The 62,202-nt window shown below is 45.3% G+C and overlaps 5 protein-coding genes across 5 annotated transcripts; 1 reads left to right on the top strand and 4 right to left on the bottom strand.

Moving 5' to 3' along the window:
- Positions 1–10,262: 10,262 nt before the first annotated feature.
- Positions 10,263–14,898, bottom strand: LOC308169407 (ras-related protein Rab-38; the record flags this gene model as incomplete). The annotated part of the gene is made up of 4 exons (XM_080544090.1): positions 10,263–10,463; positions 11,269–11,418; positions 12,107–12,237; positions 14,706–14,898. 4 exons carry the CDS (start codon positions 14,896–14,898, stop codon positions 10,263–10,265), a joined length of 675 nt encoding a protein of 224 aa, XP_080400216.1.
- A 3,767-nt stretch (positions 14,899–18,665) lies between these two features.
- rab39bb (RAB39B, member RAS oncogene family b) lies at positions 18,666–23,167 on the top strand (the record flags this gene model as incomplete). Its single annotated transcript, XM_080543915.1, has 3 exons — positions 18,666–18,880; positions 22,287–22,467; positions 22,922–23,167. 3 exons carry the CDS (start codon positions 18,666–18,668, stop codon positions 23,165–23,167), a joined length of 642 nt encoding a protein of 213 aa, XP_080400041.1.
- A 5,171-nt stretch (positions 23,168–28,338) lies between these two features.
- vbp1 (von Hippel-Lindau binding protein 1) lies at positions 28,339–38,065 on the bottom strand. The gene is made up of 6 exons (XM_080543919.1): positions 37,964–38,065; positions 36,764–36,888; positions 35,407–35,473; positions 34,466–34,564; positions 29,883–30,021; positions 28,339–29,116 (listed from the first exon to the last, which is right to left on the bottom strand). The coding sequence occupies exons 1-6, from the start codon at positions 38,042–38,044 to the stop codon at positions 29,040–29,042; spliced, it is 588 nt and encodes a 195-aa protein (XP_080400045.1). The 5' UTR covers positions 38,045–38,065; the 3' UTR covers positions 28,339–29,039.
- A 3,574-nt stretch (positions 38,066–41,639) lies between these two features.
- LOC308169748 (erythroid membrane-associated protein-like) lies at positions 41,640–45,705 on the bottom strand. Its single transcript, XM_080544476.1, has 6 exons — positions 45,477–45,705; positions 45,154–45,243; positions 44,692–44,925; positions 44,321–44,459; positions 43,525–43,551; positions 41,640–42,405 (listed from the first exon to the last, which is right to left on the bottom strand). The coding sequence occupies exons 1-6, from the start codon at positions 45,477–45,479 to the stop codon at positions 41,858–41,860; spliced, it is 1,041 nt and encodes a 346-aa protein (XP_080400602.1). The 5' UTR covers positions 45,480–45,705; the 3' UTR covers positions 41,640–41,857.
- A 9,445-nt stretch (positions 45,706–55,150) lies between these two features.
- Positions 55,151–60,045, bottom strand: LOC308169406 (nuclear factor 7, brain-like; the record flags this gene model as incomplete). The annotated part of the gene is made up of 6 exons (XM_080544089.1): positions 55,151–55,686; positions 57,193–57,219; positions 58,068–58,206; positions 58,950–59,039; positions 59,505–59,615; positions 59,842–60,045. 6 exons carry the CDS (start codon positions 60,043–60,045, stop codon positions 55,151–55,153), a joined length of 1,107 nt encoding a protein of 368 aa, XP_080400215.1.
- Positions 60,046–62,202: the final 2,157 nt, after the last annotated feature.

Genomic DNA, 62,202 nt, shown 5'->3' with positions numbered 1-62,202 from the left:
TGTTCCATATACCGTCCCTAAACACAAGAACTGTGTTTCATACATCTCCAACACAAGAACTGGGATCCATGACACGTTCTAATGCCTTGGTTCTCATATCGGCAACCAATCAAAATGTTCTGACTTTTCTTTTGAAACACGGAACTATGTTTCAACGTTGTTGAGAATCACAACACAAACTCGCTAGTCAAGCCAAAATACTGCAACGCAATGGATTAGTGAGTAATCCCCACTACTACCTGGTTAACTATTACACTACTTTACATTGTTAGCAGGCTCACAAATTAAGTTGTGTCAGTTGACTAGCGATGTGTCATTGATTTTCAGCAACGTGGAAATGTATTCACATTTTTCGAAAGAAAAGTTTGATCATTACATCAAATCCCGACATGCGGACCAAAGCATTTAACGTGACACATACGTACGTATACCGTCCCCAACACACAACGTCCCCAACACAAGAACTGCATATGTTAAGAGTGCTTTTAGCTATGCTGCCCTGTCATCACGGAAAAGTTTTACTTGAAAATGTTCCATTTTATTGTGATTGCTGATTGCAGATTTGCTGAAATCCCCGTTTGGAAGGCCTTCGACCACAGATTTGACCACCTCACCTCTCTAAAGAGTGTGTGTGGCAGTCAATTCTGTGTGTGTGTTAGGTTAGTCTAATAATAATAAAATAATAATACATTATTGTATGGATGCCTTTCAAGGCTCTCAAGGACATGATATAAACCACATATCAAAACATTATAAAATCAACAAAGCAGTCGGATAAAACAGCAAAGTCGGATATTACAACAAACTAAATACAGCAGGTCAAACCAAATATGCCATTGTGAAAAGGTGTGTTTTAAGACTGGATTTGAAAGTGAAGACAATGTCAATATTAAAAATGTTAGGTGGCAGAGAGTTCCAGAGGTGGGGTGCAGCACAGCTAAAGGCTCTAGATCCTCGGCGGGCAGAAGGTATGACAAGTTGGTTGGCAGAGGAGGATCTGAGACTACGGGAGGAAGTGTTAGTAAGAAGGAGTCCAGAGAGATATGAAGGTGCTAGGTTATGGAGAGCCCTAAAGGTGAGAAGTCTAGGAAGGGGTCAGGTCTCAGGGGTCAGTTGTTTAAGGTCAACTACTTCATAGGTTTGACTGTATCTACATCAGGACCAGGTGGTATTAAGCAGTAGAGGCTAATGGAGGTTGGTAGTGGCTAGTGGAGGTTGATAGAGGCTGGTGGAGGTAGAAATGATGAAAATCCCACATGTTTGACACCATTCCTCATTCCATTGCACCCGTTACAATGAGCACGTCCTCCTTTTTCTACCTCCACCAGCCTCCCCTGGTATTGACATATCAAACGGGATCCCTTCTAAGTTCTGCAGAGCCACGTGCCTTTCTTAGCTGTGTTAGCCACTTCTGTATCGGTAATATAATAATATATGTCATTTAGCTTTTATCCAAAGCGACCTACCCAGTGAGTGCATTCATTCATGTGAGTGGCACAGAGGACCATATGTCCCGACTAAACACAACCAGTGCATTATGTTGAACGCATGATTTTGATCTAATTCAGTGATGACACTGATGTGACCGGAGGCCTTGGTAAGTAATGAGGGCCAGGAGGAGGGTCCTAGTGTTAACAAGTAAAACACACAATCATTGCTCAAGCTAGTGGATAGTGAGTTGGAGTGGTGATCAGAAGGTCATGAATTCAAATCCAGCCTGGGAATATCACCACTTGTGTGCCCTTGAGTAAGGCACTTAGCCCTAAATTACTCCAGGGAGGAGAATGTCCCTGTAATCTGCAATTGTAAGTCGCTTTGGATAAAAGCGTCTGCGAAATGATTTAAAATGTAGTTGGTTGTAGCCTGGTCTGTGTTTTCAAAAAGGCTTCAAACAGCCTTTTTTTTATTTTACAGACAGAATGTACACAGTCTTGTAAAACACAGTGGGAGCTCAGAGTAGAGAGCTGCTGAGACTTCCGCTACAAAACAGGCCAGAGCTGGGAAATGCACACAGCAGTGTAGTACATGTAAAGGAGGTGATTCTGGAATCACGCTCTTGTGACGATGCTACTGTAGCTACCTGCGTGCGCCTTCTAATTCCAGATATAGCCCTCTGATCACGAGGAAGTCATCTAGGTATTATGGTTTATGACTGTGGCATCCATGATATCAGTCTCTCAGTCTACGGAGACCTCACCCCTCCTCACCCCTCCTCCCCCCTCCTCACAGTCCCCCTGCAGATTCAACACTGTGGTTATGCTGTGGTCACACAGGGCTCTGCCCGAGGCTCAACCCTCACCAAGCAGCAACTCTCTGTTAGATAGTCCTACGCGGTCGGAAAAGACGATGCACGTAACAACAAGCAACCATTCTACGGGCGTGAGGGGGGGGGGGGTCATGGAATGTAACATCCAATTAAATTAAGAGCACACTCTCCCATCGCTCCGTGCAATTCAACCCAAGTCAGATCGGACAATCGGCATTTCTCCAGACCTGGAAAGGAGGACAACGTGATTGTGAGGTATGGCTATGGCTACGTGACACAAGGGTCAATGTATGAAAAGCTCTTAACCAATCAATAACGTTATTATTGTCATATTATGTCATACTATTATGGTCCCACAATGTTGCAATACAGTATGTTGCCTATATCTATCAGAATCTGAATGAGAATCAGAATTTGTTTTATTACATCGAAGGTACAAGTACACAAGAGTAAAAATCTTTGGCTTCGGTTCTTCAACATTGGCATTGCAACAAGATAAAGAAAAGCACAATAATAGAGTAAAGTAAAACAAGTAAAGTAAGTAATAATAAAGTAATAATAAAGTAATAAAGTGGTAAGTGATAGTAGTCGTATACAGTGGAACCAGTCGTACTACAGTGGAATCAATAGTGCAAAATGCTGTGCAATGTACAATAAGACGAAATGCAATATGATACAGTACAAGTAGTCAGGTAGTGTTCAAGTAGTCAGGTAGTGTGCAAGTAGCCATATAATATATAGATTATGTGTGTCGTGTGAATGTGGTTGGTTTGGGGGGGACAGTCTTCTGTTTTCTTCCAGTGCGTTTCTCCAGGAGCCTGATTGCTGGAGGGAGTAGCCCCGAGGCTTCGCTACCGTTTCCCCGACGGTGGTAGCTCGAACAGTTTCTGATTGGGGTGGCTGTTCTGACTGGGGTGGCTGTTCTGATTAGGGTGGCTGTTCTGACTGGGGTGGCTGTTCTGATTGAGGGTGGCTGTTCTGACTGGGGTGGCTGTTCTGCTCACACTTTAAGCACCCGGCCTGGGAGTCTTCCTGGTCGGGGCGCCTGTTGTGCCGTCTGGTCGGTGGAGGAGGGGTTTGTAGACCTCCCAGAACCTCTGGGTGTTTGTTTTCTAAAGTCGCTGATAGTCCCGTACAGTTCGTCGAGTGTGACGCTCGTGTCAGCATGTGGTGGAATGTATGTACACACGCTATGCATACAACAGCAGTAAATTCTCTCGGTAGCCAGGGGGGGGGGACAGAGCAGCGCCAGGGCAGCAGTAGGTCCTGAGGACATGAACATTTACTGGTGACAACAGAATACTGGGGAGTGACGTTTTACCGTGTCGTCGTTTACTCCTGACCAGCTAGCCAGCTCATCGTCTGCGTCTCCTTCTCTTTCTCCTCCTCATTCGCGGGGGGCCATTGAGAGCACACACACATACACCCGCACACATGCGCACGCACACGCGCGCACACGCACATGCACGCACGCACGCACACACACACACACACACACACACACACACACACACACACACACACACACACACACACTCACACTCACACTCACACTCACACTCACACTCACACACACACACACACACACACACACACACTCACACTCACACACACACTCACACACACACACAAACTTGCTGGAGACTTATCGTAAGTAATAGTCTTATGTTCGAAAGTGTCTCTCTGGCATATCATAGCTAACTACATTACAGGGTAAAAACACACAATTAAAAACAATAAAATACGCAAATTGCTGCAATGTTGTTGGAGAGAGCGAAACACAGCTGCCATGCACGCCACCATCTTGGATCTTGGACTGATCTAACTGATGTTATTAGTGCCATTAAGTCCCAAATTACAAATGTCAAGTGTGTGTGTGTGTGTGTGTGTGTGTGTGTGTGTGTCTACTTAGCAGACTCTTAATTGGGGACATCCTGGATTAAATAACCTCTGAAGAAGTACAGGACAAACGCTTTACAGCGACACAGTCTCTAGAACACATAAGCAGGCTACGGTCATATGTGTTGCTGGCTACGATTGTGTGTGTGTGTGTGTGTGTGTGTGTGTGTGTGTGTGTGTGTGTGTGTGTGTGTGTCTAAGACTGCTCATGCCAGTCTCTCTTTGTACTACAGCGCCTGCATATAGAAATCAAATCAAACCCAATGAATCTCTATAGCCCTATTTTTATATAATACAATTGTCACAAAGAGCTTGACAACAGAAACAACCCATATAGCAACAACACTCGACCGGTGAGTCAGAGAGAAGGAAGAGCACATACTACAGCCACTGTCCAATCCTATAAAAGCATGCAACACAGTGGATTGGATTAGTAAACTAGATTAAGTCAAACTATTCGGCCACACATAGAAGATGACTCGAGGAAGAGAGGAAGAGAGAGAGAGAGAGAGAGAGAGAGAGAGAGAGAGAGAGAGAGAGAGAGAGAGAGAGAGGCTATGACTGACTGGTGTGTGTTTTATCTGGTCGGTATGGCTGCAGGCTGACCCTACTAAGACAATAGAGGGAGAGATGTGTACAGTGTGTGTGTGTGTGTGTGTGTCTGTGTGTCTGTGTGTGTGCGTCCATGTGTTTGCAGGTTGATGCGCATGTGCGTGTGTGTGCGTGCATGAGTTTGTAGGTTGTAGGTTGCATGCCATGTGTGTGTGTGTGTGTGTGTGTGTGTGAGTATGTCACTCTTCCTTTGAACTTCCTGTCTTTCTCTCCTGCATTCTACATGCAGCTCTGAAACGGAAGAGGCCTAAGGATTCCAAACAGATGCTTGGCTAAGAGACAGACAGAGGGGGGGAACCAAGATGGAGAAGGTGAAGGCAGAGGCGGAGAGAAGAGAGAAGGAGAGAGAGACACAAAGGGAGAGAGAGCTGGGTGGAGAGGTGGAGAGCAAGTGAGAGGGGTGGGAGGGAGAGAGGGGGCGGGGGAGGGAGTCTGCACTAGTGGGAGAGATCGATGGGAAACAGAGAAGGGTTGGTGATAGAAACCAGATGTAACCTACATGACAGAGAGAATGAGAGAGAGGGGGGACAGAGAGACGGACAGAGAGAGAGAGAGAGAGAGGCAGAGGGAGAGAGGAAGAGGCAGTAGGAAAGAGAGAGAGAGAGAGAGAGATATATATAGAGAGAGCGAGAGACAGAGGGAGAGAGAGAGAGGCAGACGTAGAGGAAGAGGCAGAAGGAAAGAGAGAGAGGGAGGGAGAGAGGCAGACAGAGAGAGGAAGAGGCAGAAAGGGAAAGAGAGAGGGAGAGAGAGGGGGGTGAGAGGGAAGGAGAAAGGGAAAATGAGAATAAGAGAGGCAGAGAGAGAATGTATAAGATAGTGATTTCCTTTCCTCAATCCCCCTATACTGGATAACACAAACCATGAGGAGGGACTGACCGTCTGACCCGCCAGATAAAGAGCTTGGATCAGATGGCCGGACCTCCTCTTCCTCCTCCTCCTCTTCTTCTTCATGTCTTGCGTCACAGCTGCTAGCTTGTGATCGTACCCTGACATGTCCCCTGACACGTCTGGCCCTGAGAACTACACAGAGGCAGGACACTGCCGACATTCTGGACATTGATAGTGTGTGTGTGTGTGTGTGTGTGTGTGAGTGTGTGTGTGTGTGTGTGTGTGTGTGTGTGAGTGTGTGTGTGTGTGTGTGTGTGTGTGTTTGTCTGTGTGAGTCTGTCTGTGTGTGTGTGTGTGTGTGTGTGTGTGTGTGTGTGTGTGCAAGTGAGTGCCTGAATAATACACTTCACTACATTTCTTTCTCTCTTTCCCACTCCCTCTCTTTCTTTATTTCAGGTCCAATGTGGAAAATGTGGCATCACCCAAACCACTGTCGCTGCTCTCCAAGTCTCCTAAAATAAAAAGTCCCTGCCCCCCTCTTTTCATTCCCCCCAATCCATCCCTCCCTCCCGTACTCCCTCCCTCCCTTCCACCCTCCCTCTCTCTAACTCCATCTCACGCCAAACTGCTCCACCCTGTCCCATACACAGCAGGAGGAGCAGTAAAAAGGGCTAATTCTGTTCATCTCTCTCTTTCTCTCTCTCTCTACATCTGTATGCATGTATATCTGTCTGTCTGTTTCTCTCACGTGTGTGTGTGTGTGTGTGTGTGTGTGTGTGTGTGTGTGTGTGTGTATCTGTGTGTCTGTTTGAGTGTCACCTCCCTTTCTCTCTGTCTGTAAAAACTAGTGAAACAACAATCCCCAAGGCTGGGTGCCATTAAACAGTAGCCTAACCCAACCCAACAGATTCATCACTTCTGTCTCCTCCCTGATTCGCAATGTGACTCAATCTCTGTATTGTTGATGAAATTGAAACCTTGAGAGAATCATCTTCAAATCAAATGCCACCACTTCACTCATGCCACCTCCACTTCCTATGAATGTATGCACACACAGACACAGACACAGACACACACACACACACACACACGCATGCACACACACACGCATGCACACACACACACACACACACGCACACACACACACATCCTAATATTGGGTTAGCTGTCTGTTATTCTAGTATTTTATTTATTCAATTCAATTTGCTGGACATTGACAAGGCTTTAGAAGAGGAGGATTCCTCAAATTCATTCCGATAGGCTCACACACACACACACACACACACACACACACATACACACACACACACACATACATACATAACTCAACACTTTCTCAAATTAATTCCGATAGGCTTCTGTTGGGGAATAGTTCCATGTTTGCTTTTTCAGGGAAATGAGTAGGCTACTCGTTTACCCAAGAGGAGCGACCAATATAACCTTGTCTGTATCAGACTCAACTTTTTGGATTTTGACAGTCTTGAAGAGACCATTAAAATAAATAGATAAAATAATAGACTACAAACACCTAACCTAATATTAGATTAATTACTATAGATATATAGTCATTGGTGGCTTCGTTATTTACCTAAAAATGAACATATTTTCCATATTTTCCATCCAAACCTGCAGGAATTTCAAGCCGCCTTGCATTCTCTGTCTCGGGGACTTACCATGACTGGAGTCGGGACGTCCTACATGGTGTTGAGTTCCTCTCCTGGAGCCGCTTCCTCGAATAAAAAACATCCACCGTTATAGAGACCGTTATTCCCTACGCAAAACTGTTCTCGCTCTTTCAGTAACCCGTTAAGTCCAGCCTGGGACGTCCCGTAGTAATATAGCCTTTTAGTCGGCTTCTGTTAACTTGTGTTTCACCGATATTATGCGAGAGGAACGTCAGCGTTGGGAGAGGGGGGCGTCTATCGGCCCAGTCTCTCCGCCTCACCGCGCTATTTCCCCGGTCAGCGAGCGTGTACGAATTGTACCCTCCCCCCCCCACCCCCCTCTCCCGCGGTCTCTCTCCCCCTGTCTCCCACCCTCCCTCCCCCTGTCTCCCACCCTCCCTCCCTCCCCCTGGATGGATTTAACAAGAGCACTACAGTCCGACTCTCAACCGCCGTCGGTTACACTCAAACTTTCCATTTTTTTCCTCCAGCAGTCAAAGTCAATGAATAAACAATGAAATACGGTACACACACCCCGCCCAACATGTAATTGCATTCCTTCAGATGTTTATTGTTTAGTTGTTTAGAAAAACACGCAAAGGGCCTACGATAAAACATATGTCAGGGCAAGTGAATTTACATTCCATTGACTCTCATAAGCGCCCTACTGTAAACACTTAACACTGTAATGAAACCCATAATGAAAAGTTCGACCAGCAAAGAGCCCAATAATAAGGTGGCATAATAGCGCCATTGTAAAACAATACCAGCTGGAAAGTATAGCCTTATAGTTTAGCAACCCCGCCACCACCCCCACCACACACACACACCCCCTCTGTCTCTACCAACCCCCCCACCGCCCCCCATCTCTCTCTGTCCCCCTCCCTCTCTATGGGGTACCATGTCAGCAATTGTTTTTAGAGTAGATTACATTCAACCTTTTTGTCATTGCACAGTACAGAGTACAACGAAATGTATGGTTTCTTTAGGCACAGGGTCAGCCACAGTCAGCGCCCCTGGAACAATTAGGGGTTAAGTGCCTTGCTCAAAGCCACAATAGCAGTGATAGGCACCTTTAGATTTGATGCCAGCAACCCACCAGTCACCAGCTCACATGCAGCTCCTACCATTTCTCATTCCATTCCATGCATTACAATGAGCCCGTCCTCCGATGTCTACCTCCGCCGTGCTCCCCTGATGAGAAGTAACTGTAAATTAATGTTACCTCCTCCCTCCCTCCCCCAAACCCACACTCACACAGCCGCAGTCAGTAGACGAGGTCTACGTTTCTGCGGTGCAACAGCGAACTCTAGTGTTCATCAAGGCACATTACATACGGTACAGGGGTTGGGGGACGGGGTCAACAGAGACCAATGACATTGTTGAGAAAAAGCTAATTAGAAATAGAGAATAATAACCCTAACCCTAAGTTTTTAACTTTTTAAACCTTGAAATCAATCAAAAATGTTTTGATCGGAGAACTGAGGACATGTAATGAACAGGGGGGGGTTGCTGTGAAAAGAAATGCTATTACAGTAACTAGTAGTTCTGTTTATGAAAATATGTTGTTTATTGACACAATATTCTCATCGCTTTGCCTTATGAAACATGTTATAACGTACGCCTTGCCTCTCAGCACTGGGCTTCATTTATTACCAGCTAAGCACAATCTCAATCTGAGGACGGTTAGTGGGTGCGAACCTGGCCTAACAGCCTGTTAAACCTGGCCTAGCAGAGCTGTTAAACCTGGCCTAGCAGAGCTGTTAAACCTGGCCTAGCAGGGCTGTTAAACCTGGCCTAGCAGGGCTGTTAAACCTGGCCTTACAGCCTGTTAAACCTGGCCTAGCAGGGCTGTTAAACCTGGCCTAGCAGGGCTGTTAAACCTGGCCTTACAGCCTGTTAAACCTGGCCTAGCAGGGCTGTTAAACCTGGCCTAGCAGGGCTGTTAAATCTGGCCTTACAGCCTGTTAAACCTGGCCTAGCAGGGCTGTTAAACCTGGCCTTACAGCCTGTTAAACCTGGCCTAGCAGGGCTGTTAAACCTGGCCTTACAGCCTGTTAAACCTGGCCTAGCAGGGCTGTTAAACCTGGCCTTACAGCCTGTTATACCTGGCCTAGCAGGGCTGTTAAACCTGGCCTTACAGCCTGTTAAACCTGGCCTAGCAGGGCTGTTAAACCTGGCCTAGCAGGGCTGTTAAACCTGGCCTAGCAGGGCTGTTAAACCTGGCCTAGCAGGGCTGTTAAACCTGGCCTTACAGCCTGTTAAACCTGGCCTAGCAGGGCTGTTAAACCTGGCCTTACAGCCTGTTAAACCTGGTCTAGCAGGGCTGTTAAACCTGGACTTACAGCCTGTTAAACCTGGCCTTACAGCCTGTTAAACCTGGCCTTACAGGCTGTTAAACCTGGCCTAGCAGGGCTGTTAAACCTGGCCTTACAGCCTGTTAAACCTGGCCTAGCAGGGCTGTTAAACCTGGCCTAGCAGGGCTGTTAAACCTGGCCTTACAGCCTGTTAAACCTGGCCTTACAGCCTGTTAAAACACTGGTGTACAAACTGGTTACCAAGCCGTGCAACACATGGACAGCGGCAGGCCAATACTGAGTTATCAAAAATACAAGAATACTCATTTTCCACGTGACGAGATGCGATGCAATAACTTGATAACATGACACTTATTTGTTATCAGCGTTAGTGGTTATGTAACACGGGTTATGTCTCTGATGTCAGAAGAGACTCAGTGCTCTGACAGTGGTATGATGCCCCGCTGTCCCTAATCATACCTGCTTGTGGTCTCTCTCTCTCTCTTTCTCTCTGCCTCTCTATTCATCTCTCCCTCTCACTCTCTCTCTCACTCATTCTCGCACACACACACCCTTCCTCTCTCACTCTCTCTATCACTCTCTCTAAAACACGCACGCACGCACGCGCACACGCACGCGCACGCACACACACTCTCCCTCTCTCTCTCCCTCTTTCTTTTCTGCCCCCCCCCCTCATTCCAGGGGGTCCCTGTGTGCGGGGGTCCTCTTGGAGCAGGCGTTGCAGCCCGGCACCCCCCTCTCCTTCATGTTGTAGTCGAAGCGCGGCAGCAGCAGAACACTGGGATCTGATTCGCTGACAGGCGGACGGTTCTCCTCCACTGACATGATGTTCTCCACGAGGCACATGATGGCTGCGTCAATGTTTGTGTTGTCCTGAGGGAGGGAGGGAGGGAGAGAGGGAGGGAGGGAGAGAGAGGGGAGACAGAGGGGCCGGGGGAGGATGGGTGAGAGAGGGGAGAGAGTGAAGGAGGAGGGAGGGTGGGAGGAAGGGAGGGAGAGGGAAAGAGGGACAGAAAAGAGAGAGGTCATGAAATTGAAAGAGAGGTATACAGGGAGTAAGAAAGAGAGTGAGAGGAATGTGGAGAAAAGTGAGAGGAAAGTGAGAGAGTGAGAGAGTGAGAGGAATGTGGGGAGGGACAATGACAGTATTTACATTCAGAGCTGGCTTCTGTTTAGCCTGTCTCTCCTTCTCTCTCCTTCTCTCCCATTCTCTCCCCTTCTCTCTCCTTCCCTCCCCTTCTCTCTCCTTCTCTCTCCTTCTCTCGCCTTCTCTCCCCTTCTCTCTCCTTCCCTCCCCTTCTCTCTCCTTCTCTCTCCTTCTCTCTCCTCTCTCCTTCTCTCCCCTTCTCTCTCCTTCCCTCCCCTTCTCTCTCCTTCCCTCCCCTTCTTTCTCCTTCCCTCCCCTTCTTTCTCCTTCTCTCGCCTTCTCTCACTTCCTCGCTACATCCCTTTCGCCTTCTCTCCCTCACACTAACCACCCTCACACCGGACAAAAGCATTTTCGCTGAAACAAACGGCCAAGACCTCCTCTCTCTCTTACCCGCTCCTCCTCCCTCCTCCTTTGACCATATGTGTCATGGTCAAATACGTTGATCACTATATACATAACTCAATTAGAGTGCTTGACCCTTGGCTCCTGACCCTGTGACCCTGTGACCCTGTGACCCTGTGCTCTCACCTTGGCGGAGGTCTCGTACCAGCCTACGAAGCCGTGGTCCTTGGTGAAGTTCTCCATCCTGGGCAGCTTGGAGCACAGCCCCTGGGGCAGTTGATCACACTTGTTGGCCAGCAGGACCGCAGGTACTGGCCGTCCGTTGACCAGCGCAACCTCAGAACACAGAATGATGGAACTAAGAATGATGGAACTAAGAATGATGGAACTAAGAATGATGGAACTAAGAATGATGGAACACAGAATGATGGAACACAGAATGATGGAACTAAGAATGATGGAACTAAGAATGATGGAACTAAGAATGATGGAACTAAGAATGATGCTGGTGGAACTAAGGGGCGGTGGTGGCGCAGGAGGTAGAGCCGGCGTCTACTGATCGCAAGGTTGGCAGATCCACCTGTCGAAGTGTCCTTGGGCAAGATACTTAAGCCCAAATTGCTCCCAATGAGCAGACCGACGCCTTGCATGGTAGCTTGCTGCCATTGGTGTGTGAATGGGTGAATGAGAGGCCATTGTAAAGCGCTTCAGTGCCTTGCCCAAGGACACCGCGACACGTGGACTGGAGGAGCTGGGGATCGAACCACCGGCCTTGTGATCATTAGACACCCTGCTCTACCTCCTGGGGGGTATTCCATCAATGTCGCTAGAGAATAGTTATTTTGCTAAATCCCACAAGACTTACCAAAGAATCCAGGCTTATTTTGATAAGTCTGAGAGACTTATAAGAGATTTATCAAAATAAGTCCGAATTTTTCTTTAGCAGCGTTGATGGAATACCCCCCTGAGCCACAGCTGCCCTGTTACAGTAACAATAACAGAGTAAGAGATATTGTCGTGATACCTTGGAGTCCAGGTCCACCTTCCACTTGAGTACAGCCTGGAAGGTGGAAGCTCTAGTCATGTCAAAGACCACCAACGCCCCAACGGCCTCGCGGTAGTACACACGCGTCATGTTGCCATAGCGCTCCTGACCTGTGGAAGGACGACAGCGACAGCAGCATTCATATCATCATATACTGTTTTAGCTTGTGTTGCTTGTAAAAGAGGTCTTTCCACTTCAATGGGACTACATGGGTAAAAAAGAAAAAAGATTAAAACAACAACAACAACAACAAAATAATAATAATAATAATAATAATAATAATAATAATAATACTGTAATCATCTATTGGCATGTAACAATGATGTGCTGTGGCATCCATGTGTTGTCAGTAGTCTCACCAGCAAGTATAGGAGGTAATATACCCGGCCATCCCTCTGTTGTGATCTATCCAACATGGTTATGCTATGTAAACACATGTAATATGTGTAATACAGGTAATATGTGTGCTGTTCCCTTAAGTGCTTCCTGTGTAAACAGCATTTACAGTAGGTAAACCTCAGACTTTTTCTGTTTGACTGTCTGAATGCATAACAAATAGGGGGCTTGTGGATGAGTGGATGGAAGACATACCGTGCGTGTGTGTGTGTGTGTGTGTGTGTGTGTGTGTGTGTGTGTGTGTGTGTGTGTGTGTGTGTGTGTGTGTGTGCGGGTGTGTGTGTGTGTGTGTGTGAGTGTGTGTGTGTGTGTGTGTGTGTGTGTGTATGTGTGTGTGTGTGTGTGTGTGTGTGTGTGCGCGCGCGCGTGTGTGGCTGTGTATAAGTGATTCCTCCCAGGACATAACCTCTCTCACATGATGTTAATACACCGGTGATATAACCATGAGACCAGTGAAGGGACAAACAAGACACGCACACACACACACACACACACACACACACACACACACACACACACACTCACACACTGTTTTTCACCACTCAGACACACAGACACACAGAGAGAGAACAAGAGAGAGAGAGAGAGAGAATGAGAGGGACAATGAGAGATGGAGAGAAGGATAGAGAGAGAGTGAAAGAATGCGAGAGAGAATGATGAGAGATTGAACGAATGAATGTCAGAGATACAGAAGTGAGGATAGAGAGACTGAAAGAGAGAGAGAGAGAGAGAGAGAGAGAGAGAGAGAGAGAGAGAGAGAGAGAGAGAGAGAGAGAGAGAGAGAGACAGGGCCGTTAACAACAACACATTCCATGTAGGATGTGTAATGACACTAGCCTCTGCCAATGGTCAACTGGTCAGAACCATACTACACCATGCTTTCAAAACGTTTAATCTACATCAGAATGACCCAGTTTAATCTAGATCAGAATGATCCAGTTTCCTTTAATCTACAGTAGAATGATCCAGTTTAATCTACATCAGAATGATCCAGATTCCTTTAATCTACATTAGAATGATCCAGATTCCTTTAATCTACAGTAGAATGATCCAGTTTAATCTACATCAGAATGATCCAGATTCCATTAATCTACATCAGAATGATCCAGATTCCTTTAATCTACATTAGAATGATCCAGTTTAATCTACATCAGAATGACCCAGTTCAATCTACGTCAGAGTGATCCAGTTTCCTTTAATCTACATCAGAGTGACCCAGTTTAATCTACATCAGAATGATCCAGATTCCTTTTTGCGATCAAATCTATCTGGCAGATGTTTCAGTAGTATAGGCAAAATCAGCCATCTCGATCTGATCCTGGATGGCGGAAAAAATAAATACATTTGGATCCAGATTAAACGTTTTTTTAAATACTGGGCCCAAGTATCTCTCCCATGTTCCCTAACCCTAACCCTGAGAATGAATACCTCAGGATTAATAGGGTGGAGGAGAGGGGGGAGGGGGGGGGGATAGATCTTCGCCATTGTGTCCTGAACTTCCCTATCTTGAAGCCCTTGGTCGGCGGTTCTGTGATTATTATAAGTGCATGTTCCTCCCTCTGCCCAGGTTCCCCACTAAACTCACACGTTGTCTTTAAACTCTGTAACATTCAACAGGTTTGAGGTTGTGAACTTGAATCACACACACACAGACACACACACACAGACACACACCCACACGCACACACACCGTGACACTGACAGCCTGGACAGGAGAGTACTAGTGATATGGTTAGGGATGATAAGAAAAGCACACTGACACACTTCATGAATTATCTCGCCAATGTTGACAGGCTAAAGTCCACTGCTCCTTCACTGTGAATGGCAGTTCCCATCATATCAACTGTCATGTGCTGCTGGATGTCAATTAGTCAACTGTGTGTGACAAGGACTTAGTGTGTGTGTGTGTGTGTGTGTGTGTGTGTGTGTGTGTGTGTGTGTGTGTGTGTGTGTGTGTGTGTGTGTGCGTGTGTGTGTGCGTGTGTGTGTGCGCGTGCGAGTGTGTGTGTGTGTGTGTGTGTGCGCGTGCGTGTGTGTGTGTGTGTGTGCGTGCGCGCGTGTGTGTGTGTGTGTGTGCGTGTGTGTGTGTGTGTGTGTGTGTGTGTGTTTCTGTCTATTTGTCTGTATAGGTTAATGATATAAAACATCAACAACATATTAGGTGATTAAGTAGTGGACGAACCAGCGATGTCCCAGAGTTGCAGTCTGACCACTGTCTTCTGGTCCCAGTTGAGGACTTTGAGAGCGAAGTCCACTCCGATGGTCGCCCGGTAGTGCTGGGAGAAGATCTGATGGACGTAACGTTTGATGATGGACGTTTTTCCGACCCCCAAGTCGCCGATGACGAGAACCTTGAGCAACCGTTCCTGCTGCATGTTTGGTTAGATTTAAAAAGAAAGAAAACGGCAAAATACTTGTCCGTATACAAAAACATGGGCATGAAAAGGCTAGAATAAGCAGCTCCCTTCTATTCCCCGTTACCTGAAGATGCCTGTATGCCAATTAAAGAAAATAATCCTCCACATCTTTCTAAAGCTAAAATAATTAAGAACGAATTGATAAATGCTTCACATCATCTCGCTCACGTTTCTGAAAAATCTGAACATTTGGTAACATGAAGGGCCGGCAAAAAAAAAAAAATCCTAAAAGTTTCTATCGTGTTCACGTTTTCATTGCACATCGACTTTAAACGCAGCGACTCCTCTTGCTAAAGTGCCAACCCTTGCGAGGGGAAAAAGAGAACTCCGTAAAAGCGCTGTCAGTGCAATCATAAACAAACTGTCTTGCAACTGTCTTCAAACTTACTGTGCAACTTGCTTGTGGTCTCTTATCTGCCCCGTCCGTGTCTTGAGATCCTCGAGCCATCAGCTGTTTGCCGTCACTGCGACCACGCCCCTTTCTCTAAGACTACGCCCCTTTCTCTGAGACCACGCCCCTTTCTCTGATAAGCTTGGCCTCCACGAAGTCTAATGATCGACGATCCGCCGCTTTCTGTCTGGGTTGAAAAAACGACATGTCCCAGAATATCTAGTCTATTTCCGGGACAGGTTAGTGAGCGCAACGAGGTTACCAACCTTCCCTGCTGTGCGCCTGCTGATGTATCTTAAGTCAGAGCAATGAACTTTTTAAGAGTTTGGATTGAAGCATGATTGTGTGTGTGTGTGTGTGTGTGTGTGTGTGTGTGTGTGTGTGTGTGTGCGTGCGTGTGTGTGTGTGTGTGTGTGTGTGTGTGCGTGTGTGTGTTTGTGTGTGTGTGTGTGTGTGTGTGTGGGTGTGTGTGTGTGTGTGTGTGTGTGGGGGGGTGTGTGGGTGTGTGGGTGTGTGTGTGTGTGTGTGTGTGTGTGTGTGTGTGTGGCTGTGTGTGTGTGTGCGTGTGTGTGTGTGTGTGTGTGTGTGTGTGTGGGTGTGTGTGTTTCAATAGAGGTTCGGCATTGCTCTGTGTTCAGCTCCCATTCCCAAACATAACAGAGTCAGTATCAGTAGAGTACCAAGTGCTTAAAAACAAACAAGACTAACAATATAATATATATATATATATATATATATATATTGCCTTGTTATAATCCCATTGAGATTGAAGAGAGAGGCATGGCCACATAAGAGATCTAGCCAAAATAGGCCAGGTCACACAGTTACGGGCAAACCAGGAAAGCTACAGCAGTTGGCTGCTCCCTAGGCATTTGCTTTCCACCTTCCACCAGTGCAAAGGAGAGAAGGCCGTTGTATTTTGACCCTGTGATCAAAATGTTGTCTCATGACTTCCATGTCAATCGTGTCTGGTCACACAGCTCATTTCGTCTAGCCAGGACTGCCTAGGTATTATTAGGACTGCTGACAGCGTCGCTGTGGGTTTAGCACAAGATGCTGAAAAGTGTTTGCGCCCGTCTATACGGAGGTTTACGGTAGTGGTACTGATGCGGGATGAGTCAGGCTCTGTGATGCCGCTGATGTTGCTGCTATTTCATCAGCGGAAATCTCTCCAAACACTTAACGGCCTTCAAAACATGCAATGAAAGATACGGATGCGTAAAACAGACCCTTCGGATTGTATCGTATTATAGCCTGCCTGCGATTTCAAACAGCAACTGAATCAGTGGAAATCCAGCAATATGCCAGAGAGCGTATAGCGGAGAGGAGTCTTTTGCACCTGTTTTGTGGCCGTTTTTTTTTGGGCCAACTGTTTAGGCTACCATTATAAAGAGATCACGACGAAATCACGACTGGATATTTTCAAGGGAATCGTATAGGCTAATTGCAGTTCATGTACTGCTGTGAACATTATTTTTGTTATTTCAGTGTTTGTTTTCCGAGAGAGGAGGCGGTCTTCTTCAATGCAATGGGGCCTGCACCTTTCTGAACGGCGCAATAAACAATGTAAGATGAAATAATTCAATATCATGTCATTTTGATGTTTACCAAAATAGGCCTACGATACACTGCCTCCAACAGCCTTAACTGTCGAGTATACCGACTGGACCATATATAAGCGGCCTGTGATTCTGGAAGGCGATTCAATCAAAATGAATGTTTTGCTGGTTTGATGTTCTCCAAAGCTCTGCACCCCGTAACCTGCATGTCACTGCATTTGATTTGATTTGATTCCTATAAAAGATAAGAATGCAACATGATGCTTTAGGGATACACAGTGCCTCCTCCTCAAGATGGCAAAATGGAGGCAAGCAATATATTGACCTTGATGTAAAGGTCTGAAATAAAACAAATCCGTTTTTTTGTGTCCGTGTACAGGCCTAAAGCACACATGTCTGGGTGAAGCAACTGTCTTTATTTCATAATGGTCGTCATGAAACGTAGAGGTATATTGTATAGGTTCATATTCATATCAGGCCTGCTTGCTCTTCTATAGCCTATCCGGTATGAGGCACATCGGGAGACCGTTATTCGCCGGGGATCATCTGTCTACGGGGGTGTTTGCATACCGACGGGGCTATGTCATCCCCGCCGGAGTGAGGCAGTGGCGACATGTACAGAGTTGGCATTAGATGGATAGACCTTTCGGCCGGATGGCTTATAATAGCCGACTTCACAATCGCTTATAGATGATAAAATATGTTATAGCCTATATGACGATTCGATTTGTGTTTTCAGGCCCGTCAACCGTATAGGCTCGGCTTGATGGTCACATTTCGCACAGGTTGGCCACATCCACTGCAAATGCAATACCCACCATACTGCAATAGGAAAAGTATAGGCTATAGGCTCAAAACTAATCTTTTTTAACCCCCAACCATATCAAACATAATGCATATTAATGCATCGAGTGACTTGAAAGTAAGCGGATTGCCAAGTCGCATGGGTGTAATTACATTCAGCGATATAACGGGTCTATTACAGCGGGAGGAGTAGAATAATAAGCCCTATAGCCTACTAATATCTAAATGTTAAAATGTAACCATCATCTTATCTAAATAGTTACATATATCTATTATATGCCACTAAATGGACCAGGAGCGTTAGAGGGACGTTGGAGAGATGCAAAAAGGTAGCCTAGACAAGTCGTGAGCTTAGAATTATAAGGTTCTATCTCCGTTTAGGGCAGTTCAGAGATATTGAGCGTCAAAGTTTTTACATTCCATTATGTTTTGTGAGATGGAACCTTTGTATTCTATTAAATTACTAACTCAAAAATGTCAACATTTTAAAAATAACACCACACAGGCATTAATAAACACCTAATGGATCAGATTATGTAAAAAAACTCAATTTTGACAAAAATTGAGATAGAACCTTATAATTCTAACGTCACGAGATGCAAAAAGGTAGCCTATACAAGTGTGAGTGTCGGTATTCTTATTCTTTCGTCCCAGGCTCGTTATCATTCACAAGCAGCTCTCTGCTGGGAGGCCGGGCTACAGTAACGCACGGTGGGGGAGGGCTGGCTGGCTGCGGGGGGGGGGGGGGGTATGGTCGTCATCTTGCCCATGTAAGCACTATTGTTGTAACTCTGGTCTTTGCACTGACTGTGTGTCTACGTGGGTGTGAATGCGTGCGCGCGCGTGTTGTTTGTGTGCGCGTGTGTGCGTGTGTGTGTGCGTGTGTGTGTGTGTGTGTGTGTGTGTGTGTGTGTGTGCGTGCGTGCGTGTGTGTGTGCGTGTGTTTGCGTTTCAACAGACGCTAGACAGTCATGGAGGCGATATGGCTGTACCAGTTCCGACTGATCGTCATTGGGGACTCGACGGTGGGGAAGTCGTGCCTCATCCGGCGGTTCACCGAGGGCCGCTTCGCCCAGGTGTCGGACCCCACGGTGGGCGTGGATTTCTTCTCTCGCCTGGTGGAGATCGAGCCCGGGAAACGCATCAAACTACAGATCTGGGACACTGCGGGTCAGGAGCGCTTCAGGTAGGCAGTGTGTGTGCGTGTGTGTGTGTGTGTGTGTGTGTGTGTGTGTGTGTGTGTGTGTGTGTGTGTGTGTGCGTGTGCGTGTGCGTGTGTGTGTGTGTGTGTGCGCGCGCGTGTTTGTGCGTGAGTGTGTGGGTGTGTGTGTGTGTGTGTGTGAGAGAGAGAGAGAGAGAGAGAGAGAGAGAGAGAGAGAGAGAGAGAGAGAGAGAGAGAGAGAGAGAGAGAGAGAGAGAGAGAAAGACTTATAGAGCCTATTTCCGAGTTTATAATTTAGACAGTTCCAGTTGTTTACATCCAATAGTCCTCTAACGATAACAGCGCCTATTTATGGCCGTGACCGAGGACAGCTTAGTCCCGTGCGTCAAGGATGCGTCTCGTTCAACAGACACATTGAAAGTGAATATCTTTCATATGAGGATTATTTCTATAAAAAAAAACGGTTACAAGTGACAGTTGACTGTTCAAAGAGTATCCTGAATAAGCCTCAAAACCCCCCATTGCCCAGTAATGCTGTCTGCACTCAATGATCATGTCTAGACTGTCACCCTCCAAACCGCCGAGGTCTAAGCAGTAGTTTGTAACCTAGACAATGGCAGATTTGTCTTGGCATGATACTTATAGGGGGGACTGGCTTGGGCTGGTTGGAATATGCTAGATAGGGTTGTTTGTCTAAGGTGCCTCATTAAAACACTGCATCCAAAGTGCATGGGGTAAAGGTTGCATTTCAAGTGACCAAAACTCAATATTTCCATTGCAGACTTTGGGACAGTTGAAAAATAACTTGAAAAACAGGTATGAAGGAGTGCTTATTTTACTTAAATAAATAGTACATTTTACATATTCAAATAAACTCAGCCCCTAATCTTGATGTTTACTGAGGTAGGAACACAGTTGTGTCAGAAAGTATTTGTACACACGCGCATGCACACGGACGCATGTGTGTATTCGTGTGTGCATGTCTTTTAATTTGTGTGTGTTTTGAGTTTGTAAAGTTACAAATAACTATCACACTGACGGGATCACCTTCTCAAATAGTTTCTGACACATCCCGTGCCTCTCTGACACTGGGGGACTTCTGAGACAGACAGTTGGAAGCTGTCCTCACCTGTCACTGCTATTCATGTTTCCATGGTAACCATGCTGACGCAACATTCCATTCCGCAATGGTCTATCACAATGTAGTGGAGCTGTTATGCCAGAAGATTGTCCGCCTACCAAATAGTGTCCGCCTGATGTAAATATAAACATAAAAGCTACATTTGATAAATAAGTAAGCTAGAGTTGATAAGTAGGCTAAGTAAGTAAGCTAGCTAAATAAGTAAGTAAGTAAGCTAGCTAAGTAAGTAAGTAAGTAAGTAGCTTGAGAACCGATGATTCAGGTCTAGTCTAGGTCTAGTGTCTAGGTCTAGTGAGCCTGCATCAACCTTAATGTTATTCAAGTGCAAGAAGATTAGATAAGTGCATAGCAACGGCATTCGAAAGACATTGATTACATCAAGCGGACACTATTTGGCCAGGCGGACTTAATCTGGCATGACAGAGCCAGTGTTTGGAACCACGGCCTTCTGATGATGCAGCCTAAGCTCAGATATGCGACACGTTCTAATGCTTTGGTCCTCATATCGGCAACCAATCAAAATGTTCAGACTTTCCTTTTGAAACACAGAACTACGTTTCAACGTGGTTGAGAATCACAACACAAACTCGCTAGTCTAGCTCTTAATACTGCAACGCAATGGATTCGGTGAGTAATTACTAATCCCCACTGCTACCCTAGTTAACTATAACACTACTTTACATTGTTAGCAGGCTCACAAAACAAGCTCGACGAGCGATGTGTCATTGATTTTCAACAACGCGGAAATGTATTCCCATTTTTCGATGGGAAAAGTCCAATCATTACATCGAATCCTGATATGAGGACCAACGCATTAGAACGCGTCACAAATAGTCCTCTGACCAGACCAGGTCCCCCGGATCGAACCCCACTGGCAACACACGCTCCCCTCTCACACATAGGGCACTGCATGGCCAGCTTCTCAATCGTCCAAATGGTTTCCTCCTAGCATCACCTGCACAGATCTCAAAGAACTGGGACACACACACACACACACCTGATACATACACCTACGATGTGTTTTTCAGATAAAGGGAAGAGGACTTCAGTTTAGTTTATTAGGATCCCCATTCGTTGTTGCTCATTTGGTAGCGACTCTTCTTGGGGTCCTTCTTCTCTTCTTAAAACACTTGACACAAAACTGAACAATTATAGACCAGTTATAGAGAGTATAGACAGAACTATTGGGAATTCCCACATTGTCTTTAACACCCCTGTCTTATCTTTTATTTATTTCTCACGTACCTCTCTCTCTCTATCTCTCTCTCTCTCACTCGCTCTCTCTCTCTCTCTAGTGAGCAATCTGTCTCTCTTTCCAGTGATTCACTCTGTCTATCTCTATGAATATACTGTATATTTTTCCACCCACCCTGCTCCCATCTTCAACCTCTCTTTCTTCACCTCCCTCCTTCTTTCTCTCTTTCATTACACTTCCTTCGCTCTATCTTCACCTCCCACACCTCATGTGCTTCTTCGCCTGTCATATCCCTCCTCTCACTTCCTCCAACTTGCTCTCCTCCCTCCTTCCTCTCACATTTTCTCTATCATCTACCAAACTTTCCTCCTTCCTACCCTCATCTGTCGCTATCTCTCTTTCAACACTCCTTCTCGCCTCCTTCGATCACCTTTTTTTCTCTCCTTCACTCTCTCTCTCTCTCTCTGTCTCTTACTAACAAACATCTCACCCTCTCTCTCTCTTTCAATCCCCCATCCCTCTCTCAGGTCTTTTTTTCTCTCCTTCACTATCTCTCTCTGTCTTACTAACACACATCTCACCCTCTCTTCTCTTTCAATGTGTACAGTATCTGTCCTTCGCTTCACACCAACTCTCTCTCTCTCTTTCAAACCCTCCATCCCTCTCTCAGGTCACCACCAGGGCTTACTACGAGAGTGGCCTCTTCCTGTTCAACATCACCAACCCTCTTTCACACTGAATATGCATCTCTCGCTCTCTCTCTCTTTCTCCCTCCCTCTTTCTCTGTCTCACCTTCTCTCTCCCCCCCTCTCTCTCTCTTTAAATCCCTCTCTCTCTCTCTCCTTCTCTCTCTCTTTCAATCCCTTTCTCCCTCTCTGTCTCTCTATCTCTATCTCTCTCTATCTGCCTCTTTCAATCCATCACCAGGACTTACTACCGTAACGCTAACAGTGGCCTCCTCATGTTTGACATCACCAACTATCACTCCTCCTCTTTCAGACCTAAAATGTATCTCTCTCTCTTTCAATCCCTCTCTCTCTCTCTCTCTCTGTGTCTCTCTCTGTCTCTTTCAATCCCCCCCATCCCTCTCTCAGGTCCATCACCAGGGCTTACTACCGTAACTCAGTGGGCGGGCTCCTTCTCTTTGACATCACCAACCGCCGCTCATTCCAGAATGTCCACGATTGGCTGGAGGAGGCTCGCAGCCACGTCCAGCCCCACAGCATCGTCTTCCTATTGGTCGGCCACAAGTGTGACCTGGAAGCTCAACGTCAGGTGTGTACTACTGATGACTTTGTTCAAAATAAGGGTCATTCATACATATTCACACAAAAGTGCAAGAATGGGGAGAAAATTCCCAAAACAAGAATTGAAAGACAGCTGGCTACAGGAAGCGTTTGCAAGCTGTTATAGTTGCCCGAGGAGCAGTTACAAAGTGCTAGCTGACAGGTTTCCCAAACTTTTGCACATGGCCTTTTTCCTTGTTTTATTATTTTGAAACTGTAAAAAGTTTAAAATAAAATGTAATCTTGCTTTATAATGTGTCATGTTTAACTTTGTACCATTTATAGGTTAGGTTTGCTTCTTTTCACTTAGATGTTAATTGTCAAGGCATTTTGACTAGGGGTGCCCAAACTTTGGCATCCCACTGTATTTGTAATACTATGAACCTACTATATGAACCTTTAAACCTTGACCCTTGACCCTTGACCCTTATTTGGGCGTCTAGGTGAGCCGGCAGGAGGCGGAGAAGCTGGCGGGTGCGTACGGGATGCGCTACGTGGAGACCTCGGCCCGCGACGCCATCAATGTAGAGCACGCGTTCACAGAGCTGACCAGGGACATCTTCCAGCTGGTGCGGAGTGGTGATATCACCATCCAGGAGGGCTGGGAAGGCGTGAAGAGTGGTTTCGTGCCCAACGTGGTCCACTCCTCCGAAGAGGTCACCAAGAGCGACCGCCGCTGCCTGTGCTGATGGGATCTGACGGGAATCTGGAGCCAGCCTGGTCTCCTTTAGGTCCTTCTTCCTCCTCTTACCCCCCCCACCCCCACCCCCTCTTGGTAGGATCTGAGGTAATCTGGAATGGATCGCCTGGTCTCCCTTAGGTCCTCCTTTACCTCCACCTTCATCCCTCCTGCCCCTCCTGGTGGTAGATGATCTGGACAGCCTGATCTCCTTTAGGTCCTCCTTCCTCCTCTTACCTCCTCTTACCCCCCAGTAGGATCTGAATTGATCTGGAATGGATTGCCTGGTCTCCTTTAGGTCCTCCTTCCTCCTCTACCTCCACCCTGATCCTGTAGGATCTGAAGTGATCGATTGATCGGTTGATTAATTGATGCAGTTTATCAGAAGATATGAATCGCCCCCACCCCCACACACACACCTTAAGGCGTCCTGTGCCATGTTGGTCTTCATCTGTACCCCCCCCCCCCCTCCCTCCACTCTCTTCACCTCTCCTCTCCTCTCTTCTCCTCTCCCCCAATATGCAATTCCATAACACCATAAACACAACCATAGTCATCACGGTACATTCCCTGAAAGCTGAGCTTATTTCATTCGGCTCGGTTTCATGACGAGAATGTTCATTCAAATTCTCCCTCTCCCCTAAATTGGGAACTCCTGTCTGCCCAGCACTTTCACCTCCCCCCCGTCCCCGTCCTTCTTTCTGGTTACCTCACATACCTACTGTCCCCAGCCTCCGGCACCGAACCACCATCCAATCCTCACTTTCCTCCTGAAAGCCCTGGAAGACTGTTTGAACAGAGACTGAATGTAAGCGAAGACTGTTTGACTCACTCTGCCATTGTTTGAGGCTGTAGAAGGTGGCCTGCCGGCCATTTTGGACCCACCTGAGGCATACACCACCTGTATAGAACCTGTTCCTGATAGCAGGAAGACTCTGCTGCACCCTGAGGGGTTCGACTGACTAACTAGAGAGAGGGACTATTTATTCTAGAACGGTTAAACAATGGTGGTGGTGGTGGCGGTGTCCGGAACCTTACAGAGGAAACCATGGCAACGGTGGAGACAGGAAGCAGGAAGAATGCAGTCTAGAAACACTACATTATCCATCACACACACAGACACACACACACACACACACACACACACACACACACACACAGACACACACACACACACAAACACACACACACACACACACACACACATACATACACACACATATGCATGCATACACGCACACACACAAGCACACACACACACACACACACACACACACACACACACAGGTGTCTACAGGACGGTGTCTACAGCTTCGCTGTAATGACAATACAACACACATGCATTCAATGTCAACACACATAGACATGAACATGTAGGGATAGTTTGTTTTGGAGTGAATGATTATTACCATCTTGTGTAAAGAACTGTAAAGTAATGTTTATGTTTGATGCACTATTGTACCTACAACTAGTCTACAACTATGATTTGGTACAATAGTCCAATAGCTAGGACAGGAAGGACATTTATAGTGGGAAAACCTCTTGCATTGTAACAAAACAACCTTTCTTCACATTTTTCCATTTCAATTTCTGTGATGTTCTTCAGCCACTGTTTAAGGCCAGTGTCTGAATGCTAAACGCTAGCTAGGCTACTGAACTGGTGTGAAAATATAATTCACTCTCTTCTCCCCTTTGACTAAAAAGACGAAAATAAGAGCTGTTACATCGAATCAGGTATTTATCTTGTATTAGGGAAAGCACTAGTCTATACCTGTGTTATTAATTGGGTATCTACAGATAATCTTGAACAGCTCGATGTTGAACTGTTATGCACTTGAGTTTATAATGTATTTTTTTGCATTACATTTCCGTACTTTCCTCTAGGTTAATTTCGTTGTATGAGAATAACACTGATCAGCAATCACTCTTCATTCACAGGGTACCTACTCATAGGTATTTTTCCAAAGAGAGTTTTTGTACATTTATGTGAATTAACCATTTAAAGAGGGAAATTTGAAGGTGTGTGTGTATGTGTGTGTATGCGTGTGTGTGTGCGTTTGTGTGTGCGTGCGTGCCCATGTGCATGAAGTAGTGTGTGAGCATGTGTATGTGTGTGTGTGTGTGAAATGTTTAATCTTAAGGGACCATGCCATGAGTCCAGGCCTTGACCAGGTATATCTGATTGTTTGTGAATTTCACTCCATTTCAATGATGACTGAGATTACAGTGGGCTCTTGGGACTTTCTCATTCTGGAATGGAATCTTGGAGTCAATGTATGTTCCACCCATAGAATTAGAATTTATCTGAATGAGATTCTAATTCCATGGTTCCACCTTCCATGCCCTCCATGGGGGTTGCCAGTTCAGTGGAAGAATTGCCCCTCTCTCCTTCTCTAACTCTTAACTCAACACAACGTAACAGTGGCTTCTCTGAACTCGTAACTCTAATGCTTCTAGCTCCAGCCAGCCCTCTGATACTGTAGGTTAGTAGGAGCTTTCACCAGTTGCTCATCCACCTATCAAACAAAAAACAGACCTGCTCAGTTGTACAGCACCCAGTTGGACCATCTCTGCTCTTCTACAGCATCTTGGCTCTTCCTCTCACCCTCCTTGGGACAGAGAACATTTGCAGTCGGGAGGAGATGCTTGACTCTCTTGACAGATGTTTGTCTCTGCTTCAACTCTTGGTTGCTCTTTTCATCTTTCATGTGCCTAGTCTCTACACTCTTCAACATGTTTTTTTTTCTTTTTTTCGAAAAGGGTTCTCAATTTGGCCCCCTAGGGGAACCCTTTGAAGAACCCTTTTGGGTTAGATGTAGAACCCTTTTGGGTTAGATGTCGACCCAGTTTGAGTTTCCACAGAACCGTTTTCACAGAAGGTTCTAAATGGAACCCAAAAGGGTTCTCCAAAGAGTTGTCTCAGAGTGTAGACTACCCTGGTCCTGGCCTCATAGATCCTAAAACAACAGGATAGGTCTTAGTAGGTAGCTGTGTTCATGGCATATGTAATGCTCATGAGTGAGTGTAGGAACAACGTCTGTACCAGACCCAGCCTCGTGATAGGTTAGCAATGGTTTCAACCAGGGGAGAGGCTGGTGAAGGTGGAAAATCGGAGGACGGGCTCATTGTAAATGCATGGAACGGAACGGGGAATGGTGTGTTCGATACGTCTCTCGTTCTGTTACAGCTACTAGAATTAGCCCGTCCTCTGATTTCTACCTCCACCAGCCTCCTCTGATTGAAACCATACTACTGCTTATACCTATCCTACACTCTCAGATCTCTGAAAGCCAACTTAGGCCAGTCCAGAGGGCAGACAGGAGGACATGGGTTTGTTGTGGACCAGGGGACAGAGAGGGGAACAGGGGTGTGTTGGGGACCAGAGGACAGAGAGGGGAACAGGGTTGTGTTGGGGACAGAGGGGACAGGGGTGTGTTGTGGACCAGGGGACGGAGAGGGGACAGGGGTGTGTTGTGGACAGGGAGGACAGGAATTTGTATTGGACCAGTGGACAGAGAGGACAGGGGTTTGGGGTGGACCAGGGGATGGAGAGGACAGGGGTTTGGGGTGGACTAGGGGACAGGGAGGACAGGTGTGTGTTGGGGACCAGGGGACAGGGAGGACAGGTGTGTGTTGGGGTGGTCCAGGGGACAGAGAGGACAGGGGTTTGGGGAGGACCAGTGCACAAAGGGGACAGGGGGTGAGGTGGACCAGGGGACAGAGGACAGGGGTTTGTTGTGGACCAGGCGCACCATTCTTCTTCACCAATCTCCAAATCTCACGGGAGCTATTACAGGTACATGAACTCTCTCCTTCTTCTTCTCTCAAACTCCTCGCTGTACAATGCCATGATGTAACTGTTCAACAATAGGTATGGGACTCTCTGTACCACTTATCTATCAAAACAACTGGAAATGTACTAAAAAATTAATAAAAATGTGACTGGTATAACACTTTGTTCTGCTCTGTGTGTGTGTGTGTGTGTGTCAAACATTGCAGTGTCAAGCATCTGGATTTTGGCATTGTCACCTTAGGAATTGTTGATTTGTTGCAGTGCTGGAGCCATCCACTAGGTGACAGCACCAGAGTAGAAAAGTTGAGTCAGTGAAGGAATACTATAACTGCCAAAATAGATAGGTGTCAGGACATAGGGACATCTATACTACCCGTTTCACACTACTGAGTTGAGCTGTATGCTACTGTGTTGCCCTGGTTAAGCACCCGCCATCGTTGCTGCAATTGTACTTGAAAGGAGGTTGTGAAAACAACATATCCCAGCCAGCATAGTAGGGGCTTTACACACTACAGAGCAGGCCCAAACCCAACTATGCTGGCTGGGATATGCTGTTTTCACAACCGCCTTTCAAGCACAATTGCAGCAACGATGGCGGGTGCTTCACCAGGCCTAGGGGATGGGGGCTGTTTCATGGCCTTCTAGGGTAAACTGTAAAATGCCCTGTGCTGTGCATAAACAACACCTTGACCTATTGGCACTTGTGTAGTTGTTAAATAACTGGCTTGGGGTAATTCAGCATTTAGTTCAAATCCTTGGTAAGTAAGTCTAGCAGAATTCTTTCAGATCAAGAGTGCTCGAGGGGTAAGGAATGCTTCTGGATGTGACGAGATTTACAAGCGCCCACGGGGGTATTCCACCAACGTCACTAAAGGACAATCCAGGCTTATTTTGATAAACCCTGCAAGATTTATTTTTTAAATCCAGCCTTATTTTGACAAGTCTCACGAAACATCAAAACATCAAAACAAGCCTGGATTTTCCTTTAGTGGCGTCGATGGAACATCCCCCTGGTTTCAGTGTATGTATGTATGTGTCACATGACCCTCATTTAATCCTATTAAACTTGTTTTAGAACATTCTGTAACACCAACAGGGTTATCCCTTTATGAGTGGCCTACTAATTCACCCTAAAAGCTATATTTTCAGTGTCACCAAGCTGTCCCATTAATTTAGAGATTGAAGCCAATGTTTTAGAAATGAGGAACACATGTATTTGATACTACTCCTCTCTGTTCCATATATTACAATGTCCAGCCAGTCCTGATTTCTACCTCCACCAGCCTCAACTGACACCAATACATATACATGGAACCTGAAAATCTACTCATTTTAACTCGCTAACAAAAACAGACACAGACAGCCATTTCAAGTTTGTCTCTCCCCGAAATTATTTTTCTTTTTTTTCTCATTCAGTGTTTTAATGGATACAATGAGACAAATAAATTACAACGAGGGACAGAGAGGTAAACAGACTGGAGAGGAAGAAAGCCATAGACAGAGGAGTGGAGAGAAAGAGAGGGAGTGAAGGGGTTGGAAGAAAGACAACTCAGAACCACAAGAGGATAGAACAGTCTGGAGTAGGCCTTTGTGGACATCACCCGTTGTCATACAGGAGCATTTCATCACAGGAAGATGTCCGCTTGGGCTGATGACACCTTCCTCCTCCTCTTCCTCCGGTGTAGTTCGTGATCAGCGAGGATGAGTTGAACCGGACGTGTTACGAGGGCAGACATGGGTCCCAAAACCATACCAGCATACAGTCATGTCAATGCAGTAGGGAAAAATAAGCGACTCGACAGGCAAAACAAAAACAGTAGAGGAGGTGGAGGAGGCGGCGGAGGAAGACGACATTGAAACCTAAAGAATAGCAGGCGACCGCAAAGATATGAACTCAACCATAAAAAGAATACAAAAAAACTGCCTTATAACTTTTGTTTTGTTTTCTTTTACTTGAAAAAATACTTTAAAAAGTAACAAATCAACAGATAACGGTAGTATAGGCGTGGACATACACATGGGGGGGGGGGGGGGGTTACTAAAGGGCAGATCGTATTGGGGGGGGGGAGGGGGCCCAGGCGTCCCCCTCTTAAGACTTCTCAGCAGATTTGAGCAGGTTGTCTTTGCTCCTTCTCTTCACGTCCCAGTTGTAGACTCGCGCCATGTCTGAGAGGGGCAATGGGTTAAGGGACATATCCTCTGTTCCAACAACAACAGTTGGAGAAAGTAGAAGTCGGGGGACGGGCTCATTGTAATGTATGCAATGAGACCCCAGCTTCTTCTGGTATGAACCAATAGGCTTTTAAGAGTAAAGCCTATTGGTTTAGTAAGACAGGTCTGTCAGTGCTGGACTGCTCTCGGGTGTCACCGGTCGTTGCATATGTAGCCATGACAACTGTCAATCACCTGTCAGTGTTTCCCATTAATTACGTAGACTGTGGCAGCCCACAGTCAAGACCGAGGTCCGCCCACCAGTCTCACAAAATCCTGTGGGAAACATATGACGCTTCTCATGTCTACAAGGCAGAACTTTGCACTTACTCTGAGTATGTCTATGGAGGGCAACACATTACATTTTAAACATTTAGCAAACCACTTACAATTAGAGATTACAGGGACGGTCTCCCTCGAGTAACTCAGGGTCTTACTCAAGGGCACACTAGTGATGGTGTTCCCAGGTGGGATTTCATTTCAACTCATGACCTTCTGATCACCAGTCCAACTCACTATCCACTAGGCCACCACTACCACCGCTACACACACAATAGTCTGCACACCTCAACCATGCATACAGCACCCATCGATCCCCAGAGTATAAATACATAAGTATACCAGGACAGTATACTGTATAAAACTCCATAAGACTGATTCTGTTCCAGGCTCCAATACCAGGGTCACCCATAGTCCCTGGGTTTATTTGGCGGAAGGATACTGACTTCGGTGGTGGTGAACTGGTCTCGGAGGAAGTCCAGATCGTCTTCCAGGGAGTCCAGGTTGCGTGATGCGGTGGACAGGTTCTTCTCCAGGAGAGCCTGGGCTTCATCAATGTCATACTCCAGCATTACATTAGCCTAGGGACGGGGGGAGGGAAGGATGGGAGAGGGGAAGGTAGAGAGACAGAAAGGGAGGGATGGGAGAGGGGAAGGTAGAGAGGCAGAAAGGGAGGGAAGGCGGGAGGGATGGGAGAGGGGAAGGTAGAGAGGCAGAAAGGGAGGGAAGGATGGAGGGTAGCGGTGGGGGGGAAGCAGAAAGGGGACAGGGGGAGGGGAAAAGAATGATAAGTGTCAGAGTGACTAAAGCCCCTTTCACACATACGAGCCTTCCCAGTAGATATCATGCAATTTCCAGGGTCGGCACATGTCTGAATGGGACTGACCAGGGAAATACGCTCTGGCAATTACCCTGGTCGAGACCACGTATAATTCCATGGAAAGTACCGTGCCGCGGTATGTCTGAACGGAAGCCTGAACATTGCCTGGTCAGTCTCCTTTCACAGTTGTCCTGCATCGCGCAACCAGCAGGGCAGAGCACATAAGAACTGCCCCAGACTCCGAATATCGCTACTGCTAAATATAATTCCACAACTGGACACTACTTAATTCTCAATCATAGTGGAGGTATGATAAGGGACAGGTGGAAGTGCATGGTTAGCCTCAGCCCTTAGTTTCAATGGAAAACAGTAAATGGAATATAGTGTTAACAAATTTAGCCAAGGACTGTTTCTCTAATAACCAGCCTGTCTTCAAATGCATCTACAAGGCTAACCCTTGTGTTCTTCCACCTTGGCTGGCCGCCTGCCCCCGCCTTCTCCACGAGGATGCAGCAGTGGCGCTATTCAGTCACAGCTTTTCACTGTCCTGGCGCCCCGGTGGTGGAACAAGCTTCCCACTGCTGTCAGGGCTGCAGAGTCACTACCTATCTGCTGTCAGGGCTGCAGAGTCTCTACCTGTCTTCTGTCAGGACTGCAGAGTCACTACCAGTCTTCTGTCAGGACTGCAGAGTCACTACCTATCTGCTGTCAGGACTGTAGAGTCACTACCTATCTGCTGTCAGGGCTGCAGAGTCTCTACCTATCTGCTGTCAGGGCTGCAGAGTCTCTACCTATCTGCTGTCAGGGCTGCAGAGTCACTACCTATCTGCTGTCAGGGCTGCAGAGTCTCTACCTATCTGCTGTCAGGGCTGCAGAGTCACTACCTATCTGCTGTCAGGGCTGCAGAGTCTCTACCTATCTGCTGTCAGGGCTGCAGAGTCTCTACCTATCTGCTGTCAGGGCTGCAGAGTCACTACCTATCTGCTGTCAGGGCTGCAGAGTCTCTACCTATCTGCTGTCAGGGCTGCAGAGTCTCTACCTATCTGCTGTCAGGGCTGCAGAGTCACTACCTATCTGCTGTCAGGGCTGCAGAGTCACTACCTATCTGCTGTCAGGGCTGCAGAGTCTCTACCTGTCTTCTGTCAGGACTGCAGAGTCACTACCAGTCTTCTGTCAGGACTGCAGAGTCACTACCTATCTGCTGTCAGGACTGTAGAGTCACTACCTATCTGCTGTCAGGGCTGCAGAGTCTCTACCTATCTGCTGTAGGGATGGGACGATTATCGTGTTTATCGTTAATCGCGATAAAAACACCCGCGATAACTTTATCGTGGAGAATTTTAATTAGTTGAATAATCGTCATAATCGTTTTTTTTTTTTTTTTTTTTTTTCTTTAAATTATTTTTAAATGACTGGACTTTTTAAATAGGCACTACATTTTATAAACACTGCTTTGTCTGACTGGTGGTCCCCAGCTGATGACCCAGTTAGGCCCACATAGGTGTTCAGTGAGGTGTCACAGCACACCTGTTCTAAAGGCACTGTTGGAGGTGCGTCAGGCAGCAATGCCCAGCAGGAGTACCATCACCTGTATCATGATTTGATCTGTCTGTTTTTATTGTATGTATTAATGTATGTGACCTATGTGTTTTTTTGTTGTTGTTGTTAATATTTTTATTGAGTTTCACAGAGACATGTACACAACAGGACATAACAACAACAACTAGTATCCGTGGGGGAGGTTATTGTCCCATTAATAGTAGAAGTTAACTAGTTTTGCACTTTGTTATGCACTACATTGTCCATAAACAATAACAGAACATTTTCTTTCTCTTTTTTTTTACAAACAAAAAACAAAGACAAACAAAACAAAACAAAAAAACAGGGGGGGAGGAGGCCATGTCACATATCAGAAATAAACAGAAAAGAAAATGACAACAAATGCCATAATATATGGGGGGATCACCCCCATCCTCCGTCCTCCATGGACAGCATCCATGTCTTACAGTCCTAAACACAGCGGCAGCACAACACCAGCACAGTAAATAATATTGTGACCCATACATTGTTCTGTTACACATTAGTCTTGTGTACTTTCTTGAGTGTAATCCACCAAACCTTTCATTACAATGGCAGCCAGTCTGGTACCAATATAATCTAATAACGGAGACCAAATCTTATAGAATGTCTTTATCTTACACTTATGTCAGATATTCCATAGGAATCATATCAAAAATTACCTTGTGCCATCCAGCTATTGTAGGCGGTTTGCAGTCTATCCATTTCAGCAATATATTTTTCCTTGCACAAAAAGTGAGGATACACAGAAGTCTTTTGGAATGCATACTTTTAAGTTGTTTGTCTGGCAACCCAAACAATAGACACATGGGGTCCTTATCCAATGTAACATCTAGAATTAGATGAATTTTATCCACTATACCTTTCCAGTAATCATCTATATATCTACAAGTCCAAACACAATGAACAAAGCTCCCAACCTCGGTAATACACTTTGTACACATTTCCGATTTGTTATGATCCATTTTATGTCTAAGTTGGGGAGTAATCTGCAAACGTTGTAGTAGTCTAAATTGCGTTTCCTTCGTCCTATTACAGATTGAGATGTCGTTTGCCGATTGCCATATTAGTGACCAAGTTGCTGCATCAGTATTAATGTTCAGGTCATTATTCCAGTCTTTGGGCGTAAATGCAGGTTTGCCTTTATCATATTTCGAAAGTGCTCTATACCCAAGCCCCAGAATGCCTCTCGTCTTTCCAGCAGAGACTATCTCCTCCAGCGGAGAGGGTTGGTGACAGAGGCCAGTGTCTTTTTGGCTATTTAAAAAACTTCGTATCTGAAGGTATCTGAAAAACTCATTTCGTGGTAGGTCATATTTCTTACATAATTGGTCAAATGAAAGTAGTATTTCCGTATCATATAAATGTCCGATAGTAACCATCCCTTTGCTGTCCCACCGCTTGAAACCCCTATCCGTGGCACCAGGGGAGAAGTCTATGTTGCCCCAAACTGGCGAGAGGGAGGATGTAATAATCGTATGTTATAAATAAATAGTAATATAATTGAGATTTCTCACATGAGCCGCGCGCGAATATCCTCACAGAAATTTGTCTCGCGCGATTGTTCAGCCTGCATGGGTAACGTGACTGTCAAGTCAGCCTTGTCAGTCAGTCACTAACGTATGCTAGCCTTCTCACCATGGCTGCATCGGCCCCGTGTCCATTGCCTCACCTTTCCAGGGTTGCACGCAGGCTTCTATGCATACCTGCAACTAGTGTTCCTTCAGAGAGAGTGTTTAGTGCCAGTGGGCACATACTCACACCTCTCCGAGCACAGCTAAAGGCAGAAAAAGTGAACATTTTGTTGACATTTTTGCACTTTAACCTATCTTGAAGCTTTCAAGTCTCTAAGCCACAAGGCTAGCACTCAGTTTGATGACAGAAAAGTGTCAGTGTTCAAGTTTTGTTTGACAGTATTTTTTTCCTTTATTTATGCAGTGATACCTTATAATTTATCATTACCTTATTTAAGATTTTATTAAAGATTTTTATTTTTGTCAAGATGTTTTTAAAATGATGTTAATGTTATTAACATGATTCAATAAAAATACAACAACATCTAAGTTAAAGTGATTACAGTGTGTTTTATTGGCATTCTAAAAAAAAGTTTTTTTTTTTTTTTTTTTTTTAAATTCTCGCGATAATATCGTGGATCGCGATTATTTTGCCCACGATAATCGTGACATGACATTTTCTAATCGTCCCACCCCTAATCTGCTGTCAGGGCTGCAGAGTCTCTACCTATCTGCTGTCAGGGCTGCAGAGTCACTACCTATCTGCTGTCAGGGCTGCAGAGTCTCTACCTATCTGCTGTCAGGGCTGCAGAGTCACTACCTATCTGCTGTCAGGGCTGCAGAGTCACTACCTATCTTCCTCTGTAGACTGAAGACCCATCTCTCTGTCCCTCCTAAAGACCTCATCATCCCCACAGTTCCTCTACTGTTAATACAATTTTTTTTAAAAAGCATTGTGACTGCAAATGGCCCTTGGTCCTAGCATAGATTTGTTTTTCTTATGATGACTCGCTTACTTTAGACAAATGTACTTGTTGCAAGTCGCTTTGGATGAAGGTGCCTGTGCTAAATGTCAAAAATGTGAAATGTAAATGTAACCCAGGAAGTACTCACCCCTAGCCATAGACAGACTTTGTCGGTGGGCGGGACCGATGCTTTGCAGTAAACGTTATCTGCCAATAGGAAGTGAGTCTGCATGGGGTCTGTGGTCTCCTGGGGAGAGAGGACATGGACACAGGGGATGAATCGAAACTACTCTTAGTGCATAAGTCGCCAACCAACAGTGGAGGCTGGTGGAGGTAGAAATCGGAGAACATTGTGATGCACGGAACAGAATTCATTACAATGGCCTCTGATTTCAACCTCCACCGGCCTCCCCTGCCAATCACCCACAATCCTGGGCAGAGTCACAGGGTACACAGGCAAGCATTAGCATACCTGATTCAACACCTAGCTAAATTGGGTATGTCAGTGCACGGCTGGAACTGAAGTGCCCACCCTGTAACTCTGAAGGGCGGGGCAAGGGAAAGCTTTAGCACAGGTGTGGCCAAAGAGTTACCTTCATGCAGGTTTTCACTCCAACCCTAAAGCCCAGTTCAGACCTAGGATTCGCAACGCGACGGGTCATTTTTAAAACGTCACAGAGAAAAACGTAGCAACCACTTGCAACCGACGTTCTAAAACTGGGTAGTTCAAACCAAAACACCTACGATGTCGGTTGCCGAGTTTTTCTCTGCAACGTTTTAAAACTGACCCGTCGTGTTGTGTATCCTAGATCTGAACTGGGCTTGAGACAACTGATTCTACACATAAGCTACTCATTAAGACCGTGCCAAGCTGATAAGGTGCCCTGGGGAGGGAGGGGGGTTAAAACCTGGAGGACGGTGCCTCTCCAGGAAGGTTGGGCACAGTTTATTCTGTTTTCCTCAAAACGTGAAAATATGACTTATGCACTACTTATGTGTAGTCCAATCAAACTAGAGTGCTGGGGAAGGAACTATGAATAATGATGGTGGCTAAGCAATTCAGGGAGGGGTGAAAAGGAGATTGTTTACCTTTTTCTTCTGCATGTGTCTTAGGATCTCTAATGTCTGCTTGATCTGTGGAATCTGGCTTTTCAACCTAAGGACCAAGAGAAGAAACAAGAGGGTCAACCAGACAGGCAATCACACTAGGCAGCACCATGAGGAGAAGCAAGAGGCTCAACCTGAGGACCAATAGAAACAAGAGGGTCAATCAGACTAGGCAGCACAATCTATATTTCAACCTAAGGACCAAGAGGCGACAAGAGAGTCAACCAGACAGTCAAACAATCATTTAAACATGATTCAAACAACTAATCATTCTTCTTGATGGAAGACTAGTTGATAGTGTTACCAGATAGTGTTTCCCATTAATAACCCATAATGAGCAGATTTTCTGCCTGCCGCAATAAGGGAAAGGAAAGGGGATCCAAAGTTTGTCATTGCACAGTGTACGAACGAAATGCATTGATGGGTTAGGGTTCTAGGCAATCTAGGCAATGGGTCACAGCCATTGAAGGCGACTCCGGGTTCAGTGTCTTGCTCAGGCACGTGGCCTGCCAGGGATTCGAACCTAAGACGCCGGCTCTACCGGTTGAGCCACAGCCGCCCCTAATAACATTGTACAACTCCTCCTCCGGCTGACTCGATCTGCGTGCGTCTGAATCAGGCTGGAGGATGTTAAACCTCACTTACTGTATATATGGTCCCAAATGTCTAGTGGTATATCTTTATTTTGTTTATTTTATTTTAGCCTATTCGACAAGTGTCACGTTTTACTGTTGTTGATTTTGTGGTCTGAGCTGCTGTAACGCCTTGTGTTGTGTAGCCATACCTCTAAATCACGTTGTGATGGCTGTAGGCTATTGTATTGTTATTGAGTTGATGCTAGCTTGCATCATTGACGAAAAAACTGAGTTCTGTTTTGCCAGATATGTGCACAATACACAGCATCTAGTCTTTGAAGGCATGTGGCGAGGTGTCACTCATTTCCAACGGGTTTCCACCCCTTTATTACTACTTTCTGCAAAGGATTACCCCTCCTCTCAACGAGGCTAAGGTATTCCTCACCTTTACAGGTTACAGCCCTTCACTAACATACCACCTTCCATACCACCACTGCTGTCAGACTGGACCACAGTCAGCTGAACCAGGAGTGGAAGAAAAGTCCACACAGAAGAAAAAAGAAAAAAAAACTAAAGGTGCATTCAAGTGCTCCTCTGAATCTCTAAGCTTCCCACCACGATTTAGCATAGTCGAGCTCCCTTATGGCTAATTCTGAGATAGCTCAGAGTGGTAACAAATGTCCATGTTTCCCCATTTCCAATGAGCAATTGAATGCAGCATAACCCCTGACAATAAGGCTGCCTAGTTACAGTAGATCTATTACCGTTGTTTCTTCTGGGCCAGGTTGAGCTCCATGTACTTGTATTTCTGGTACTGCTCATCCAGCTTCCTCAGCACAGCGTCTGCTGTGTCATTGCCCGGCTGCTTCATGAACGAGTCCACATCCTCCTGAAACACCCAAGGAAGAAGAGATCTGTATGATTCACAGTTCTGTCGTTTTCAGAACATACAAGTTTAGTGCACAACACACAGGCCTAGATTTCACCAGACATTGAACGTCACTACATTTGAGCGTTAACATGACAATATGTTGTCTGATGGCATGGTAAGTGACAGGCCTTCTATAGGAAACATGTTCATGAGCTGTCTGTGCTTCTCAGATGCTGCTGTGTAGGCCTACATGGTTGTAAATCATTTTGGGGTCTATCAAAATTCAGTAAGGTGTGGCTGTGTCCAGTGCTAGAATGATAGTGTTTGATAGCTAGTAATTAAAATAAAAACAATAGCTCAGTACTAGTGACACTCTCTCTCACTGACTCCCAACAGCTCTGCCTTGTAAAACTGTGTTGTTGGCTTAGCTTACTCAAATTCATGTTGGGCTAATTCTCGGGTTGCTTTCTTTCGCAGCTAATCTGGCGACTAACAGTCCTAACGCGAGGGACTTCTAGGGGCGTCCAAAGATGGACTTCTGAACGGGTATTGCCTTCAACAAAAAGCGCCAACCCCCGGCACGGAGCTGAACATGACCAGGGCTGCTAGGCTCCTTCTGTAACACTGTAACCTGTCTGTCTCCTTACATGGATACGGAGAGTCACAGAGGCTGCGTTTGGTAAATTCGCTCAGAGCGCCGGGGCGCACACTGGCTTCAACGTTATGAAGGGGACCAAGTCATTTGATTGGACGAGAGGCATTCCACGAGTGCTGATCGGATTTCCAGAGCGTGTTTACGAACGCACCCTCGGTAACTAGCCTGGGAGATAACTAGCTACACTGCGGTCTCTGCCGTCTGCCTTAGCTCGCTAGCTTAGCATAGGTTAGCCCCACTAAGGTCTCTGCCGTCTGCCTTAGCTCGCTAGCTTAGCATAGGTTAGCCCCACTGCGGTCTCTGGGATAGCAAGATAGCTTAGCAGTAGTCGCATCCCGTGACAGAGGCTCCCCGGCGGTGGGACATGCCTTCGACAGTCTTATTCCACAAGTCGGGCGATTTGGCATCATTTATATTGTTGCACATTTTTTTACGCACCACAAATATGGCCTCGGGGATTCCGAGATGTTTCTTCTTGGTCGCCAGTGCGGCATTGCTGTCGTCTGTGGTCGTCGCCATGTTGGAAAGAATCCACTTCTGCCTTCCTGACGTACAAGTTGGGGCGTGACACACACGGTTCGTAAATACGCCGTGGAAAGCTGATCAGCACTCATGAAATGTCTCTCGTCCAATCAAAATACCTGGCCGCTTTATGACGTTGAACCCAGTGTTCGCTCCGGCGCTCTCAGAGCGAATTTACGAACGCACGCACCCACAGACACACCGGACGAGTTGAATTCAACCTCAAGACACTTTTCCTTTCCTTGATTCCTCCCTCCTCTGTCCTTCCTTACCTCCTTGTCATAACGCATTTCCTCCGCTCGCGCCTTCTCAATCTCAATGGGGTTTTGAGAAAGAGGCAAAAGGAGAGAGGACAGGACGCGATGAATTCCCTGAAAAGACCCTTGAGAGTTACACCTGTTTTCCTAATTCAGTAATATTAATGCTATTTCTGAGGTTTGGACCCTTAACAAGTTAAACAAAATAGCATCCATGTTGTGTGTGTTTGTTTTCTTATTTACCTTTAAACAGATGTGGTACACATGACATATGGACAGCAGCACATGTGGGTTTAAAGGCCACATGGGATAGAGAAGTTACAGATTGCACCTTTACTGAGTACCACCCAGGTGTCTGTTAGCGCCCCCTCTGAGGGGAGCCTGTAACTACACCAACACATGGGCCATGTTGAGGAAGGAGATGTTTCTTCAAGTCTGTTGCTTCACATAGAGAGCGTGTCTTGGGTTTGTCCATCAGCCTCAACATTCAAATGCATCATGTCAACTCATCACAATACAGTGTTACAGACACCAGTCCTTGGTCAGTGTTAAGCAATAAGCAACGATAGGTGGTACTTTATCCTGAATAAAGTCACAGTGGAGGGCCGCAAACCCATCAGCTGTGACTTTAATTACCTTAAACCACAGACTCAAGAGCCTTATTGCATTTATACAATGGTGGTTACAAACCAAAACAAAGAATTGTGACAAGAAAATAATTCCTTAAGCATTCATTTTGTGAACGATTGTGGTAGAGTCTGCCCTGTGCTCAGAAATATATAGTTTCTTACGACCACTGTTGTCAGGTAACGTGACAAACAAATCTTCAGAATTCGATTTGTAATTCGATTCGCACAGATATTACCATAATGTATGTTATAGGCCTACGGGTAAAACATGTCATAGCTGTTACTTTATCAGGGAAAAAAGCATGGCTTTGAACACCTCTAGGCCAATCAGAATGCTTGTTCTGATAAAAAACCGTTGCATAAAGGCAATTATACAACAGTTAGTTCCGACCAAGTAATTTGATTGGACAAGAGGCATTGCAATTCAAACATTTATTTATTGTTTATTTGGAAGGGACAATATACATCAAAGAATGCACCAGAATTAGCCAAGAAGGCTAGTTTTCATCCGTAGTCCCTGAACAGCTTAAAAGGAAAGACAGGCATTGGACATTACATTACACTGCATTACACATGGTTAGCACAAGCATCAGCAATAAAAAACAATATACAGTTAATAAAAGGCATCAGCATAAAAACATCAGCATAGAAACAATAAAGACATCGGCACAACAGAGAGATAAATACGATCCATTGCTAGTGTAATTAGTGACTGTATTGCTGATTACTAATGAGCCATGATTTCAAGTGGTTGGAAAATGATCTGTAGTGGTTAATTTTCTTATGTTTTCAGGTAGTTTATCATGAGATGCTTTGATTCAGAATGCAGTCTGACTGAATGTACTCGTTCTGAATGGGATGGAGCAGTCTCCTCTCACAGTAGCTCTGGTGATACGAGTTGACTGTGGCAGTGGTGTAATGAAGGCACAGAGTGGAGGGGATGCAAGGTTGTGTAGAATTTTTAAATGCTAAACAGAGATTAGCAAATGTAATGATATTTTCCCAACTCAAGAGGTTGTGTTTCCTTAGAATACAGCAGTGATGGTGTCTAATAAGCTTCCTGTCCAATGTTTTTATTGACTGTTTATAAAGTGATTCAATGGGCTTCAGTGTGGATGAACTAGCTTGACCCCAGCTTGTTATACAGTATGTTATGCGAGATATAATCATTGCATTCATGAACATTTTTGCAGCACAATTAGACATACAGATTCTGGTGTATCTGAAGTTTGCAAGATTGCATTTAAATATCTTAATAACATCTTGACATGAGGCTTAAATGACAGATTTGAATCAAGCGTTATCCCAAGATATTTTAATTCATTGACCAGTGTGATTTTCTCACCAGAGACGAGTATATCAGGATCAGGTATGTTATTGTCTGACCTTTTACTGAGATACATGCCAACTGTTTTGGAGACGTTTAATTGTAGGCAGGCACGTTTCAACCATATGGCAACTCGGGCCATTGCATCATGCAATGATGCAAACATGGCTCTATGACTAACTAAGAATGTTTATTCCTTGTCAACACAGTACTGAGCATCATGATCAACTGACTTCTATCATACCTGCATTCATTCGTAGCACCAGAGCCTAAAGCACAGGCCGGGGGGCATTTACTGTCATGTATCATTAATGCATTACATGTTTAAACAGCACACACCTGTACTGCTGCATCCTCCTCAGCTCTGTGGACACAGAAGAGACCACTGTAGTCAGGTGACCACATATATGGACATGAGCTTACACCTGTCTAATCAGTTCATACAACTGTAAATAAAATGTTATCTGTGTTATCTGTTATACTTTTGTTACCGCTCAACTGGCAGCTTCTTCTCAATACAGTTTCTTGAAGGTCACGTAGGCAGAACTTCACCCTCCCTGTCATATATCGGAATTGCATATTCTCCATCTACTGCCTTCATTATAGAAAGTATACTGACTGGCAGAATGGATCTCAGCCCTGTCCTTTCACTACCCATTGATGCCCAGTAGGGGGCAACATATACAGTATACAGAATGTACATTTTACAGAGGTTTTCATAGCTCTTTTTCTGGTGCTCTAACTTCTTCAGTGTGACTGTTGAAACAGTAACTAGTCTTCAACACAAACACAGGTACGCAGGTCACAACTCTCTACATCGCCCCCTCCCTATCTCTCTCTCTCTCTCTCCCTCTCTTCTTCTTATTCTTGCCCTCCCTTGATCTAACCCTGTCGTGATCTTTCACAGCCAGCTGTGTTAAAACAAGGTTACTATTCCAAAGTTAAACACAGTAGAATCAGTAGAGTACAGTAGAGTACAGTCCACCAGAGTGTTATCCTCTCTTTTGGGTTCTACTTTCAATACATATGGAAATATGGTGTGTGTGTGTGTGTGTCTGTGTATGTGTGTGTGTATGTATGTGTGTACGTGTGTATGCTTGCACACAAGCAATGTAATGCTTTGAGTACATATAAAGCTACCTGCCTCCTACAGTATTGTGTGTGTCTGTGTTTTATCTACAAGTGTGATGACAGGAGTATTTGTTTTCTATGAGCATCATCTACGGTGTGTTACCTTTCATCAACAAAGAGTTTCAGCAAACCACTTCAGCAATAACAGCTTTATTGAACCAAATGTACATTTACAAATCTTATGCTGTATTCAATGATGAGAAACATGATAAGAACAACAATGATAAGAAACAAAAAATCAACTACATTACATTCAATGAGAGGGAATCAGCTATCAGACATTTGTATTGAAATGATCTCATTTCATCTTTTTAGTTTTGTGTGAAATATATAACCATCACAATATGTTCTATACTGTGAATCACTTAAACAAGGTTTCTCTCCGTCCTGTCAAAAAAAGTAAAAGTTCACGAATGAAACATTTAAATCCCCCCAAAATGAAATCCTATATATTTTCTCAGTCTGTTTAACTGACAGGACTGATGACCAGTGGGGCTGAGTTCTTAACACCATCATTAAGGTAAGGCCTGAAGGAGCTGAAGTATGGAAAGAGTTTCTCTGTGAAGGAGATGCCAGTAAAGGAGTAGATAGGAGACCTGTTGTCCACATCATAGAAGGAGACCTGACCCCCCTCATAATCTACAAACACCCCCACCTTCTGGGGCTTCTGACTGAGAGAGAGGAGGACAGGAGGGTCAGCTAGAGCCACGTACTCCCCATCCCTCAGACAGACAGTCCAGTAACCATCGTCAGGGCTAAGTGTAATCTGCCCCTTCCTGTTGATGGACTCTCTGCCTACACCTAAAACCCAGCCAGTCTTGTCCTTCACCTGCTGCACCTCATAGTAGAATCTCCCTGAGGAGAAGCCCTCCTTCCCCAAGACAGAGATAACAGCATCAAATCTCTTTGGGTTGTCAGGGAGATTCTGTCGCCTGTCTCCCAGGCTCACTTGTTTCCCATCTTTAGACAGGATGAGCCAGTGATTCGCTGTATCAGGGTCCAGAGTAACGTCCACTGTGGAGGACATATAATAATAATAATAATAATAATAATAATAATAATAATAATAATACATTTTATTTATGGGTGCCTTTCAAGGCTCTCAAGGACACCTTACAAGACAGTTTAAAACCACATATCAAAACATTAAAATCAACAAAGCAAAATGAGATAAAAACAGCAAAATCTGATATAACAACAAACAAAATACAGGAGATCAAACCAAGTAAGCCATTGTGAAAAGGTGTGTTTTAAGACTGGATTTGAAAGTGGTGAGAGTGTAAAAATTGCATATGTTAGGTGGCAGAGAGTTCCAGAGGCAGGGAGCAGAACGGCCGAAGGCTCTAGATCCCATAGTAGTCAGGCGGGCAGAAGGTATGACAAGTTGGTTGGCAGAGGAGAATCTGAGACTACGGGAGGGAGTGTGAGTAAGAAGGAGTTCAGAGAGGTATGATGGTGATAGGTTATGGAGAGCCTTAAAGGTGAGAAGGAGAATCTTAAAATGAATACGGAATTTGATGGGGAGCCAATGAAGTTGTTGGAGAACTGGAGTGATATGGTGAATGGAGGGAGTTCTAGTAATGATGCGTGCAGCTGAGTTCTGGACCAGTTGGAGTTTATGGAGACATTTGTGTGGGAGACCAAAGAGGATTTACAATAGCATTACAATAGTCTAAATGGGAAGTGACCAGGGCATGGACAAGAATGGCTATATACATATACATGTATATAGTTTATACTGGGTCTTTACCATGCTGTTACATCAATACTGTCTAGTGTCATGACCCCAGATCTGGGTAGATTGGGCTGCATTGACTAAACACTACATAACTGACTACACACCCCATAGCCCCAGAGGGCAGTGTTGGTCAGACAGACTGTCAGGTGTACTTCCTGCCTGAAGGATACACAAGAGAGGAGCGTGGCCCGTGCTCTCTCTCTACCATTGCTCGACCAACACTCTCTTTGATGGTATCTCTAATTTGTCCTGACAGAAATGTGGGACACAAGTCCCTTCAATATTGAAGGAGTCAATATTGTCCTTCTACTGTCTTAAGAGAGGAGTTAAAGGAGGAGGAGGGGTCATTTACTGTCATACATCATCAATGCATTACATGTTTAAACAGCACATACCTGCGTACTGCTGCATCCTCCTCAGCTCTGTGGACACAGAAGAGACCACTGTAGTCAGGTGACCACATATACTGTATATAGGCATAAGCTTAAATCTTTTCAGTAAATGTATATAACGTATTCCACCTCACATATTAGTGTGTATGTTCATACTTTGTATCTACAGTGTATAGTTATCTTCAGAGTAGTTATATGTCCTGAATAGAAACTTGTTCGGGTCTTTGACAGAAAATGAATATTATCGATACGAGGTCCACAGTGATAGTAAGAAGGTATGTCATTCAGTTGTGCTTATCCAGCACAGTCTCTAAGTAGAACATGCATGCAGCAAGTATAGTAGTAGGCCAGTTGGCCCCCATAGCATGCAGAACCCCCCGCCCCCCCCCCCCCTCACAAAAAAAAACAAAACGTTGTTAGCAACTTTGGTATTAACTTTAAGTGGTTATGGTAAGGGCCAGGCATTCACTTGGTAAGGGTATGTCAGGGGAAGGTATTAGCACATTTTAACATTAGCAACAAGAATTAGCTTTGGGTGGAACGTTTGGGTTGCAAGTCTTGGTTATGCCCTCACCGACCCCAAACCTGCCACCTAGCAAAGCATTGTTCTTTTTCATGCTCACTGACTGTTGCCATGGCCTGATGTATGCATGCACACACTTAGCCGGTAACGAATACCTATCAGTGACTGGCATATAATAAGTCTTAACAACATCAAGCAGCCTCTTGGACAAACTACTGAATATCAGATATAAGCTACTTTCCACATTGATGTAAGAAGGTCCTTATCAGTCCTTACCAACACAAACGTCAGACACCCTCTTGGTTTCACTCTGAAGTTTCTCCACCAGCTGAGACAGGAACACTCTCACAGTCCTTAGAGAGAGATCACTGTGAACTCTGATCTCAGACCAGTCCTTGGATGGGAGACTCTCACTCTGCAACAGAAGAGAAGAGAGAGAATCACTGTGAACTCTGATCTCAGACCAGTATTGGACACGAAACAGTAGGAGACATTAGGCATTGAGAGTGATAAATAAATAAATACACACTGTACAATATACATATCATACACAACTGCAATGCAATGCAGGAAGAATAAATAAAAACAAATGATTCTAATAAAAGAGCAGCACTACTCATGTAGCGATGAGAGAGAAGGACACTGACCTGTAGGAGGAGGAGGAGGTGGTCCTCATTGTGTGAGAGCTGCTCCAGCTCAAAGCTTCTCCTCTGTAGCTCAGTGACTTCCTCCTCCAGCTCTTTAATGAGCCCCTCAGCCCGCCTCTTTGCTGCTTTCTGCTGCTCCTCAATCTCAATGAGCTCAGCCAGGCTTCCCTCAAACAAGAGCTTCAGATCACGGATGAACTGCAAACTGAACTTTCTCTCTCTGTCTGATTCTCTCTGAGGAAAAATGTATGTGCACGTCAACATGACCACATGATATAGCCATGTCGATCACAATTGAATACAAACTGTACATGTGTGTAAACCATGAGAACCACAGCTTCCAGTAATGAAGACCTCTCTGAATCCATGAACACATCTAGACCTCTTAGGAGCCCTGGACCTGTCGGGTGGGGGAACTTCTACATTAGAACACATCATAGGTGAGAGGTCAGGAGGACTCACCGTGCTGAGCTCTACTGAGTGTTTGACCTCCTTCACCTTCTCCAGACGGTCCTGGATCATCTGCTGCATCTCAGACGTCATTTTCTGAAGCTGAGACAGGAAAACTAATAAACAAGACAATAACAACCCCATACCCACCATCTTCTCAATCTCTCACTCCCTCACACACACACTCACGCATGCACACACACACCATTTTTTCCCCACTCGTTCTCCCTCTCTCACTCTCTCTCACACACACACATATGCACATGCACGTGCACACAGACACGCACACGCACACACACACACACACACACACACACACACACACACATACCCACCATCTTCTCTCCCCACTCTCCCGGTGGTTTGTATGGTCTTTTACACGCTGCCTCTGGGTCTGTCAGTGAACATGTGCCACTCTGGTCAGGCTCCAGGTGGGTCTGTCGATACAGGAAGAACACCAGACCAGCCAGACAGAACCCTAGGAACACCAACCTGCTCCCTGAAGAATTGCTACCAGGCCTAGCTGGGGCTGGGGCTGAAGCAGGGTCAGGGTCAGGGGCTGGGGCAGGGGAAGGGCCAGGGGCTGGGGATGAAGCAGGGGCAGGGTCAGGGGCTGGGGCAGGGGCTGGGGATGAAGCAGGGACATGGGCTGGGGCAGGGGCTGGGGATGAAGCAGGGGCAGGGTCAGGGGCTGGGGCAGGGGAAGGGCCAGGGGCTGGGGATGAGGATAGGGCTGGGGCAGGTGCTGGGGCTGGAGCTGAACCAGGGACATGGGCTGGGGGTGGGGCAGGGACAGGGCCTGGGGCTGGGGCTGCTCGGGCTCTGCGTCTTGCTGTTTCTTTACAGTTATCAACAGCTTCTCTCATCACTGTGTTGACACAGAGCTCAGGTCTGCTATTATATGTACTCTGACAGAGGGGACACTGGCACAGGTCTCTACTATCCCAGTGTGTGTTGATGCAGGTCTTACAGAAGTTGTGTCCACATGGGATGGAGACTGGCTCAGTGAACATGTGCAAACAGATGGAGCACTGGAACACCTCTTCAGACTGGAGACTGCTGGGGACAGACATATCTAGGAAGCAGGACACGATGGTTGCTGTTTACAAAGACATCCAAGGATATAAACCACCCATAGTGTGGTAACAAACACATAAGAGAGGTGTTTCTTTGTAAAAGGAACTTTGTATTAGAATTCATTGATAGATTTGGGTTTGTGTACTAAGCAAAGCAACAGAGGTCAATTTGAACGTTTTGCACAACAATCTATCTTACGAATGCTAAAATTGCAGATGTTGCAATCTTTTTTTGCAATATTGAGCCACTTTGTCCCCTTTGTTTATGAATGTAATTCATAAACATGTATTTTCATGTCATCTCTCTGTACTCTGAACGTAACTTTACCTTGAATAACCTTTACCTTTACCTACTTTACCTAATACCACTGAACTGGAATCCATGTAAATATTAGGATTTGATGGGCACATTTTACATACAGATGTGTAAGTTTGGGAAGCAGATTTAAAGCCTTCACTTTGGAATTGACATCTCTGTTGGACTCAGTCAAACTGCATAGTAACAAAAAAAAAAGTGTGTAGGACTACTGTGAATTATTGTTATACTTAAGGTAAAAATCTGTCACATTTTTGCTTTTGTTATTTTTATTTTGGGATGTGGTGGTTACTGTGTTGTAATATAGCCTGATTTGTAAATCGTGTAAAGAAAAAGCTTTTATTCTGAATGACGGTAGACCTACCTTTACTTGGACGAGCCTGTGTGATCCCGACAGCTCACGATGCAAACAGCCCAGCCCTGAACAAGTCGTTTATAAACGTCTGCAACACCTACAGTGTCGCACTGTCTCTCATTACTCAAAGTCAAAACGCAGTTTGGTTTTCGTTGCTTAGATCATTACCGCGCAGGGAAGAAACAAAAACGACTGTAGTAAAAATAGTAAACTCTTTCGATTGACTTGGCAGTTGACAGGACAGGACAATACACTCAGTTATGCAGTGTTGAGTGACTTTCTGAAGATGCCTCTTATGGAGGACCAAGTCTGTCAAAATTAACAATAATACTTCTGGGCAAAACACTTTCATTTCAGCAAAGTGACGTGAAAGGGGGCGTTCACACTTGACGTCTTTTCTTTTTTCTTTTTTTGAAAAAAGCGCCGCCTTCAGCGCCTTTTCGCTTTTTATGGAGTTAATTATGTGCCACAATTATTTCGAGAAAAAAAATATTTTGCGCAAAAGAAAATACATTTTGCGCAAAGGAAAATCGATTTTGAACAAAGGAAAATCGATTTTGTACTCAATAAAAGTTTTTTATTTGCATGTCTGCTAAAGTCGATAATGCACGCAGCAAAGCTGATTGTCAACATTTGCTTGACCGGCAACATTTGATTCTTCTCTTTTTTTAAAAAGGGGCAGTTTTTTCCCTTTTCCCATAGGGTTGTATGTAAAAAGGCGCTGAAGGCCTCGCTTTTTTCTAAAAAAAGAGGTCAAGTGTGAACGCCCCCAAAGGTTGTAGGTAAGGCAAGGCAAGTTTATTTATATAGCACATTTCATACAACAGGGGCAATTCAAAGTGCTTTACATATAGCATAAACAATTTAAAATACTACAGAAAAAGAAGGATAGTAATACAAAATAAATATATATATATTTTTTTTTTTAAAGAATAGATACATATAGATACTGCATGTGTTCAACCGCTATCCTGGCTGATACGGTGTGTGAGATTGCAGTGTAAAATGACACGTTTGATCCGCTATCCTGGCACAGACATCATCTATAGAACATAGACATACATCATCTATAGAACACAGACATCATCTATAGAACAGACATCATCTATAAAACAGATATCATCTATAGAACACAGAAGGATTCTTAATAGGACTAGATGTTAAAATCCCTAAATATTCAGCACAACAATTGACTGAGTGGAGTTGGAGATGTCCTCTTAGGTGGAGTGGAATTTGGCAATGATCACGTGGTGCCACCAGTACGACACATCTTCAGTTGTGGTCCCCGACCTCATTGGTTGTTTCGGCCATTTATCACAAGACACCCTCTGCCGAGGTTGGCCCACCACAGGCTGATCAGGCCTGGGTGTGTGTCGCACGGTGGCACCACGTGGTCATTTGGGAGCCCATGTTGGGTCCCTACGTTTCAGCCACAGCCAGTGACTGCTCCGTTCTGCTGCAGTGGACAGTTCTTTAATTGCCTTCCGTTGGGCCTGTCCTCTGATCCCTATTGCCCTCAGGAGCCTTGTGGTGGAGCTGGCTACAAAGCCTCTGCAGCCCACCTCCACTGGCCACACCTTCACGTTCCAGCCCCGCCCCTCTGCTTCGACTGCTAAGTTGGCATACCGCAGCCTCTTCCATTCGAATGCCTCATCGATGGCCTCATCCCATGGGACCGTCAGTTCTACGATGAAGACACGCCGGCAGGACTTGGACCAGAGGACTAGGTCTGGGCGCAGGTTGGTCGCTGCAATTTCGGGTGGGAAGGTGAGCCTCTGGCTGAGGTCTACCCGCATTTCCCAATCCCAGGCTGCGTTCAGTGGGCCTGAGTCTGGAGGTGATGGCTTGGTCCGCTGTTTGTCCCCTTCCCGGATGAAGATTGTCCGTGGAAAGGTAATCTGGGCATTTAGAGGCATGGCGTTGGTGGTTACCCTCTTGTGCTCAAGTTCGGCAGCGAAGCACTTTAGCACTTGGTTGTGGCGCCAGGTGTATCTTCCTTGAGTTAGACTGGTCTTGCAACCCACCAAGATGTGTTTGAGGGTTGCTGGGGCTGCACACTGGAGACAGGCTGGGTCCTCTCCATACCAGAGATGTAGGTTGGTAGGAGAGGGCAGGACATCATATGTGGCTCTGATGATGAATCTTATTAAACTCCATGCTCCACAGCTCGTTCCACGTGATTTTCCTCCTCTCCACGCTCTCCCACTTCATCCAGCGGCCTTGCTGGGCTTGGGAGACTGCCTTGGCGCACCTGGCTGCTTCCTCCTGGTGGCGCACCTCCTCAACCACCATCTTCCGCCGTTCGGTTGGAGTAGCCTTTTGCCATGTGGGTGTTGTTGTTTCCAAACCAAGGCCCCCTCTGCCATGTTGGACATGCCCCACTATATCCCGGTGTCTGAGGGCGGTCTTTGCCACCGCAACTGCTGCAGATGGCATCCATTTCCTCCCCGTTGCTAGGATCGGAGCAGCACCTCTGACGAATGGATCCCGGGATTCTGTGAGTGTCATTACCAGCCTTGATTTGGCACATTTGTACTCCTCCACCAGGCTTGAGATTGGTAGGGAGAGGGCTCCGTTGCCATACAGGCCTATGCTGCTAAGGCCTCTCGGCAGTCCAAGCCACTTCCTCACTTGTGCATTCACCAGTCTCTCCAGCCGGTTGGTTTGGGATAGTGTGACCTCGTAGATGGAAATTGGCCACATGAGACAGGGCAGCAGCCCAAACTGAAAGCACCACAGCTTCAGCTTCCCAGGGAGAGCAGTGTTGTTGATCTGCTTGAGGCCACTGATTGTATCCTGCCTGAGTTGTTCCACCTGCTTCAAGTCTTTGAGTTCTGCGCTATACCAGCGGCCAAGGCTTTTGATAGGCTTCTCCAGAACTGTTGGTATTGGCTCGTTGTCGACGTGGAACCTCTCATTGGCGAGCTTGCCTTTGACAATGGAGATACTGCGGGACTTGCTGGGTTAAATCTCCATTCGTGCCCATTTGATGTTTCCCTGGAGTTTATCCAGCAGGCGTTTGGTGCATGTGTTTGTTGTTGTTATTGTCGTCATGTCATCCATGTACGCCCTGATTGGAGGAAGAAGCAGCCCGCTCTTCAACCGTTCCCCTCCAACAACCCATCGGGATGCTCGAATAATGAGCTCCATTGCCATGGTAAACGCCAGTGGAGAGATGGTGCAGCCCGCCATTATGCCTATCTCGAGGTGCTGCCATGCAGTTACTGGCTTGTGCTGTAACACAGAACTGGAGGTCCTGGAAGTAGGATTTGACCAGCCTTGTGATGCCCTCTGGGACTTGGAAGAAGTTGAATGCTGTCCACAAAATCTCATGAGGCACTGACCCGAAGGCATTGGCAAGATCTAAGAAAACCACATACAGGTCTTTCTTCTCCTTCTTGGCCGTTTGTACCTGGTGCCAGATGACATTTGTGTGTTCCAGGCATCCTGAGAATCCACTTATCCCTGCCTTCTACACTGAGGTGTCGACAAAGTTGTTCTTCTGCAAGAATACTGAGAGCCTCTGGGCCACAACACTGAAGAAAATCTTTCCTTCCACATTCAGTAGACTGATCTGGCGGAACTGGTCGATGGTTGAGGAATTCTTCTCTTTGGGAATCAGGATCCCTCCTGCCCTTCGCTATGCCTTTGGTATGATTCCCTTTTCCCATGCCACTTTCATTAGCTTCCAGAGGTATTTCAAGACGCCTGGACTGTTCTTATATAGCCTGTATGGAACGCCGTTGGGCCCAGGGGCTGAGGCTGTTTTTGCCCGTTTTACTGTGCTCTCAACTTCGCTCCATGTAGGGGGCCTTGTTTCAATCTGGTGCTCAGGTGGTTGGATTGGTGGCATGTCATCCGGAATGCTGGCTGGCACATGCCTCTGGTTGTCGGAGTAGGTCTTCCTCAGGTGCTCCTCTAGTTCCCTTATGGGTACTTTGAGGGTCCCCGTTTTCTCCTTGACAAAGAGGTCTTTGACGAACTTGTAGGGATCTCTGTAGAAGGCAGTCCTCGTTCGCTCTTTCTTCTTGTGTTGCTTTTCAAGCATTCTGCTCTTCGCAGTGTTGCAAGACGCTGCTTGATGTCGACCTGTAGTGCCTCAAGTCCTTTCCTTTCCACTTCTGTGGCCTTCTTCCACTGTTTTCTCAGGCACCTTCTTTCTTTCACAAGTCTTTCAATCTCTTGTTGTCTCCTGGACTTGAGATGGGCTGATGGTTCCTTCTGTGTCCCATGGTTCATACTTTTCACCCCAAATCTCTCTGCTCCATAGCTGTAAATGATCTCTCCAATCTTGTCCAGCTTTCTTTCCACTCCCCCTTTCAGACCTTCTAGAAGATGGACAAGGTCTGTGTCTGTGTTTTCCCACTCCTTTTTCTGGCAGGCTTTAGGCCACAAGATTTGAGGCTTTCGTCCATTCATCTTCCTCTCTACTGCTGTCTGTGGCTGGATAGGGTCTGGACTCATGTCCGTTGATGGATCTGTGCTTGGTTGAGCTTCGTCTGGGGTTCTGATACCCTGTGGACTGTGGTGAATATCCTGCCACTGGGCTTCACTCGACTGATTTGCCCTACCTCTGAGGAAGTAGTGGTCAATGCGAGGCACCTCGCTAAGCTCTCTTAGGCACTTTTTCCTGCCCTGGTGGATCTTGAGACCCTTCTCTGATGTTATCTTTTTCCAGCCACAGATGCAGCTTTGTAGCTTATGTCCTTCCAGTGTTGTTACTCCGTCAACTACCGTGCTGATCATTTGATTCGTTGTCATTTCCGTTCCAGGGTCTGTTACCGTGTGATCATCATTTATAGAACACAGACATCATCTATAGAACAGACATTATCTATAGAACACAGACATCATCTATAGAACAGACATTATCTATAGAATACAGACATCATTTATAGAACAGACATCATCTATAGAACACAGACCTCATCTATAGAACAGACATCATCTATAGAACACAGACATCATCTATAGAACACAGATCTCATCTGTAGAACACAGTACACATGATCTATGGAACAGGCCCTGCCCGTTCAGCGACCAAAGGAGGTCGGCTTGGTGCAGAGTAGACGTTGCTGAAGCCAGTGACATTGATGCCTGAAGTGGCTGGCATGAATGACTCTCTGGATCCCAGTTACAACCCATTTATGCTTGATGGAATGTTTTCCCATAAGTGGTGAGGTGGGGGTGAGGTGGGGGACCAGCGGCCAGTTCACATTATAAGGGATACTGGAGCTGCACAGTCTTTTGTTCTGTCCAGTGTGTTACCTTTATCTGATGACTCATTCTGTGGGTCTAGTGTGTTGGTACAAGGTTTTGACATGGGTGTTGTGTCTGTGCCCCAGCAATTCTGCAGTTGGATGTTTTGGCTTGGAATTTCCCAGATGTATTTCCTGTTTATCCGGTCACACTCACTCAGGCTCGTGGGTTGGGTGACGTTATCGACCTGTCAGGTACGGTGTTCGCTACAGGGTTGTCTGACACTGTTTCCGCCCCTGTGTCTTCTCTCTGTGTCCTGCCAAGGAGGCTGACAAACCTACACTTCAGGGTGATGGTCCAGCTAGCTTACGTATTGGGTCACACTACAAGAGGGCCTATGAAAGTTTTAAAGGATCAGCTTATCTCATTGTTGATGTATGGGTATGCTATGTTGATATCTAATAGGGGGGGGGGGGGCTTATTAATATCGCCAGCCCAGGCTTGCTCTTATGAGTGGGGGGGTTATGTGCCACTCCTGTTGTACTGTGTTTCTTTTGTGTCTCCTCCTCTCACTCATTCAAGGCAGGTGTCTGTCCAACCATTGGCCTGTCAACTCGTCCATCGTCATTTGCGCACCTGAACCGGACCGTTCGTCCGCCTATTTAAAAGTCATCCTGTCCTCTGTTCGGAATTCACCTTTTGTGTTGTGTTTGATGTTCTTTTGAAAGCCCTGTGGCAAAGCGATGCATTTAATTTTGTTAGGATTTGGCTGATATTTAAAGTCATAGTCGGTATAGGGTTTTTGTTGTCTTTACTACACACAGGCCCAGAGGGGATAGGTAAGAGGCCCATGGGTCTACATACCATCACATAGAGACATTCTTGTTATATACATTAGGTTAGGAATGGATGCCAACTCTTTCCTATGTATTTTAGATCTGGTGTGGTTAGGTAGCCAGGGCTTTCTGTTGTTTATTATTTTGGCACCGTTCAGGGTCCCCTTGGTTTCCTCGTGGCATTCTTTTTGTTAATTAATAAATTATTTCATTTCAGTTCCGGCTTTGCAGCATTTTTGTTTGTTACCGTACCCCTTAGCATCGCTGCAATGTGCCAGGCCCTGGTTCCCTAGACCGAAGGCTCGTAACAATGACCAACAGTAAACTAACTAAGAATGTTTATTCCTTGTCAATGCAGTACTGAGCACCAGGATCATCTGACCTCTCTCATGCCTGTATTCATATGTAGCACCAGAGCCCAAAGCACAGGCCAAAGAGGAGGGGGGGGGGGGGCATTTACTGTCATGTATCATTAATGCATTACATGTTTAAACAGCACACACCTGCATACTGCTGCAACCTCCTCAGCTCTGTGGAGAACAGAAGAGACCACTGTAGTCAGGTGACCACATCTATGGACATGAGCTTACACCAGTCTTTTTTTAATAGTTTTTTTTAATACTTTATTGTGTCATTTTTTCTCTTTTTTTTCCTCCATAGAATCACACGACATTTATACAAAGTTTAGAAATTCTGACACTCATTTCCCCCCCCCCCCACCATTCCCCCCCCCCCCCACCCAGTCCGATAACACAAACACAAAAAAAACAAAAAACAAGCATGACAAGAACAAGACCCCGATCAAAGGGTAAATAACACACATGCTCTGCCACAGCTAAACAAAAACGAAACAGTAAGATATATAAAGACCAACAAGGACAAGACGCTACTAAAAGAAGACAACGAAAACAAAAGAAACAAAAACAAAACATGAATTGTGTTAATGTAGTTAAATAAAACATTTTTAAAAAGATATATACAGTATATATATATACTGTATATACAGTATATTAAAGAAAAGTCGGTTTTTCTTTTCTAATTACCTTCGAGTCTGCTTTTGTTGGATATTGATTTGTAAGTTAAGTTCCCTAATATTCACTCCCCCTGATATAGTTTGAGATCTTCCTTTAACGAGTTAATTCCCTCCATGACCCCTTATCACTTGTGACAACATGCATTCCTTCATACATTCTCCCTTCCAAATCCTTCAAGATCTTTTCCTTTCATGGCTCATCCACCCCTTCACTTATTCATCTATTCATTCATTCTTTCACTCTGATACCATCCTTTGCAAATTCATGGACTCTTCGGTAGTTCATTTCTCACTCCATGGAAAGGACAGGGAAAGGACAGGAAAAGGGGAGAGAACCCAGGGACCCTGCACCACTTGTACCATGTCCCTATGTTCTCCCCCCCCTCCATGCACTGAAAGGGGCCCATCTTCTATCAAATACTTCTTCGGTATTGGTGATTTTATAACTAACTTTTTCCATTTTATATACCTCTTCCACTGTTTCCAGCCACTTGTTTACTGTAGGTGATTCCACATTTTTCCACCCTCTTGTAATTTGTTTCAATGCCGTTATTCTCAAAACTGACATGAGGTGTAGTTCTTCCTGTCTAAATTTCTTCAGGGATATCCCCAAAAACAAGTTATGTTGTTCTAGAGCTCCCACTTTCCCGAAGATTTCTTCTATTATATGCATGATATCTGCCCAGTATGTTTTGATTTTTTCACATGTAAGAAAGATATGGGTGTGATCTGCATTATTTTCTCCACACTCCCTCCAACATCTGGCATCATTCTGTGAGTATTTGGAAATGACATTCTGTGAGTATTTGGACATGACATTCTGTGGTATGTTACCTTTCATCAACAAAGAGATTCAGCGAACCACTTCAGCAATAACATATTTATTGAATTAAATGTACATTTACAAATATTATGCTGTATTCAATGATAAGAAACATGATAAGAACAACAATGATAAGAAACAAATCAACTACATTACATTCAATGAGAGGGAATCAGCTATCAGACATTTGTATTGAAGCATCTCATTTCATCTTTTTTGTTTTGTGTGAAATACATAACCATCACAATATGTTCTATACTGTGAATCACTTAAACAAGGTTTCTCTCCATCCTGTCAAAAAAAGTAAAAGTTAAAATGTTGAAGAATGAAAAATTTAAATCCCCCAAAAATGAAATCTTTTCTCAGTCTGTTTAACTGACAGGACTGATGACCAGTGGGGCTGAGTTCTTACCATCATCATTACGTTGAGGGCTGAAGAATGGAAAGAGTTTCTCTGTGAAGGTGATGCCAGTAAAGGAGTAGATATGAGACATATTGTCCACATCATAGAAGGAGACCTGACCCCCCTCATAATCTACAAACACCCCCACCTTCTGGGGCTTCTGACTGAGAGAGAGGAGGACACTTGGGCCAGCTAGAGCCATGTATCCCCTATTCCACAGCCCCACAATCCAGTAACCATTGTCAGGGTTAAATTTAATCTTCCTCTTCCTGTTGATGGACTCTCTGCCTACACCTAAAACCCAGCTAGTCTTGTCCTTCACCTGCACCTCATAGTAGAATCTCCCTGAGGAGAAGCCCTCCTTCCCCAAGACAGAGATAACAGCATCAAATCTCTTTGGGTTGTCAGGGAGATTCTGTCCTGTGTCTCCCAGGCTCACTTGTTTCATATCATCAGACAGGATGAGCCAAGGATGTGCTGTATCAGGGTCCAGAGTGACGTCCACTGTGGAGGACATATAGATAGATTTTCTTTATTTATTTTTTTGTTTTTGTTTATATAAACCCCTCAAAAAAAGTTCGGAAACGCTTTTTTTGTTGATTATTCCTCCCCTTTAATAATACCAATTGGTATTGTATTTTATATCGTTGGAAAGCCTGATTAGTCAACTTTACAACGAGGTACAACTTGTATGGATCATGCATTCGTGGAATGAGCAACACAGCTAAACGTGTGGGTAGCGGCCCAAAGATATTTGCCAAAATCCCCTATATTCTTCTGTTGGTATATTCACTCTCGTTTTGAGTTGCTTGGTGGATTGGATGATTGCACTCTCCCACAGTAATAAGGAAAAAACAACACATATTGGCCAATTTTACACTTTATTAATTTTACATTGTCAGGGACCTCAGTAGTGTGTGGAAGATCCATACGCAGTCACAACAGCTTGGCACCTCCTCCTCATGCTGGTCACCAGCTTGGTCACACACTGCTGTGGGACAGCATCCCATTCCTCAACTAGGATTTGCCGCAAGTCAGCCAACATGGTTGCGTTGGTCACTCTGGCACGTACAGCACGCCCATGTTGATCCCACACGTGTTCAATTGGGTTGAGGTCTGGACTCACGACAGGCCATTCCACCCTCTCCACTCCCAAATACTGGAGGTGCTCTGTGATGATCCTGGCTCTGTGGGGGCGAGCGTTGTCATCATGGAGGATGGAGTTAGGTCCCAGATTCTGGAGATATGGGATCGCCACTGGCCCCAGAATATCATTCCTGTCAATTAGGTGCCATTCAGGTGCCAGTCACACACCTGTGACTGACATACACCTGCCAGCACTTGAAGCTCAAAACGAGAGTGAATACCAACAGAAGAATATTGCAAGGGCCGCTACCCACACGTTTAGCTGTGTTACTCATTCCATGAATGTATGATCCTTATAAGTTGTACCTCATTGTAAAGGTGACCAATCAGGCCTTATTAAAGGGGAGGAATAATAAACAAAAAAAGCGTTTCCAAACTTTTTTTGAGGGGTTTATATAGTTTTAGTACATAACTGACTACACACCCCATAGCCCCAGAGGGTAGTGTTGGTCAGACAGACTGTCAGGTGTACTTCCTGCCTGAAGGATACACAAGAGAGGGGCGTGGCCCGTGCTCTCTCTCTACCATTGCTCAACACTCTCTTTGATGGTATCTCTAATTTGTCCTCGAGACCAACAAGGAGACCATCATTAACATTGATAGAAATATGAGACACAAGTCCCTTCAATAGTTGTATATACTGTATGTAGTTTACCACCTTACGTATGAAATGTATATCAACTCTGAACAAACAACACAGTGGAGCTGGCTGACCAGAGGAGGATCAACACTACAAGTCTGATTCACTTTCCCTGTCCCAAATCTAACTGATCTAATTGGCCTATTCTCCATCTACTGTCTTAAGAGAGGAGTTAAAGGAGAGAGGGGGGGGGGCAGCATTCAGTGCATCAATGCATTACATACCTGAATACTGCTGCATCCTCTTCAGCTCTGTAGACACAGAAGAGACCACTGTAGTCAGGTGACCACATCTATGGACATGAGCTTAAATCTTTTCAGTAAATGAATATAATATTCCATCTCACATATTAGCATGTATGTTCATACTTTTATCTAGGACACCATAGCATGCAGTACCCCCATGCCCCCCCCCCAAAAAAACAACAACAACTTTGTTAGCAACTTTGGTATTGACTTTAAGTGGTTATGGTAAGGATCAGTCATTCCCTTTTTGTCGTTAAGGTGTATGGGGATGTTGTGGTATTATAAAGTTATTTATTTTATTTATTTATTATTATTTAATTATAAAATTAGCAACAAGAATTAGCAAACAAAGACACTAAAAGCACTTTTGTCAAAGTATCCCCAGAGCTGGCTAAAAACAGTTTGGGTAGAACGTTTGGGTTGCAAGTCTTGGTTATATGCCCTCACCGACCCAAAGCCTAAACCGGCCACCTAACAAAGCTTTCTTCTTTTTCATGCTCACTAACTGTTGCCATTGCCTGATACATACATGCACACACTTAGCCGGTAACTGATGCCTATCAGTGACTGGCATATAATAAGTCTTAAGCCCAGTTTATGCTTCTACGTAAAATCGACGGCTACGGCGTAGATTGACGCGCACCTCTCCAAAAATGTAACTACGCGGCAGTGCTTACACAACCGTAACACAGTGATTGGTCCGCTTGGTAGCACATGATTCCGACATGATTCCGACTCTCTCGTCGGCCAAAATGCGGAAGCCATGACAGAAATGAAAAAGGCTTTACCAACATCAAGCAGCCTCTTGGTTCTTTCTTGGGCAAACTAATGAATATGTCGTTATCAGTCCTTACCAACACAAACGTCAGACACCCTCTTGGTTTCACTCTGAAGTTTCTCCACCAGCTGAGACAGGAACACTCTCACAGTCCTTAGAGAGAGATCACTGTGAACTCTGATCTCAGACCAGTCCTTGGATGGGAGACTCTCACTCTGCAACAGGAGAGAAGAGAGAGAATCACTGTGAACTCTGATCTCAGACCAGTATTGGACGGGAGACAGTAGGAGAGATGAGACATTAGGCGTGATGTTCTGATTACATTTTAAATATGATCTGTCAATAAATATAATATATAAATATAATAAATAAATACTCACTGTGTAATATACATATCATTCACAACCTCAAAGCAATGTGGTTTACAGGAAGAATAAATAAAAACAAATGATTCTAATAAAAGAGCAGCACTACCCATGTAGCAACGAGAGAGAAGGACACTGACCTGTAGGAGGAGGTGGTGGTCCTCAGTGTGTGAGAGCTGCTCCAGCTCAAAGCTTCTCCTCTGTAGCTCAGTGACTTCCTCCTCCAGCTCTTTAATGAGCCCCTCAGCCCGCCTCTCTGCTGATTTCTGCTGCTCCTCAATCTCAATGAGCTCAGCCAGGCTTCCATCAATCAAAAGCTTCAGATCACGGATGAACTGCAAACTGAACTTTCTCTCTCTGTCTGATTCTCTCTGAGGAAAAATGTATGTGCACATCAACATGACCACATGCCATGTCTATCACAATTGAATACAAACTGTACATGTGTGTAAACCATGAGAACCACAGCTTCCAGTAATGAAGACCTCTCTGATTCCATTAACACATCAAGACCTCTTAGCAACACTAGACCTGTCAGGTGGGGCAACTTCTACATTAGAACACATCATAGGTGAAAGGTCAGGAGGACTCACCGTGCTGAGCTCTACTGAGTGTTTGACCTCCTTCACCTTCTTCAGACGGTCCTGGATCATCTGCTGCATCTCAGCCGTCATTTTCTGAAGCTGAGACAAGAAAACTAATAGACAATAACAACCCCATACCCACCATCTTCTCTCTCACTCTCTCTCTCTCTCTCTCCCTCTCTCCCACTCACTCCCTCACAGACACACACACACACTCACACAGACACACACACACCATTTTCTCCCCACTCTTTCTCTTTCTCCCTCTCTCTCACTCTTGCACACGCGCACGCACACACACACATGCACGTGCAGATGGACACGCACACACACACACACACACACACACACACACACACACACACACACACACACACATACCCACCATCTTCTCTCCCCACTCTCCCGGTGGTTTGTATGGTCTTTTACAGGCTGCCTCTGGGTCTGTCAGTGAACATGTGCCACTCTGGTCAGGCTCCAGGTGGGTCCGTCGATACAGGAAGAACACCAGACCAGCCAGACAGAACCCTAGGAACACCAGCCTGCTCCCTGAACAAATGCTACCAGGCCTAGCTGGGGATGAAGCAGGGGCAAGGACAGGGGCTGGAGCTGAAGCAGGGGCTGGGGCTGAAGCAGGGGCAAGGGCAGGGGCTGGGGCTGAACCAGGGACATGGGCTGGGGGTGGGGCAGGGACAGAGCATGGGGCTGGGGGTGGGGCAGGGACAGGGCCTGGGGCTGGGGCTGGGGCTGGGCCTGGGGCTGGAGCTGAACCAGGGACATGGGCTGGGGATGGGGCAGGGACAGGGCCTGGGGCAGGGACAGGGCCTGGGGCTGGGGCTAGGGCTGCTCGGGCTCTGCGTCTTGCTGTTTCTTTACAGTTATCAACAGCTTCTCTCATCACTGTGTTGACACAGAGCTCAGGTCTGCTATTATACGTACTCTGACAGAGGGGACACTGGCACAGGTCTCTACTATCCCAGTGTGTGTTGATGCAGGTCTTACAGAAGTTGTGTCCACATGGGATGGAGACTGGCTCAGTGAACATGTGCAAACAGATGGAGCACTGGAACAGCTCTTCAGACTGGAGACTGCTGGGGACAGACATATCTAGGAAGCAGGACACGATGGTTGCTGTTTACAAAGACATCCAAGGATATAAACCACCCATAGTGTGGTAACAAACACATAAGAGAGGTGTTTCTTTGTAAAAGGAACTTTGTATTAGAATTCATTGATAGAGGACATATTGGGTTTGTGTACTAAGCAAAGCAAGAGAGGTCAATTTGAAAGTTTTGCACAACATGTATCTTAAGAATGCAAAAATTGCTGATGTTGATAAGAATTGCAATCTTTTTTGCAATATTGAGCCACTGTGAGTAATTTTGTCCCCTTTCTTTATGAATGTAATTACATTTCTAATATCTTGGACATCCTTGTTGTACATTTCTCTGTGAACTCTGAATAACCACTTGTATGCAGATGATACTGTGATTTATTGCATGGCCCCTACACTTAATGAGGCTCTGGTACACTTGAAATTGGCATTTGATACTGTTCAGTCTCAGTTGCATGAGCTCTGTGTGTCTACATGACTCAGATCCGTGGAGCTCGGTATAGTCTGAGGTCCCAAGACACTTGTTTGTTTGTTGTACCCAAAGCTCGAACCGAATTCAGGGAAAAAAGCATTCATGGTTGCTGCCCCCTCTACTTGGAATGCCTTGCAAAGGGTCTTAAAACTGAAGGAGTTGATAACTCTTGTTGAGTTCAAGAAGATTGTCTGGTCTGTCTGGTCAGGAGTCTGGTCTGTCTGGTCAGGAGTCAATTGAAACCTGTCAACCCCCCTTCTTCTCTCTCCCTCTCTTGTTTGCTCCTTACCTCCCCGCTCCCATTTCCCCTTTTCCTTATGAATTTTTGTTTATGTATTGCTGTAGGATGTTGTATGTTCTATGTGCTATCCTGTCTGTAACTTTGTTTAATTTCTGCCACTGTTTTGGCCAGGTCTCCCTTGCAAAAGAGATTCTGAATCTCAATGGGACTTTTTTTTTTTAACTACTTCACCTAATATATTCCACTGAACTGGAATTAATGTAAACATTATGATTTGATGGGCACATTTTAGGAATTGACATCTCGGTTGGACTCACTCAAACTGCATAGCAACAAATAAAAGTGTGACTTATGAATTATTTTGATACTTAAGGTATAATCTGTCACATTTTTGTTTTTGTTAATTTTATTTTTGGATGTGGTGGTTACTGTGTTGTAATATAGCCTGATTTGTAAATCGTGTAAAGAAAAAGCTTTTATTCTGAATGACGGTAGTCGGTAGGCCTACCTTTACTTGGACGAGCCTGTGTGATCCCGACAGCTCACGATGCAAACAGCAGCCCTGAACAAACGCTAGTAGTACAACACTACTATTCAGTGTTTCTAAATTGCTCGTTTATAAACTTCTGCAACACCGACATGAAGTGTCGCGCTGTCTCTCATTACCCAAAGACAAAACGCACCAACATCATCTATAGAACACAGACCTCATCTATAGAACAGACCTCATCTATAGAACAGACATCATCTATAGAACACAGACATCATCTATAGAACACAGACCTCATCTATAGAACAGACATCATCTATAGAACACAGACATCATCTATAGAACACAGACATCATCTATAGAACACAGACATCATCTATAGAACAGACATCATCTATAGAACAGAAATCATCTATAGAACACAGACATCATCTATAGAACACAGACCTCATCTATAGAACAGACATCATCTATAGAACACAGACATCATTTATAGAACACAGACATCATCTATAGAACAGACATCATCTATAGAACAGACATCATCTATAGAACAGACATCATCTATAGAACAGACATCATCTATAGAACACAGACATCATCTATAGAACAGACATCATCTATAGAACACAGACCTCATCTATAGAACACAGACATCATCTATAGAACAGACATCATCTATAGAACACAGACATCATCTATAGAACACAGACATCATCTATAGAACACAGATCTCATCTATAGAACACAGACAGCATCTATAGAACAGACATCATCTATAGAACACAGACATCATCTATAGAACACAGACATTATCTATAGAACACAGACATCATCTATAGAACACAGACATCATCTATAGAACACAGACATCATCTATAGAACACAGACATCATCTATGAATGAATGAATGAATGAATGAATGGTCTTTATTGTCATTGATAT

The sequence above is a fragment of the Nansenia antarctica genome, assembly GCF_963989245.1.
Source record: "Nansenia antarctica genome assembly, chromosome: 13".
Taxonomy (NCBI): domain Eukaryota; kingdom Metazoa; phylum Chordata; class Actinopteri; order Argentiniformes; family Microstomatidae; genus Nansenia; species Nansenia antarctica.
This window is presented reverse-complemented; position numbering and strand designations above follow the sequence as displayed.

Excerpts from the sequence above, each read along its gene's own strand:
- LOC308169748 (XM_080544476.1), bottom strand. Across the intron at positions 43,552-44,320 it reads GGTGTCTGACGTTTGTGTTG|AGCTGAGGAGGATGCAGCAG; the intron begins GTAAGGACTGAT and ends CTGTGTCCACAG. Across the intron at positions 42,406-43,524 it reads GAGGATGCAGCAGTACGCAG|TGGACGTTACTCTGGACCCT; the intron begins GTATGTGCTGTT and ends TGTCCTCCACAG.
- vbp1 (XM_080543919.1), bottom strand. The coding sequence starts at position 38,044 with ATGGCGACGACCACAGACGACAGCAATGCCGCACTGGCGACCAAGAAG. Across the intron at positions 35,474-36,763 it reads CTGGCCCAGAAGAAACAACG|GTTGAAAAGCCAGATTCCAC; the intron begins GTAATAGATCTA and ends CTTGGTCCTTAG. Across the intron at positions 29,117-29,882 it reads GTTCACCACCACCGAAGTCA|ACATGGCGCGAGTCTACAAC; the intron begins GTATCCTTCCGC and ends TGCCCCTCTCAG.